General features: G+C 38.8%; 1 protein-coding gene, 1 long non-coding RNA gene and 2 other non-coding genes across 8 annotated transcripts; 3 read left to right on the top strand and 1 right to left on the bottom strand.

The window, feature by feature from the left end:
• The first annotated feature begins 24,317 nt into the window (after nt 1-24,317).
• On the top strand, nt 24,318-24,389 carry TRNAD-GUC. Its single transcript has one exon. It is a non-coding gene; the product is annotated as a tRNA-Asp (tRNA).
• A 626-nt stretch (nt 24,390-25,015) lies between these two features.
• TRNAW-CCA lies at nt 25,016-25,087 on the top strand. Its single transcript has one exon. It is a non-coding gene; the product is annotated as a tRNA-Trp (tRNA).
• A 3,759-nt stretch (nt 25,088-28,846) lies between these two features.
• On the bottom strand, nt 28,847-33,160 carry LOC101689852. The gene is made up of 3 exons (XR_006608038.1): nt 31,661-33,160; nt 30,716-30,902; nt 28,847-29,242 (listed from the first exon to the last, which is right to left on the bottom strand). It is a non-coding gene; the product is annotated as an uncharacterized LOC101689852 (long non-coding RNA).
• A 200-nt stretch (nt 33,161-33,360) lies between these two features.
• TMPO (thymopoietin) lies at nt 33,361-62,894 on the top strand. Of its 5 annotated transcripts, XM_004742923.3 has the most exons (9): nt 33,371-33,925; nt 40,864-40,990; nt 45,043-45,201; nt 50,674-50,771; nt 58,043-58,162; nt 58,262-58,357; nt 58,780-58,890; nt 59,875-59,963; nt 60,655-62,894. In XM_004742923.3, exons 1-9 carry the CDS (start codon nt 33,647-33,649, stop codon nt 60,938-60,940), a joined length of 1,365 nt encoding a protein of 454 aa, XP_004742980.1. In that variant the 5' UTR covers nt 33,371-33,646; the 3' UTR covers nt 60,941-62,894. The 5 variants fall into 5 exon arrangements, with proteins under 5 accessions (XP_004742979.1, XP_004742980.1, XP_004742981.1 ...); XM_004742924.3 differs by lacking the exon at nt 58,043-58,162; XM_004742925.3 differs by lacking the exons at nt 58,043-58,162; nt 58,262-58,357 and having other exon boundaries at nt 33,372-33,925.
• Nucleotides 62,895-72,089: the final 9,195 nt, after the last annotated feature.

Below are 72,089 nucleotides of genomic sequence, written 5' to 3'. Positions count from 1 at the left end.
AGTCTTCATTTTCTCTCTCTGTGTGGTTGTCCAGGAATGCCAAGCACGCCCTCCTAGCTGATGCTGGACGGGCATGTCAGTCTGGCAGCAAGAACATGCTCTGTTCAACAACTGCCATGAGACTTCCCAGAAAAACAGCACCCCCATCTTCCCTCCCTCACTCACTGAGTCAACCTGAACCCGATATGAAATCCAGACTAGGATCCAAACTTCTAGCCCAGAGCAAACCAACTGCTCCAGGCCAGGTACGAGGATTTCTTCTGACCTGGAATGAGTCAGGGGCTGGCAAGTTAAAATCCACCCACTGAAGCTTCTCTAAACCAGGGGCTGCCTCTGAATTAAACCAGCATGTACTCTTCCTCCAGGGACTTAATCAGCCTCTGATAAAATTAATCAGAGACTCAGGTGGTTTCTAATTCCACTCCTTTGAATACACTCACTTCAGTGAAAGTATTCTGTATGGGGCTATAATGGTGGGGACATACCATCACATTTATCCAACCATAAAGAATGTAGCCCTAGGGTTACCCAGAGTGAAGACTAATGTAAACCATGGGCTTGGGATGATCATGATGTGTCCATGCAGGCTCATCAGCTGTAACAGATGTACCACTCTGGTGTTAGATCTTGATGGTGGAGAAGACTGTGCATGTGAAGGAGAAGGAGGGGAAGGCAAAGATTTATGTATCCTCTGTGTTTTCCACTCAATTTCGCTATGAACCCAAACCTGCTTTAAGAAATAAAGTCTAGGGGCACCTGGGTGGCTCAGCGGGTTAAAGCCTCTGCTTCGGCCCAGGTCATGATCCCAGGGTCCTGGGATCGAGCCCCGCATCGGGCTCTCTGCTCAGTGCAGAGCCTGCTTCTCTCAATCTCTCTCTCTCTCTCTCTGCCTGCCTCTCTGCCTACTTATGTTCTCTGTCAAATAAATAACATAAAATCTTTAAAAATAATAATAATAAAGAAAAGAAATAAAGTCTAGGCCGCCTGGGTGCCTCAGTGGGTTAAGAGTCTGCCTTCAACTCAGGTCATGATCTCAGAGTCCTGGGATCAAACCCCACATCAGGCTCTCTGCTCAGCGGAAGCCTGCTTCCCCTTCTCTCTCTCCCTGCCTCTCTGCCTACTTGTGATTTCTCTCTCTGTTAAATAAATAAATTAATTAAATAAAAATGTCTATTAAAAAATAATGATGGGGGCACCTGGGTGGCTCAGTGGTTTAAGCCTCTGCCTTCAGCTCGGGTCATGATCTCAGGGTCCTGGGATGGAGCCCCACATCAGGCTCTCTGCTCAGCGGGGAGCCTGCTTCCCCCTCTCTCTCTGCCTGCCTTCTGCTACTTGTGATCTTTCTCTATCAAATAAATAGATAAAAATCTTAAAATAATAATAATAATAATGATAGATAGGGACACCTGTGTGGCTCATTCAGTTAAGTGTATACCTTCAGCTCAGATCATGACCCCAGGTCCTGGGATCCAGTGCCACATCAGTCTCCTTGCTCAGCAGGGATCCTGCTTCCCCTTTCCCTCTGCCCTTCCTCCTTGGTTGTGTTCTCTCTCTCTCTCTGTCTCCCCCAAACAAGAAAATAAAATCTTTTTAAAAAAAAGAAAATGAGGGGGAAAAAAACGTGATTTTTCTCACCATCCAGATGTGCATCATTCTCTTCCGTATATATATGTAATCCCATATGTAATTTCTAAAATATTGTTTTTGCTTTCTGTTTGTTGCTCCCTACCTTCAGCCAGATGGGTCGTCAGTCACCCAATGCTTTAGAGATTTTTAGCAGAGGTACTAAAGAGAACACACCGTGTGTATATATATTTTTTTCCTTTTAATGTCAAAAGCCATATTGCAGTGTAAAACAGAAACTACTGGAAAGGATATACAAATAGTTGAAAACAGTTTTCACTGGCCCCTCCCCTACTCTACCACCCATTCCCTAAATAGCTAAGACCCTCTGAGCTGGAAAATTCAAGGAGAGTCAAAAGAGGAAGAAAGGTCAAGCACAGAGTGTAGAGTGTGCATTGAGCCCTGCAAACAGACTCTGCTGTGACCCAGTCTCCATCCTCCACTTTCTTTCTTACTTCCACCACCTCAGATTTGTTCAGGTCCCATTTTCCCAGCCTTCTTCTTACAGTAAAGTATGGCCACGTGACATAATACTAGCCTACTACATGTGAGCAAAAGTCTGCTAGAAAGTTTAAGAAAATATTTTGCTTTTTTCATACAGACACCATCTCTTCCTTCTTCCTTAAATGCAGAACTGAGACCCAGTTGGCTACCATGAGGCAGCAAGTTAACAGGCTAAGAAAGGATAGCAAACAAAAAGATAAAAGCCTTAGATCTGTCTGTCCAATGCAGTAGCTGTTAGTTTCATGAGGCTATTAAACAACTGAAATGCAACCAGTTCAAATGAAGATGTGCCATAAGCAAAAATCCCATCAAATTTTGAAGAATTAGGACCTCCCGGAAGTGTAAAAGAGCTCTGAAATAATCTTATTTCTAACTGTGTATTGCAAGGACATTCTTGGGAATATATTGGGTTCGATGATATATATTACTAAAATTAATTTTACCTATTTACTTTTTTAATATTGTTACTAGAAATGTTTAAATGATGTGTGTGATTCACATTATATTTCTACCAGACAGCATTGCTCTAGAATATGAATGACATCATGGAGTCATTGCACCACTGAAGCTTATGAGAAAAAATAAATCATTATTAAATTACAGTTAGTTAGATGATCAGTTTCTTGCAATCAAATGCATTCCTGGCATATACAAGCATCCTTGGAGTGGAATTTCAGAATGGGTAGAAATTTAAGAACCCCTTTAAAGTTTGGGGAGCCAAGAATAGAGATCTGTAAGCTGAGCATAAGCTGAGGATGTATAGAATCTCTTGACAGCCTCATGGAGCAGCAGAAGAGAGGGACATTTCCATATTAAAAGAGCCTGGTGATCCCTAGATCTCCATGGTTCCCAGATTGCCCTGCAAGAGCATCCAGAAGCTTTCCAGAGTCTAAATGGTGCTTAGAAGTAAGCTAAATGAGGAAAGGAACTGCCTGGACCATAAGATCATCCTTCAGCCCAGATAAGAAATCACTACAACAAAAGGTAGGACATGGCCTTGCTGTACTTGGGGAGTGTTGAGGATGAGGCCCCATCTCCAAAGAGTAGAAATTAGCTGGAAACAAGCCAGGGCCTGAAGACTGACAGGTGGGTAGGGAGACATTTGATGCAGAATGTCATGCACAGGGGGCGCCTGGGTGGCTCAGTGGTTTAAGCCGCTGCCTTCGGCTCAGGTCATGATCTCAGGGTCCTGGGATCGAGTCCTGTATCGGGCTCTCTGCTCAGCAAGGAGCCTGCTTCCCTCTCTCTCTCTCTCTCTCTCTCTCTGCCTGCCTCTCCATCTACTGTCAAATAAATAAATAAATAAAATCTTTAAAAAAAAGAATGTCATGCACAAAAGGAAAAGCGGGCACCCCCTTTGCCCTATTGCCAGAGTGGTGTTTACATAAGCTTCCATGAAGTTCATGAAACAAGGCCACTAGACTGATGTGGCTTTAAAGCCGCGATGAGCCTACATAAGCAAACCAACTGCTAAGCCTAAAAATGTCCCAAATTTACAAAATCAAAATGCTAAGGACAATCAACACAAACGTCCTTCTAAGCTTTAAGCTTTAAGTAGCTTTAAGTTCTTTGCTTCTGTGCATTCTCTAGATGTCTTTCCCCTGATTCCTGTCCACAGAGCGCTCCTAGCCTCTTCTGGTTTGGCACAGCCCCCATTGGAATCGACTGTTGCTCAGATAAACCAAAATGTTTACTATGCCTCCGTTTATCTCTTAACACTCCCCAGGGCTTAGCATCAACTCCAGGAGGACAAGAGGAACACAGAGAGGAAACAAGCCTATGTCAAGACTCAAAGACTGAATGACTGAGAAACCACTGAGGCCAAGTGTGTTTATCAGAAGCAGCTAAGTACCATTTTCTAGATCAGGAGGAATGGGCAGATAACTAGGGGTGAGAATTGGGAATTGTAGTCATAAATTAAGTTTCAGAATATAATTAAGTCACATTTTTAGCACACCCAATTTTTTGTGACCTTGATAGATCATACCCTCTATACACACACATGCACACGCACACACGCGCACTTATACATGTAGAGAGAGATACAGCTTTAAATATTTTTTGTAAATGGAATCATACTGTACATGCTGTTCTATAATCTGCTTTTCTCTGTTGATAACATACCTGAAAGTTCTTTACATGACCCAAACTTTCAATGCCAGGCTGAAATGCGCTCAGTCCACCACACCCTTCCAGGGTCCAGGAGACTGCATTTTCCAAAGAATCTTCAACAACATCTCCTATACCACAGGCTCTTCTGCCATGGGACCTGGCCCTCCGCCATCAGGAAGTGGAGACTAAGCCCCACCCCCCTGAAATCTGGGCTAGCCTTGGTGACTCACTTATACCAAAAAAAAATGTAGCAAAAGTGACCGCTTTGTGACTTCTGACATGAGGCCAGAAAAGGCCATGCAGCTTCCCCGGTACCCTTGCACAACTGGTTGCCTGAATGTGCTCTCTTGGAACAAACTGTAACAAACCTAAGCCCCACAGGAAGGCCAAATGTAGGTGCTCCAGGTAACAGTTCCAATTAAGTCCAGCCTTCAAGATGTCCTAGCCGCCCAGGCACTAGCCACGTAAGTAAAAAGTCTCCAGATGATTCCAGCCCCTCACCTTCTAAATCATCCTTTGCTACTCAAGTCTTCCCATCTGAGGCACCAGATATTGTGGAGAAAAGGCAAGCAATCTCCACAGCCCTCCACTGGATTCCTGACCCACAAAATCTGGAAGCATAATAAAATTGTTCCTTTAAATTGCTAATTTTATGGTGGTTAGGTCTGCAGTGATTGAAAACCAGGACACGGGGCACCTGGGTGGCTCAGTAGGTTAAAGCCTCTGCCTTTAGCTCAGGACATGATCTCAGGGTCCTGGGATCGAACCCTACATCGGGCTCTCTCCTCAGTGGGAAGCCTGCTTCCCCCTCTCTCTCTGCCTGCCTCTCTGCCCACTTGTGATCTCTCTCTCTGTCAAAAAGAAAGAAAGAAAGAAAGAAAGAAAGAAAGAAAGAAAGAAAGAAAGAAAGAAAGAAAGAAAACCTGGCCACAAGTCCAACAGTATCTAGGGTGCTACAGATGGAATGTATCCCAGCCAAAATTCATATATTAAGTCTTGGTCCCCCCACCCCCCCACACTGTGATGGTATTAAGATGTGGGGCATTTTGGAGAGGATTAGGTCATCAGGGTACTACCCTTATGAAAGAGGCCCAAGAGCGCCCTTATCCCTTCCACCGTAGGAAAACGTATGGAGAAGACAACCATCTATGAACCAGTAACAGAGCCCCCACCAGGCCCCAGATCTGTCATAATTTTGATCTTAGAATTCCCATCCTTCATGCCTCTGCAAACTAGATTTCTATTGTTTCTAAGCCCCCAGTCTATGGTAATCTGCTGTAGCAGCCTGGACAGACTAAGACCCAGGGAAAACTAATGCTGCCAGCCTAAAAACTAACTAAAAAAGCAAATTCTCTACAAACATCTAATGGAGTACAATAAGAGTCAAGCCCGAATTTAAATTTATTTTGGATTCTTTCTGCCAAATATCCCCCTTGTCAAAGTGTGGCTTCATCATGTGTGACCAATGCGTGTGTCAGACACTTTACAAAACACCAAACACGCTAAACAGTTCATTTAATTCGCAAGAACTGTAAGAAAAGTATTTTACCCTCATGCTACAGATAATAAATCTGAGGCTCAAAACACTTAATCAGCTAATACATGGCAGAACAGAGATCTGAACGCCAACCCTTGACTCCAGAACACCAGACTCTGCCCACTCCACTGAAGAGTTAGCTGTGTAGCATTTGTAGGAAAGTTTACATACCATAATAAACCAGCTTTTCCCACCATTCCCCTAAAAACAGAGGGAGAATTTCAGTGAAATATGATCATGGGGAAGATCCCATGGCCTCATTCCTAGTTCTTTTTTGTGATGATATACTCTGGCAATGTGGCCACTCATCTTCTATTTAATGGGGGTTTATATAGTTACATTTACATAGTTCATATCCTTTTCTCAACCAAGATGTTTATCAAGCCAGTCTGTCAGCATGTACACATATATAAGACCCGCTCCACCAAGAAACACCAAAAATAACATTATTAACATCAACATTCTCTGAGTTGTTCTTTTTTCTAATTTTGATTTCTATAAGGGCATATGTTGAGTTATTACTGCCATTCTGTGATATAACAGTGGACAAAGTGGGGAGAATACATGGGTAGACAGTGAATTTGACAGAGGCATTTATAATTTATCAGGATATTGGTACTAACACCTCTTGATTTTTCTTTTTTTGTTGTTGTTGTTGTTGTTGTTTTACCCAGAAAAGGGGGATCTGAATTTAACACTAAAATAACTCCTGAGACATAAACCATCAAATGGTTTCTATAAAGGTTCAATTTTATATCCTCAGCTTTGATTGTCCTAATATCAACTATAATACCAACAACATCAAGGATAATAATATGAGCTTATAATTAGAGAGTATTCACTAAGTTAAACGCTTTACATTTTACCATGTTTAATATTAGTAGCACTTCTATGGTATTTCCACTCTTATTATCTGTAACTTATACATGAGGAAACAGGCTTGAATGGCTGACCCAGAGTGACTCCGGAGAAGCTGGAGAGCTGGTCTTGAACCAAGGCCCATCTGACTCCAAAATCTATGCTCTTAGCCCCTTGGATTCTCTTTCCATTTGGCTGTCTTGCTACCTTCACTGTGGCCTAACATCTATTGTACATTCTTCCTGTTTGGAGAATTTCTCACATGACAAGTCCCACACTCAAAGGCAGAAATCAGAAACTTGCTTTCTCAGCCTCTTTTGCGCCTAGGCAAGGCTCTACTAATCAGATGCATCCATATAAAAATTCAACTTGCAGAACCAGAGAAGACAACAGGCAGTGTCTTCTGGGAAAGGTGCCAATGGAGTCGCCAACCTCTGGAGGCAGCAGGGGTAGATGTTCCAATGGAGGTCTTCACCATGGACAGCAGTACAGAGCACTCTAACAGGGCCTTTGGTGTGGCCACACGTCATTTGTTTCTGGCTGTGAGGCCCCAAGCCTGACTCTGACCCTCTCAGAGTTTCTCTGAGCTGTCAGTCAGTCCTCCATAAATTGTTTCTGCTAAACTAGCTACTAAGCTCTGTTACATGGGACTAAGAACCCAACTGGCACAATACTTTCAGAACTCAACAAATATTTCAAAAGGAACTATACAGTACTGTTTGTTTTGTTTTTCACAGGCTACATTTAAATTTATTAGTAATCGTTTATTTTAAATGCACACAGATTTGGGGGCACCTGGCTGGCCCTGTTGGTGGAGGATACAACTCTTGATCTCAGGGTCATGAGTTCGAGCCCCCCATTGGGTATGGAGCCTAGTTCACAAAAATTAAGAATTAAACGCGCACAACTTTTTCTAAGTGGATGAGTTCCCTAATAATTCATCAAAAGCGGTAGGACTAACCTCCTCAGCTATATAGAACAGATCACTGACTTTTTTACCAACTGAGAACCATTTCTTTTATAAACGGAAATCCCCAAAAAACTTCAAATATACTTTTTTTCCCTTTGGAAATATTTTCTTTCTTGGCTTTTCTGCAATTAATATTAATGTGATATACCTTATTCTAATTATGAATTTCTTCAAATTTGTAATACACTGCCTTAACTTTATTCCTAAAGCCAAACTCTAAAAATTTTGCTCATCCTTATCCTTGAGCTCTGTTCTACTGACAGACTGATCACTGCACCCTAAATGATGTTACATTTGCAAAGCACTCAAAACACTTTTAAAGAAGAGATTTATTTACTTGAGAGAGAGAGGGAAAGGGAGAGAATCTCAAGCACACTGCCCGCTGAGCGTAGAGCCTGATGCAGATCTCAATCTCACAACCCCAAGATCATGACCTGAGAAGAAATCAAGAGTCAGACACCCAAACAACTGAGCAAGACTGGTGTCCTCAAAACACTTTTGATATGCTCTTGCCTACTGGCTGCCATCTAATCAACAGTCTTCAGGGTTCAGTGACATCACGGATACTGTACTGAAATTGGGTGTATTAAATAACTGTGTTCACAGAAGGCTGAATGCTGAGACCCTCAGTTCTCTTTCCTTATTTGTCTCCTGGCAACAGGATCTGAATCCTCCAGGTAGATAACTGAAACACTCTCTGAGATAAACAGCTCACGAGGAAAGAACTAAAGAGAGTCATGGGAATTGAGAATGGTCACTCAGGGCCCCTACACAGTGAGGTTCCCAAAGTGAACAAGATTTACCTGCACTCTCAAAAGTGCAAAGTGCCTCTTGGGTGCTCACTCTTCATCAGGCATGAGACAACCCAAGGTTTCTAATCATCTGAGAAAAATCCATAGCATATATAAAATATATATATAAGATATAAATATTATATATAAGTTATATAAATATATATTTATAAGCATATACAGAAAAACCCTCTGACTGAGGGTCAGAGAGCTGATTCTACCAGCCTGCAGAGAGAAGAAAGGGACCACATATAAAATATGAAGGATCAAAATTGCTTCAGATTTCCACACAGCAAAACAACTATACAAATCAGGGTTTATCCAAGAAAACAGAAGTTACTCTATGAAAAAAAAAAAAAAAAAGTTACTCTAAGCAGATAAATAGGAAGGGTTTGAGTAGAGGGAATAGAGGCTTATATAACCAAGGGTTGAGGGTATGAAGGTCAGGGAGAAGCCAGTCGAAACATGTGATTAGAGGACTTCATCTGCAAACTGCTGAACATCTCAGTGCCCTAAGACAAGCCACTGCCTTTGGTCGCACCTGCTGAGCAAGGATCTGAGGACCACCTCTAAAAGCTGAGAGAGGTCCCCACCAATACCCAGCAAGACAATAGGGACTTCCGTCCTAGAGCTGCAAGGAAATGAATTCTGCTAATCTGAAGAAGCGTGGACATGTAGCTTTCCCAGTCAAGCCTCCAGATGAAACACAGCCAATAGACACCCTGATTTCAGCCTTACGATACCCTGGACAGAAGGGCCAGCTAAAATGTACTGGACTCCTAGCCTGTGGATACTAAGGCATAATAGGTGGGTGTTGTTTTAAGCCACTACATTTGTTACTCGGCAACAGAAAACATACCCACCATGGCCTGCTGTCTGGGTGAGCTGAAGAACTTTACTTCATCCCATAAAAGGGGACAGCTTTGATTTCCTCTTGAGAACAGCGGAGAGGCCACAGAGAGCTAGAAAGCTGCACCCCGACTATATTTCTGCAGATGGGCAATACCTGATACAAACTACACCTTTACCAGGTGTCCCAACTGTGGTATAGCCCGTGTTTCCCAGAACTCACTCTTGATCGTGACCACTGACCTCCCAAAGGAGTTTGTGGATTCTCTGAAGAATGCTGGGGCTAGACTTGTCTTGGAGATCTGTTCAGCCTGACTTTTGAGAGCCTGCAGCTACAGTTGTGTTTGCCACTCAGTTGTCAAGGATCCAAACAACGTTTTTGTTTTCCAAAATTTTCTTTTAATTCTAGTTAATTAACATAGAGTGTAATACTGGTTTCAGGGGCAAAGAATGTATTTTCTAAGGATAGAGATAGGTGGTAAAAGCATAAAACAAAGCAAAGAATAATTACCAAAAAATAAGGATAGCGGTTACCTTTTGAATAGGTGAGCAGAGAATATGATTAAAGTACAGCACAGGAAGGAATCTCAGGTTACTGACCGTTTTCACTTGTGAATCTGGGTGAATCTGAATGAGTGTCATTTTACCATTATTCTTTATATTCTACAGACGTTTCATACAGTCTTCTGTGTGTATTACACTCAACACAAAAGTGCTTAGCAAAAGGTGGTATTAATTGTAATATGGAGAAGGGTAAGACATGAAACTAAAGACTAATTTTCATCCTGACTCCTCTGCCCTTGAATTCCTTTCCTTAGAATTCAATGGAGTATTCAAGGTATGGGGTGCCTGGGTGGCTCAGTTGTTGAGCATCTGCCTTCAGCTCAGGTCATGATCCCTGGATCCTGGGATTGAGCCCCACATGGAGCTCCCTGCTCCACAGTAAGCCTGCTTCGTCCTCTCCCACTCCCCCTGCTTGTGTTCCCTCTCTCACTGTCTCTCTCTCTCTCTCTCTCTCTCTCTGTGTCAAAAAAAAAATAAAATCTTAAAAAAAAAAAGTACTAGTCATAAGAAATGGGGTCTCTGGGGCACCTGGCTGGCTCAGTCAGTAGAGCATGCAACTCTTGATCTCAAGGTTATGAGTTCAAACCCTACATTGGATGTAGAGATTACTTTAAAAAAATAAATTCTTGGGGCGCCTGATTGGCTCAGTGGGTTAAGCCGCTGCCTTCGGCTCAGGTCATGATCTCAGGGTCCTGGGATCGAGTCCCATATCGGGCTCTCTGCTCAGCGGGGAGCCTGCTTCCTCCTCTCTCTCTCTCTCTGCCTGCCTCTCTGCCTGCTGTGATCTCTCTCTGTCAAATAAATAAATAAAATCTTTTAAAAAATAAATAAATAAAAATAAATTCTTATGGGCGCCTGGTGGCTCAGTCCTTAAGCGTCTGCCTTTCACTCAGGTCATGATCTCAGGATCCTGGAATTGAGCCCCGCATTGGACTCCCTGCTCCGCAGAAAGCCTGCTTCTCCTTCTCCCACTCCACCTTCTTCTGCTCCCTCTCTCGCTGTGTCTCCCTCTATCAAATAAATAAATAAAATCTTAAAATAATAATAATAATAATAATAAAATCTTTAAAAATAAAATGTAGTCCCTGAAAATCAGGAACCTTTTAGATTCCCATTAGTAGTAAAAAGGTGGGATCTTTGATAAACAATAATAAATTGACTTCATACCTCAAAACTTACACCAAAATAAATCCCAAGTGGATCAAGATTTATATGTGGAAAACTGAAAACCTGAAAGTACAGGCATACAATATGGAAGAATTATTTTATAATCTGGGAGTAGGGAAAGCCTTTGTGAGCATAATACAAAACATGGAAGCTATAAAAGGAAAGAAGCTAAATATAAATACTTTTTTTTTAGTATATGTGCTGCCAAAGCGAGCACTAAATACATTTTTTTTTTTAAATCCTACTTAGGAAAAAAAAAAACATAAACAAGCTCAGAAGACATAAAAAAACTAGGAACAACAATTTCCATTCCTACAAATCAATCAGAAAAAGACCGATAACTTAATTGAAAGTGGGCAAAGGAAATGAACAAAAGTTCCCAGAAACAGAATTTCAAATGGCTTTTAAATATATGAAAATATGCTCAATCTTCTCCATAATAAGGGAAATGCAAATTAAAACTACCAGATTGTCAGATTAAAATTTTGATAACACCATGTAGATGAAGGTTAGGAAAACAGATGCTCTCACATATTGCTGGTGGGAGTATAAACTGGCTCAGCCCCTGAGGAGAACAATTTGACAATATCTATCAAAATCTGAAATGCATATTTTGGCAGGCACCATTAGTTGTAGACCCCAAAATCATTCCTCCAGATTCCCTGCTAACAGAATCCAGTTGCTCAGGTGGCAATGTGCCAAGCTCCAAGTAATGAGTTTATTTATTGATTCATTCATATTTAAGCATTTTCTGTTCTAGCTCTGGGGATACAACATTGAAGGAAGCAGACCAAACCCTAATCTTCATGATAATCCTGCACCAACTAATGGAGATTCCAGATTTTGATGTATACTTCAAATAAGAGGTGACTGTATAATTTTCATCCCAACTAAGACACTTTTGAGAGTGAATGGAGTGCTATTAATAAAATACACTGGGACAGGGGCACCAGGGTGACTCAGTGGGTTAAGCCTCTACCTTCGGCCCAGGTTGTGATCTCAGAGTCCAGGGAATGAGCCCCACATCGGGCTCTCTGCTCAGCAGGGAGCCTGCTTCCGCCCTCTCTCACTGCCTGCCTCTCTGCCTACTTGTGATCATTCTCTCTGTCAAATAAATGAATAAAATCTTTTTTTTTAAGATTTTATTCATTTATTTGACAGAGAGAGATCACAAGTAGGCAAAGAGGCAGGCAGAGAGAGAGAGAGAGAGAGGAAAGCAGGCTCTTCGCTCAGCAGAGAGCCCGATGTGGGACTCGATCCCAGGACGCTGGGATCATGACCTGAGCCGAAGGCAGCGGCTTAACCCACTGAGCCACCCAGGCGCCCCTAAATAAATAAAATATTAAAAAAAAAAAAATACATGGGGACAACAAAGCGCTAGCTGGGGCTGTTCCAGGCAAACTGGGAAACACTGTCATCTCTAGTAAGCCTTAAATAAAGATGATACCACCACTGGTTAAGTTGCTGTTCTAAACTATGCCCTTCCATTCTAACATGACTCCACCTGGAGTCCTCCAGTCCACTCTGGAAGAAAATTAGGACCCAAACTAGTTTTAGAGAAAGTACAAATGACAGATAAGTTATGAAAAGATACTCATTAATAATGAGGAAAAATGGAATTAAAGCAACAGTAAGAAGACTTGGAAGGATTTCAAAAAAAGAAAGGATGTGATCAGAATGCTTTCAAAACATATGCCTTTGATTTAAATGTTAATGCAATTATATAATTTTCTGGGCATATCTCCAGACATAAAAGTGATTAAAACATTATTGTTAAATTAAGGAAAAACAGTGTTATGCTAACAAATTCCAGTTCTTAAAAATAGCAAAGAAGACTAGAATACTAAAAACTGATATTTTAATCACAACTCATTTCCTTTTGCCAAATAGTCACTTTCCCAATCTCCTTGTGATCCAATACTGGCCAAAGAAACAGGAAAATAACCTCAGAGTGCTTCCAGAATGATTTTCTTCCTGTTAAAAGGGACAAATTCAAAAGGAGCATTTGCTCAAATTGCTTCCTACCTCATGCTCCAACCTCAAAAGTGGCCATGATGTCTGGAGCAGCAACTTGTAACCATGAAGGGACAATCATGAAAAATTGATTTGTATAGGATTGTAGAAAAAACACACCTGAGGAAAAAGAAGAACCCAGAGCTCTGGATGACCTCAGTGAGCTACCGAATCCTCACATCACTTGGGATGGAAGAGAGACTTTCTTCTATATACACTTTGGTACTTACTGAATTTCATATTTTGTGCACGAATCACCTATGAAAGGTAGCAGAACATGCCACCCCAAAATATGCCACTTTGGCATAAGAATTATTTTGGAAAAATAATTTGGAAAACAGCAGGTTTTCCTTCCTAAAAGCAGGAGATAAAACTCACATGTGAAAAGTATCCTTCTTACACTAAAAGGAAAGAACTATGCTTATCACCAGAGATGGGGTTTCAATGCTGAGAGAATTCTGTACAAACAGATCTTGTTAAAATAACTCTTATCTTCCTCTAGCCTCCCCATATATTTTGGTCTCTTGTCCAAAATTGACTCTCTTTGTTCAAACTGATAATATAAGCATTTAGGTTTTGCCGCTTCTTTGAGCCTTCATTTTCCTACGGGTGGGGGGGGGGTGGGCGGAGCGGGGCATACACACATTTTGTAAAAACTAGATGTTTTTCTTCTGTTAGTCTGTTTTATGTCAGATTAATTCTCAGACCCAGTATAGAGCCCTAAGAGAACAGAGGTAAAGTTTTGCCTTCTCAACAGCCATTCAAATAAAGCTTAAAGCCTGGGATCTTGTCAGTTCATAAATATTTAAAACAAAAATATTATTTGCCTATATTGTTTTGCTTTGTGGGGTTTTGTTTTTATTGTTTTATTTCTTCAGTGGAAATGTAATTTTTAAAAACACACAGTTTGATGAAAAATGCAATATGAATAATTTACATTAGAAAAGGACTTTCAGGGTTGCCTGGCTGGCTCAGAAGAGCACGTGACTCTTGATCTGAGCATTGTGAGTTTGAGCCCCACGTGGGGTGCAGAGATTACTTACATACATGCATGCATACATACTTACATAAACAAACAAACAAAAAGGACTTTCAGTATCAACTCTTGTAGTATTGTGATAAACCTAAAAGTGGTAGAAATCATTATCAGGAGTCAAGCTAAAGTCTAAGACCTCTTTCACCTAATGTGTTGGCAATTACTCCCAAGAATTGACTTGCTAGAATTACAGAACTAAATTTGGCTTTCTTAGGTTCAGAAGCCAGAAACCTAAGCTGACTACTTTCAGAATAGACTTACTATTAGATCTCTTTTAAATATGCAGATACTGGTTTTAAGTGTTTTTTTTAAAAAATCAATAGCCACACCTCTAGTTTCAAAACGAGTAAACCTGCCAAGCTTTTTGACGTGTGATTTCTTCCTCTAAAATGCCAGACGTCCTCGTCTCCAGGCATCATCATATGCGGTGAGTGTTGTGTGAAAATGGCCGTGATCTTCGCGGGTTATGTCTAGTTATACCTCACTGGGACACCAGAGGGCGCGCGGAGGGCCGGCACTTGTTTTTCTTTAAATCCTGAATCAAAATCCTTGTCGAGAACAACAAAAGACTGGGAACGCAGGGGCCGGAAGACAAAGGGACAAGGGAAAAAGGCTGCACACCCAGTTTTACTGACGTTGAAGTTCGCTTCCTCATCCCTTCACGTCCCTACCTTAAGGAAGTAAAACAATTTAAACTGCAAAATGAAATCTTCAACTAACGAGGAAAATCAGAGTAGAATAGGTTTTTATTATAGTTCTAGGGAAGACTATATCACAGGTGTGCATTTACGCTGTTTGCTTTGCATGGTATTATTAACTTTTTCTTAAAAAGTTACTGTTTTTCTGAGTTCAAGAATAATATATGCCCAGGGTAGAAAATTTGGAAAATAGAGAAAAGCAAAAAGAATAGGGATCATCAACACGCTTTCACCCAGATATAACTACTTTTAATATTTGCACATATTTTTTTCCGGACTTCTTTCAGCATTTATAAATGCAGGGGCTCCTGGCTGTCTCAGTCCAAGGAGCAGGAGGCTCTTGATCTTGGGGGTGGGTGGGAGGTTGTGAGTTTGAGCCCCAGCTTATGTGTAAGGATTACTTAAATAAATATACTTTTTTAAAAAGATTTAAAAATATTTATAAATGCATAGAAAAGATAGTATTCTGCATCCTATTTTGTGCTAGTTTTGTTCTCATTTACTGTATTATCAATTTCATTTTTACCAATAAATTCTGATAACCTTGCTAATCACAGGAGTGACTCACAAATAGAAGAAATTTCAAAAGTGTTAGAGGCAGCTTTTTTCCTAAGATGGCAACTTCAATGCCAGACCTGAGTATTTAAGGCAGGAAGTTTTGTTTCTTTGCATTTAGAAGAAGAAAGAGCTAAAGACAAAGTAAGGAAGTAGACACTATTTCATCCCACCCCAAATAAGCTGAATGAATTTGTCCTTCTGGTGTCTGAAAACTGACCCCAAAACTGATCTCAAAGGGTTAGGAGAGAGTGTAGGTCAACAGGACCCAGTGGTCCTCCCAGTGGGGCCAGTGCTGGCCCCAAGGCCAGACAGATCAACAAGTGTCATTATTAACACCAGCAAACCAGAGCAGGTGGTCTGCAAGGCACGAAAAGTCAGGAACAGGAAATCAATGACCCTGAAGCTTGTAGCCAATGCCAGCAGGTGCCTTCCTCAAAGGAAAAGAAGCTGAGAACAGCCCAAGAGGAGTTATCCACAGGAAAGGTGATGCCAAAATCTGATGCCCTGAATTCCCTTGCATCACTGCAACAAATAAAGGGAAAAGGGGTGACATTCTCCACCCTGAAAATTAGGAAAGTCACTGGAGCCCTCTGGGCCTCAGTTTCCTTACCTATATAAATGAAAGGGTTGAAAAGATCTGTAACGTTCCTGCCAGCTCCTCAAAGTCTGTGATTTTTAACTATCCCCAACTGTGCATTATAATGAACAGTGAAGACATTTCCTGCCTCCCGCAACCCTATACCAACAGCAGCAGGCCTTGGACTTGGCGTTTCTGAGTCTTTCACATACTCTTTCACAAGCTCTGAGCCTTTGTTAGTGCTTCCCTCTTCCAGAAGTGCTGGAAAGTCTTTTCCCATCTCTTTCAAACCTCATCATCATCTTTTAAAGACCCAGCTGAAAGTGGTTTTCTTTGAAACCCACCCCTCCCTCTGCCCCCGCAGACCCAGTCTTTCCTTTTTTGGAATCCCACAGTAGTTTACACTACTATGCATAACTTTGTTTCTTTGTGACTGTAACCTTCTTGTGCCTCAGTTTCATCATCTGTAAAAGGGGAAGAATTACTGTACCAAATTTACAGGATTGAAACAAACAGTAAATAGTTTTCTTATTCTTTTTTTTTCAAGATTTTTATTTATTTATCTGACAGACAGAGATCACAAGCAGGCAGAAAGGCAGGCAGAGAGAGAGAGGAGGAAGCAAGCTCCCTATTGGCAGAGAGCCCTATGCAGGGCTCGATCCCAGGACCCTGAGATCATGACCTGAGCTGAAGGCAGAGGCTTTAAGCCACTGAGCCACCCAGGCGCCCCTAGTTTTCTTATTCTTAAACACTTAAAAATGTAAAACACTTAAAACAGCCTATTCACGGTAGGCTCTCAGGAAGCATGGACAATGTTCCCACCAAGCATTTAACAAACTATCATCAAAAGGGTCTACCCCCCTCCACCCCCCCACCCTGCCCCATGGAAACTGAGTTTTTCAAGGGCAGGAAGTGACTATTACTCATATCTTTGTCCCCATAGTCTATCTCCATACCTGGCACAAATACTGGATCAACAAAGTTGGGGTCTTTGTTGTAGTTTGTTGTTTTGGGGGGGTTAATGAGAAGGAAAAGACTACAGTGTTGATTGGATTGGGTGGGGGGGGGGGGATTTGCCTCTCAGTTTTAACCCTGGATTATTTAGGTAATGAGGCTGGGAGATGGTGAAGTATGAGCATCCTCAATAGAAATTTTTTTCCTTTAATAATCTAAACTTGTACCCACCTAAGTCTGTCTTCCAGGCCCAAATCATAAACATTCACCTTTATATTGGATTTTAATGTTTATGGAGGGTTCCTTTCATATTTGCATAGAAGTGCTGCATTTTAATAAATGTAAATCATGTTTCTGTGAATGAATGATTCTAGAATCCAAAAACTACCAGGAGCAATTTAGACTCTTCTATATTTATGGAGGAGGAAGAAAGGGAAAAGAGAATGTTGAGTAGTGAGCTCGCCCAAGCTCTTGTTTACACTGTGTTCAAAGGTTAAGTTGAGGAAGTGAAAATAATACAGAAAAAAAAAGGAAGAAACACACAGTCATTATGCTCTGATAAAATAAAAAATCCTTTACTCTTCTATGTAGGAAACAAACTGAGGGCTGCTGGAGGGGCAGTGGTGAGTGAATGGGGTAACAGGGTGATGGGTATTAAGGAAGGCACATGATGTGATGAGCCCTGGGTGTTACATGCAACTGATGAATTACTGAGCTCCACATCTGAAACTAATGAGGTACTTACTATATGTTGGCTAATTAAATTTAAATGTTTTTTAAAAAGCTATACAAGTTAAAATTTTTAAAAAATCAAAAATTCTTTAAGAGAGGGGTGCCTGGGTGGCTCAGTGGATTAAGCCTCTGCCTTCAGCTCATATCATGATCTCAGGGTCCTGGGATGGAGCCCGACACCGCTCTCTGCTCAGCAGGGAGCCTGCTTCCCCCTCTCTCTCTGCTTGCCTCTCTGCCTACTTGTGATCTCTCTCTCTGTCAAATAAATAAATAAAATCTCTATGAAAAAAAAATTCTTTGAGAGTGAAAAAAACCAGGCACAGCTTGAGAGAAAATGCATCTCCCAAGATATATCATATATGTGTTGATATACCCCAAGATATATATCAGATTTTTAAAAACAAGTAATCACAATATTAAAAAAAACTTTCAAAATTCAGTAAGAAAACCACACCCAATTGAAAAATACGCAAAATATTAAGATCCTTAGATAAACCCATGAAAATATGCTCAACATCATTATTCATTAGGGAAAGACCTAGTCACCACACAGAGATCCTACTACACACCAATCAGAATGACTCAAACAAAAACTACTTATAATCTCAAGTGCTAGCAAAGATGGGGAACAACAAGAATGCTCATGTATGGTCAGTGGGAATGCAAAATATTCCAGTCAGTTCGGTAGTTTCTTATAAAAGCAAACTTACACGCATGCCAAGACCCAGCTAGCCTACTCCTAGGTATTGACCCAAAAGAAATGAAGATACAAAAACCTGTGTACTATTAAAACACAAAACTCAACTGAATAAATTTGAAGACTTAATTGACTTTATTCAATGATTCATAAATTGGGCAGCATCCCATCTTCCGAGTAGAAAGGAGCTGCAGGGAACTATACTGAATAGAATTTTAAAGGCAGAAATAGGAAGATTGCTAGCAAAAGAAAAGATTGTTTCAGGCAAGTTCACCTTCCCCTTAAGGGGCAGAGCAGGTGGTCTTATCATCCATATTACCTCACAAGTGTGGAGGAGGAAATTCCAGACTGATTAGTTTAAAATTTCACTCCTCCAGTGCCTGGGTGGCTCAGTCGGTTGAGCGGCTGCCTTTGGCTCAGGTCATGATCTCAAGGTCCTGGAATCGAGTCCCACATCGGGCTCTCCACTTGGTGGGGAACCAGCTTCACCCTCTCCCTCTGCCTGCCGCCCTGCCTGCTTGTGCTCTCTAACTCTCTGTCAAATAAATAAATAATCTTTTTTAAAAAATTTTAAAAATAAATAAAATAAAATTTCACTCCTCTCAGATAGGCTGAAACTGCAAACAGTTCTTGGTGGAGTGTAGCAAAGTGACTCTGTTTTGGTCCTTTGTTTCTTTTTAACATCACTAATGTTTATAATAGCTGTATTTATAATAGTCAAAAACTGGAAACAACTCAAACGTCCATCAGCTAGTGAGTGGATAAACATCCATACAGTGGTACACTAATCAGCAATAGGGGAAAAAAAATCTCACTGGTATAGGAAACACTGAAAAGCATCATGCTAACTAAAAGATGCCATATTCAAAAGAATACAAACTGCACCTTTCCATTAATTCTGGACATGGAAATCACATCAGTAGTGCCTAGGGCTGGAAGGAAGGGACTGACTGCAAAAGAACTTAAGGGAAGTTTGTGGTGGGAGTGAAAGGAGTGACGGAAACAGTCTATAACTTGATTGTGGTCAAAACTGATAGAATAGTACACCTAAAAAAGAATTAATTTTACTAGATATAAATTATACTTCAGGGGCACCTGGGTGGCTCAATCCGTTAAGTGCCTGCCTTTGGGTCAGGTCATGATCCCAGAGTCCCGAGATCAAGCCCTGTGTCAGGCTCCCTGCTCCGTGGGGAGTTGCTACTCCCTCTCCTTCTACCTGCTTGTGTTCCTAAAAATAGTAAATAAGCAAAAAACACTTTTATTTTTAAATGAACAAGAGGCCAAGAGAAGGTTAACACAGCTTGAGAGATCCTGCACGGCCCAGCCTTCTGCCATGGGCCTTTCACCATCGGCTCTCCCTTGGTCCTCCTCAGGATCCCCAGCCACTTCCACCCTCTTTCAACCTCTCTACTCACCACACTTCCTGAGTTCCTATAACCCCTGCACATATGACTCTATCTACCAAGAAAGCTCTTCCTTGTGCATCTTCTTCTTAGTAACTGTCACGATTGTAATTTTACTTTCTTGTTATTATTCTTTGGTTAATGATATGTGTCTCCTTTGCTCAAATGAAAGTTCCTTGAGGTCAGGGTCTTTGTTCTTCCTGGCACCTCCAGCACAGAGTGCAATATGTGGCTTATACAATGAGTACTCAACAGTAATGTTCAACCGCCTACTCCATGTCTCAACCTTAACACAACCTAAACTGAAATGCTGATTATCACCCCCCACCCAAATACTGCTCCACATGCAAAGCTGCCATGTTGTACACTTCCAAGGAGGGCCAACCACAGCATTTGTGTGAATGGTGCCCTGCCTCCTCCCCAGTGTGCTCTTGTTGGGGGCCAAAGCAAGGCTGCCCCAAAATGGGCCATGTTGGCATTAATATTATTTTGAGTTAAAAAGCAATCCAAACCAAGCTGATTCAGAAAAAGCTCATGAGCCAATCCACAGCTGCCTAAAAGAATTGAGATATAAGTAACTACATTACAATATGACAAAGTATGGTAGACAGGGAGAAACCTAGCAAGGCCTATTTGGTTAAAGTCCTCTCTTTGTCCCATTGTTTCTGAGTAGCCCAGCACACACTCTTTAACAAAGTATTTACTCCTTTTCATTCTGCCTGAAGAACATATGCCTTCCCTTTGAAGACCAAGACCCCTACCCCTTCTCAGTTCCTAATGAGATATATGCCTCATTTTGCCTGTCTTTGGAATTTCCATGTTTAAATGGATTCCCTGTATGTATGTTATTAAATTTTTTTCCTATTAATATGTCTCATGTCAATTTTTTCCTTTTTTTAAGAGGGTTGGGGAGGAGCAGAGGGAAAGAGAATCTTAAGCAGGCCCCATACCCAGCACAGAGCTCAATGTAGGGCTCAATCGCACAACCCTGAAATCTGTCTCATGTCAGTTTGATTCTCAGTGTAGCAAGAAGGACCTTCAAGGGGACAGGAATTCTTGCTCCCTTCACAGAGACTATCAATATCGATGATGCCATCTGAAGTTGTGCACTACTCTTCTTCACTTCAGTTGATACCAACTTTATCTTTCCAGTTGCTTAAGCCAAAAAATCTGGAAGCATCTTTCATTTCTCTTTTACCTCACATTCATGCTGTCGGGGAGTTCTGTCAGGAAGGCTCTACCTTCAAATTATCTGAGCACCTCTCCCATTCTCCACAACTCTCAGGCTGGCCTGAACCACATCACCTCCAACATGGGTTATTACAATAGACCTCAATGATCTCCCTGCTTCTGCTCTTGGCCCTCTACAGTCTATTCTCAACCCAGTAGCCCAAAACTCTAAAACATAAATTAGACCAAGTCATGTCTCTGTTCAAAACCCTACAGCAGCTCATTTCCCCTTAGAACAAAAACCAAAGTCTTGGGGCACCTGGGTGGCTCCGCCGGTTGGACAGCTGCCTTCAGCTTGGGTCATGATGCCAGGGTCCTGGGTTTGAGCCCCCTGTTGGGCTCTCTGCTCAGTGGAAAGCCTGCTTCTCCCTCTCCCTCTGCTTGCTTGTTCTCTCTCTCTCTCTGTGTCAAATAAATAAATAAAATCTTAAAAAAAAAAAGTCAAAGTCTTTACAATAACCTCTAAAGCCCCACAAATCTTCTAGATAACATATGACCACATCCCTTACTTCAAGTCTGTTCAAATGCTACCTTATTAAAATGAGACCTCTTCGACCATTGAATTTAATTTGCTACTCTCTAAAGTCCCTTATAATGTTACTTTGTTCTATTTCCACTCTTGTCACCATCTGGCATAGTCATAAATTATATGAATAAACAAGGGTGTTTATTGTCTACATTCCTTCTATTAGAATATAAGCTCCACCAGAACAAAATGTATCCATTAAAACCTCCCCATGTGTCTAAACCAATGTCTGGCACATTGTAGGTTCAATAGCGAATGCATAACTACAGTGCCTAAGCAATTAGAGACGAGTAAATATTAATACAGGAACGAGTGTGACACTGTATGTTGATACTAGTGATAAAGAATTTTCTCTCCATAACGCACAATTTGTTAATGTACAGGTATGTGGAACTATACAGCAGGGTGAGTTCTGTACAAGATTTGCAGTGGAGCTTGAGTGAGTCCTGGCCTCTCACCACTTCCTATCTGTGTGACTCTACAAGATGCTCTTTCTCCTCCTATAAAATAGGGATAAAACACCTGCCCTAGTAACCTCCCAGGACTGTGGAGGAAATGAAATGAATGTGAATGGTTCTGCAAGCTGTGATAAGCTAGACAACCAATTACTTAGGTAGAGCAAGATTTGAAACTTTCAATAACATTGTCACCATGCTATTCACCTCCAAAGAGAGTTCCGTGCCCTCTCTACTGCCAGTCAGATTTTAACCTTTACTTTCACCCGGTGCTGACAGTGAGGAATCTCTGAGCTCCCTCACCCTCTTTAGGTTAATTATCCTCTCTTCCTTTCCATTTTAGGAAAATGGGCAGCAGGTGGTGTTTCCTGCTCCATGATCTCTGCTGACTCAGGCTGCTTCTTCATTTCCCTAGGGAGGAAAAAAAACCCACATAGAAACACATGTATGAACACTGGCAATAGCTTTCCCACAGCTTAGGTGAAGAGGACGATGTCTCTTCTGAGGGACGAGATCAAGCTTCCCCAGTGGGAGTGGGGGAGGGTAAAGACAAGCTGTGTTAAATTAATTTGGGTTCCAACTGCTGTTGGAATTTTGCCAAAAGAGACACCTGGGACAAATTCTTTAACTCTTACAAGGAAAAAGAAATCATCATAGTCATCACAGTGCCTTTTAGACTTCATAAGAGTCACTAGAGAATTAGAAGTAGAAGGAGGCCACAGGACATGGAGTTTTACTGAGGATTTTGGTGCATTTAAGAGTGAAAATATATGTCAAAACAGGCCTCAAAAATGGCCGTTCTTTAAAGTCTGCATTAAGTAATCCCTTTCATCAGATGGAAAACACCATGTAACCGATGATCCCCCCAAATTGGGTTAATTCATTACACTACAAGGAATGGATTCCATAAATTCAAGTTCTACAACGAAAACTTTCAATCATGTCAGTTTATGATTCTACAAATTTGCTTATTTAGAGTTAATGCCAAAGGTTTATGTGGGGGGTCGTCCTTGGAACAAGTTTGATCCTGTTTATGAAGAAGCTAACAATGGTACAAATTATTCTATTAGCACACCTCCTTAACCCTCTGTTTAATTAATGGCACATCCTTATTGATGAGGGAGCAGGAGGCTGGCTGAGAACAGAGCAGGGGCTGGCACCTTGCACCCCCTCTCCACCCACTCCCCTTGGTAATATGTGTGACATTTCACAGGCACCCCTGACTGCCCTAAAAGAAGAGCAAATGGTTATCTTGCAGAGATCACAGTCCTGCAAGGCAGGAGTCCCTCTTGGTTTACAAATGTCCTTGAGATTTACAACAAAGAAGTTGCCTTATCAATAGCCCAATTTCCAAAGATACATAACTCAGTTCCTCAAGCCCTAACGTCACCCTCCCCTCCATAAAAAAACCGAAGGAGATGGAGGTAGAAGGAAAAGTAAATAAAGTTAAATTTCTTTTAAGACCTAAATCTCACTAACAAGGACGTTTGATAGCAGGAATGTAACATTCCACCAGGAGACTCCCAATTGTCTTTATGTTAGTGCCTCATTAGAGGGAAAGTGGCCTTGGCTTGATAGTAACCAGGCCTTCCATATCCTGACAGTCTTCTTTATCCCAATAGCCCTTCTGAACAACCCTTTGTCCTCACCTACCCAACTCCTGTGTATATAACCAGCCACTCCTCACAACCCGGGGCAGCAGCTCTTCCTGCCCACGGGTCCTGTCCCCCTGCTTTAATAAACCACCATTTTGCACCAAAGATGTCTTAAGAATTCTTTCTTTAGTCCTCAGCTCCGAACCTCACCCCACCGAACCTGACTTAGGTTCTGGAACTTCATCATTATTGAGTTATTTAAGTGTATTATTATTTTGCCACTTATGTGTTTATCATTTTCAAGCAAACTGTAGACGCCTCAGGAAAAAGACCGAAATACAGGGAGAAAAAAATCAGCCAACAGTATTGCATTTGGCCACAGCTGGTCCAATGCATGAGCCCCTTTGTCATAAAAGCTTAAGAATTGTTTGAAGAGGCACTGCATTGTGGGACAACCCTGACTGCCCTGGACATCTGGCAACCATATGATACCCTTGAACTTCGACTTCAGAATGAAAATAAGAACTTGTGAAGGTAAAGTTCTGCTTCAAGTCACATCCCCTTGGTCACTATTAAATTAAAAACCTCCCTCCAGAAACCTAAATCATCTGGAAAGCATAGAGCTCCGGAAAACAATTTTCATTAATTCAGCACTACTTAAACTGGAAGCGCATTTTGTTTCACTTATTCTAAATAATTTACCCTTTCCACCAACGACAAGTCGAAGTGCCCAGAGGGGATAGTGAGAGGAAGAGCGGACCTAGGGCTCGCATTTTCCACACTTCGGGGAGGTAAGCGGAAAGAAAACGAGCCGGGGAGGGACTCGTTCCTACGTTTGAAGGGCTGTTTGGAAAACCTTGCAAGCGGCTCCTCGTTAGTATAGTGGTTAGTATCCCCGCCTGTCACGCGGGAGACCGGGGTTCAATTCCCCGACGGGGAGATGGTTGCCTTTTACTCATCCAATTGCTCTTTTCCTTAGAATTCAACTCCGTGGCATCAAACCTACTGACAAACACAATGTGCGGATGTGTCTTTTACCACGAGTGCCTCTTAAGCTTAATGCTCGCCTTGAAATAAAAGCCTTCCCTGACATTGAAAGCTCCGTATTGTTGGTGGAAGAGAAAGGGAACCAAACGCTCCTCCGCGGCTAGCTACTCGAGGCGAGCTGGCACAGACGTGCGCCTGCGCAGCGACGCCCGCCAAATTCCAACTTGAGGTCAAGAACTTGGCGCCGAACCCGAAGGGGGGGAGGGGAGAGCGAAGGCGGAGTTTCCGCCCCTAAAGGGGCGGCTAAGAACGGAAATTGATGTGGAAGAGGAAGGAGCAGTTTCCCTTGACCCTGGGGACCCGACTGAAAGGGGAACTCAGTTCTCCCGCCTTCGCTGGTCCCGTCTCAAGTTAAGTGGAAGGCTGGCGATCAGTAAAATTTGGGCGCTAAAGTGATCAGTCTCCAGCTTCAACGTGTACCGGGTGGAGGGGCAAGGAAAGAATTGGAAAGAGATGCATGGCCGAAGAAACGCCATGTTACTTGAGTCCTAAGAAACTGCGCGAGCCACAGCCCAGCAGGACCTCGTGGCGCAACGGTAGCGCGTCTGACTCCAGATCAGAAGGCTGCGTGTTCGAATCACGTCGGGGTCATGGGCTTTTATAAGCTTTTTAAAAAAGCAGCAACAACAACAGTGGCTTCTTGACTTCCAGGAGTATTCCCGCCATTTTTCGAAAATGCTTTAATTTTAAGATTAAATCTTACTTCTTCAAATGTAATCCTAGTAATCCTTAGAGTGCGAAAAGATAAGGCTGACTTTATATCGCATTCTTGACGCTGATCGTTTTGTACTGTTGGGATTTGTAAATTGAGTTTTTTGTCATTTAATGTTCATAATACATAGAAATGTGGACTATTACTACTGTGCACTAGTGGGCATATCAGTCCAACCCTCCTTCAGAAGAACTGTGCAAGCTGTTTTCTCAAAAATGGTGTTAGACCCTTTTGAAAGCAAGGACAATAGAGTAAAATTTCTAACTTTGAATATTGCTGCAGTTTACACATCTTAGCCTGTGTGCCAATAAGCAATCTTACAATGTGTGATTAGTATCCCACTTTTACAGTCCCTATTCCTCTGACACACAGAGGAATAGGGATCTGCCAAGGGTCACCCAAGTTGCCAAACAAGGTAACTTACTACATATCCTTGTCTTTACTAAATGTTTTATAATAAAGGTGGGGAAATTGTTGAAAGAACGTGCTAGAAGCCTTTGGGCCTAAGTGATGTTATCAATGCCCCTTTGTATTTTCACCAATTCATATGAGTGGGGACAAGTCAGATATCACTTTCAATTAATGTCTTTAATAGGGAGCAAAGTTTAGTCAACATTTGTGAGCTCCAGAACTCTTAGTACTGAATATTTCCTGACAAGCATGTATCAAACATTTGTTGTACAAAAAATGAATAGCAAGATTATGAGAAATATTTTTAGATCTTTATTGGCCATGTTCCATAAAAGTCCCTGAGTGTTTCTGCTCAGTGTTTTGAAAATATCAAGTACTAATTTCTTATGATTTTACCTCATACAGCAGTATAGCTGGACATCATATTTTCACTTTGTGTAGTTTGTTCTTCTTTCTTCTATTTGGATGGATTAAGATTAGACCATTCCAACAGATATGAACCACCAACTATGATGAGCCTGATACTGTGCTCATCGCTGAGGGATACACTAAGTAACCAAATACTGTAATATGTTGGGCTAAGTGCCATGAAAGTAACATGAACCGAATGGTATGTAGATTCTAAAACAGGGACATTAACTCTGCCTTGGGTAGCTCAAGAAGGCCTCATAAAGGAGGCTCTTCAAAAATAAAAGTTTGCTGTGTTAATTTAAGGCAGTAGATATATATGAATGTCTTCCATGAGTCAAGCACTGTCACTTAATATACCTGGGGTGTGGTTTATTCAATTACAAAAGTAGTTCATATTAGTTTGCTAGAGGTGCCATAATAAAAGACCACAGACTGGGAGGCTTAAACAAGAAATTTATTTTCTCATAGTTCTGGAGCCAAGAAGTTCAAGATCCAAGTGACAGCAGGGTTGGTTTCTTCTGACACCTGTCCTTGGCTTATAGGTGGCCACCTTCTCACTGTATCCTAACATGGTCATTCCTCCGGATGTGCACATCTGCACATCCCTGCTGATGTCCAAGTTTCCTTTTACAAGGAAACCAGTCAGTTTGGATTAGGCCCACTCTACTGGCCTCATTTTACCTTAATTACCTCTCAAAAGCCCTTTTCTCCAAATAAAGTCACATTTTGAAATATTGGGGGTTAGGGCTTCAACATATGAATTGTGAAGGGTCACAATTCTGCCCATAACAGAAGTTATATGCCTTCTCCCCTGGCAACCTTTACATGTATAGCATATAACTATAAAAATACTCACTTGATCTTAGTTTGGACCAAACATGTTATCCATTCGTACAAAATCATACTCTTGTGAGGTAGAGCAGGTAATGTTACCTTATTAATCATTTTGTGGTAGCAGCCCTAGCAAACTAATACAGCATATTTGGAGAACTTCTAGTACTCCAGCATGGCTAGAGAGGAAAAGAGAGAGAAATCTCTTAAGGTAAAACAGGAATCAGATCAGTCAGGACCTTCTAACTAATTTGGATTTTATTTGAAAACTAATGTAAATATTCAAGACTATGACAAGACCAGTTCTGGCTTTACAAAGAATGTAAAAAAAAAAAAAAAAAAAAAAAAAAGGCCTAAATCTGTTGTTTCCAGACCAGTACCCCCTGTGAACAAGTTAGAAATGCAAATGTTCAGGCCCCATACCATACCTACAGACTCAGAAAAGTATGGGAATGGGGCCTAACAATCAGAGTTTTAACCAGCCTTCCAAGTGATTCCAATGACAGCTAAAGTTTGAGAACCACTGGCCTATAGAGCAAGGCCAGACTGAAGGTCCCACTTACCTGTCAGGGTTGTTAAGAGAAGCAAATAAGGCACAGCATAGGGAATATTGTTAATGATATTATAACAGCATTGTATGATGACAGATGTTAGCTACACTTTCATTGAGCATAAAAGAAGTCAAGTCACTATGTTGTACACCTGAAAGTAATGTTAACATTGTGTCAACTATACTAAAAAAAAAAAAAAACTTTAAAAAAAAGAATCAAATGAGATATACATAAAAACGTTGTAAGGCAGTGTGTATATATATATATGTCATCATTTACACTGCTGTAGCTTTAAAACTGTTACTTCACAGGTTCCAGCTTCTTTCCAAGTTTGGACATCTGTACTTTCCTAGAATAGCCCATTTGCTGACTTGCTATAACTCTGAAACAACTTGAAACCCAACACTTCATTTTAACTTCTACAACCAATATATAGGAATGATGTCAGGAAAGAGGCTCTGAAATATAGATCCATATTTGAATTCCCACTTAATAGATCTGTGATTTTGTTCTTTTCCTCTAAAAACTTTCCAGGTATTTATTCTTCCAGGTGGATTTATCCACTAGTACAGAATGCTCTGAGTATTTATTTCACCTGTTTAATAAACTAGCTTTCTCTTTTGAAATTATTTTTAATCAGTTACCGAAGATTGATGAGATGATAAAATGGAGGCTTTGGAAATATAAAACCAAAAGACTGAATTCTGATTGGTCAACTGATTTCCTAATTTCTCACACTAATTCCAAAAGAAAAGTAGTTAGGTTTATAAAAGCATGTGTTCATCATAGAAATTTTGATAAATACAGAAAAAATAAGAAAGAAAACAAAAATTACTTGTTCTCCACCACCTAAACAAAATTACTACAAACACTTTGGTCTATATCTAGTCTTTTTTCTTTGTATATATTAAAAAAAAAAAATATATATATATATATATATATATATATCCATACACAGTTTTTTACAGAACTGAGATCTTACTTCAATATGGCTCTCTTTTTGTTTTCTTATTTTTTACTTAATGCTGTATTGTGAAAACACTTTCATATTCTTAAAAAAAAAAGTCAAAAACATGACTTTTATGACCATGTAGTATTTGGTCATCTGCTTTTGTTTGAGGTGACACCTTTAAATTCACAACCAAGCTCTATGCAAAATGGAATAATGAAAAACAAAAAAAGTCAGCGGTGCGTTAATAACACTTAAAACTTCAAAAAGGAAAATGAAGGCAGTTATCCAAGTGATTTATGGGGGGAAAAAAGTTTCAGAACAGTTTTCTGACAAAGTCATTGCACTGATTTATTTTTTTAAGCTGTGGCTTCACATAAGATTATCTTTCCACTGTCTCCCAAGGTTTTAGGTATCAATACTGCAACATTTTAAATTGTTTAAAAAAAAAACCCTAATATCTGTTTCAACATAAAAGGTAATTTTTTAAAAATTTTATTTGTATGAATATAGCAAAATAAAATATTAAGTCTTTTTTTTTTTCAATTAAGAAATTTCACGGGCAGTAGAGCATGTCACCCTTGATCTCGGGGTCATGAATGAGTTCAAGTGCTATGTTGGGCATGGAACATACTTAAAACTTTAAAAAAAAAAAAAAAAGATCTAAGAAACTTCACAAGCATTGATTGAAGAATCAAGTCCTTGAGCAGGAGAGAAGGATGAGATCCAGAGTACAAGGGGTGGAGTTCTTTCTGATAGGAGTTCTCTTCCATTGAAACAAGAAAGATGCAAGAGCAAGTGATCACAGAAATGATCTTCTGAAGTTGAGGCATTCTCTGCAGATGGTCTCCAGTTTCTCAAGTATGATGCAAGTTCACAAGCTAAAAATGGGCATAGGTGGGGAGAAAAGGATGTAAAAGATTTGAGTAGAGAAGCCAAGGTATGAATGGTTAATCCAGAGAATGAATACTTTTGTCAAACAATATAAAGTGCTCCCATGAGGTCTGAGGTCATGAATTAAAACCAGTCATGCCTGTCGTATGATTTTTCTATAGCAGTCTTTGCTACTTGGATGCAGCAACGAAATGGAAAAGTTTGTTTCAGTAGGGTTCAATCCAAACATGACTAAGTAAGAGTCTACCTTGAGGTTCCTCCAAGTAAGAAAGATAGAGACATTGGGGTAAGAGAGTTGAAAATGTCTGCAAAAGAGCAATTACAAGGATTAATCGAGGAAACTAAGCTGGGTAAGTTGGAAGTGTTTATGATGTCAGAAGCATAGTAATAGTTTTTTTTTAAGTGTTGGGCTTAATAGAATGGAGGTGGTAATAGGTCAGTGACAGTATAATGAGTTGAGGTAAAAGGCTAGTGATTGACAACTATGATGCTTGAAATTGAGATTTAGAAGGCAAAACAGTTACTGATTGCAAGGTTCAAAGTTACCACTTGCAGTGGATGGATGATACGGAATAGAGGAACAAGTTGCTGGAGATGAAGAGATTAAAATTCTACAAGGCCAAGTGCTGAGGGTGCCCAGCTAGCTCAGTTGGAAGAACACGTGACTTTTGATCTCACAGGTCATGAGTTTGAGCTTCATGCTAGGTGTAGAGATTATTTAAACAAACTTTAAGGGGTACCTGGGTGGCTCAGTTGGTTAAGCGTCTGCCTTCAGTTCAGGTCATGATCCCAGGGTCCTGGGATGGAGCCCCGCATTGAGCCCCACATGGGGCTCCTTGCTTGGTGGAAGCCTGCTTCTCCTTCTCCCACTCCCCCTGCTTGTATTCCCTCTCCCTCACTGTGTCTCTCTCTGCCGGTGTCCCGTTGGCTATCTATAAGAATGTTAAATTCAGGAGCGCCTGGGTGGCTCAGTGGGTTAAGCCTCTGGCTTTGGCTCAGGTCATGATCCCAGAGTTCTGGTATCAAGCCCCGCCTTGGGCTTTCTGCTCCATGAAGAGCCTGCTTCCTCACCTCTCTGCCTGCCTCTCTGCCTACTTGTCATCTCTGTCTGTCAAATAAAGAAATAAAAGCTTTAAAAAAAAAAAAAAAAGAATGTTAAATTCACAGAGATAGGGATGGCAAGAAAAGCTAGAGCAAGGAAAAACAGCCTATAAAATCTGAGGGAGAGTGGTCAAAAGGTTGATACATGATAAAGATGTTAAAGGTGATTTAGCAAGATGATACAAACTTCAAACGTTTCTGAATAAAGAAAGAAGAGAAATAGTTTTGTAGTAGTAATCAGGAACAAAGAAGCCACCTAAATTCTGTAGCCCAACCTCTTGGCCTTAAGGTACACGGAGTATGGGGAAAAAATAACTCCTACTTAAGAGCTCTACAGCAGAGTTAAAAGCAAAAATTACCTTCATCCCTAAAAATTAATAGTGCTAGGGATATAGCTGGGTGCATCTAGGACAATTGCAGGTCTGAATTTGTTAAGTCATGACTTAGTGGATGATGTAGAAAAGGCGATCTGTCTGATAGCTTATGACATCATCCATGTCTCCTGGGAAGCATAGAATCTGCAAGAAACCTTCCGTTGATAAGTGTCTAAGGATAAGAAAAAGAGAGGTAATTAATGAAAGGGAATGAAATGTTTTTGCTCAAGGAATATTCGTTTCAAGCATCTAGAATGCAGTTCTTTGTGAATTATATTATCTTTACTGTTGGTTGGCCTGTAAGGCATAGTACTTGTCTATTTATTTTAAAGATTTTATTTATTTGAGAGAGAGAAAGGGGGGGGTGGGGAGAAGTAGAGGGAGAGGGACAAGCAGACTCCATGCTGAGCTCAGACCCCCCCACATGGGGCTCCATCTCACAACCCTGAGATCATGGCCTGAGCTATCAGAAGTTGGATGCATAACAAACTGAGCCACCCAAGTGCCCCATACAACATCTATTTAAAACAACTTGCAAAAACAAACACCTCGCAAACTCAACAGGTGACTGATTTCTTTTAGCTTGTGGTTAAAAAGTAGGATGAAGTATTATCTCCAAGGATTAAACAGCCTGGAAAATGGAAAAATATCTGGTGCAAGGACCCTATGAAAAAAGTCACTGCACTATCCTTGGGTAATTCTGTGACTTCATTACTGTATTCTACTGACATCAAATTTAGCTTCAATATTATCCTCAGGTATCAGTGATGCCTCCCTCCTAAGGATCCATTTCAAGGACCAAGCTCCTCAATATCCTCAGACCATAGGGCAGCTGTCAGAGTCAGGAGACCCTTCTATGCACCCAAAGTGGTCAGATCATATATAGCCCCGGTAACTCTGACCCTTTTCAGATACAGCAGCAAAACCTACCTCTTAAAAACTGTTAGTATAATCAGGCTGGAGCCAAATTCTTCAACTGCAAGTTAACAATTTAGCAGGATTTGCTAATCCAAATAGGGTAGACTACACCCATCAACTGTGGTCTTGCCAAGATTATGCAGACTAGGACTATCCCACGTGCATTAATTACGTTTGTGGTGCAAAATCATGGTCCTTTGCCTCTCAGCTCAGTCACCCTATGAAGATAAAAGCAATTGCCTATGTGCCCAGGGAAGCTGTGGGGAGAAAAATGAGGTAACTTTCACAAGGCACCCTAAAAATGTACCCCAAAATTTGCTACTTAAAATACAATTTTTAATTTGCATTACTAGCTAATTACGATTGCTGAAATAAATGGAATACTGAGAGTTCTAGAAAATAATTTAAATAAAAAATTGCCCCTAGGAAAAGATCCATCATTAAACACCATCTCCTCAATTTGAACAAAATATAATGACTTAACTCATAGAGAACATTTTTAATGAAGGGCCTTCTAAAAAATTTCCTCAAACAACAATGCAGAAATCAGATAAACATTTTTTTTTTTAAATTAAGCAGCTTATAAAACAGCTTGGAGGTCAGAATTTGAGGGAAATGATTAAAGTACCCTAAATGCAAGGTCAGTTTCTTTTCTTTCTTGGAGGAAAGCATCTTGGAACATGTACCTTCGTAAGAAACACAAATATTTGTCATCACTGGTATTTGTTTTCAGGAAGACATTTTAATCTTACGAAATTCCTGATACTTTTCAATTTGGATCAGTAATAAGGGCTTGATTAGGGTTCCCGGCCTGATTATAGGTCACCAGGCTCTGCTATGATTGAAATCTAGGTATGCACCATCTCAGTTATCTTATGTTGCCCATTAAGGCATTCCTAACTGTTTTGCTTCATCCTGTTTTAATATTTAACAGGTTTGATGAAGTTATGGTAAGATACTTATGGGTCTAAGAATCTAACCCAGAGATGCTCTCAACAAAAATGCAGTGAGCTGTGCCCCAGTGTTCAAAATGAAATTTGGAAACGTCCCGACCTGTAGGGGAAGAAACGAATGAAATATGTGACGATACAATTTTGTCACAGATACAGGAACATTTTAAAGTGCCCAGTCGTTGAGGTCTGGCTTTTCCCGAATTTCAGCAACAAAAGAAGCACCTGCAAGCAGAGAGGGGTTTTACTGCTTGCCCTCCCCTTTCCTCCCCCCAGGTAAACCAAATCAAGGAAGCGGAGTGCCGATGAGCACACCTAGCTCCTTTTGTTTCCCTTCGGGGCGAGCGTTTGGGGAAGGAAAGGCTGCGGTCATTCTTCGGTAAATCAGTGTCCTACGATTGGGAAAGGCCCAGTCCAGGGTCCTCGCAGCTGGCGTGAAAGTCGGCCCATTGGAAGGCGATCGACCCCAGAGAGAAAAGATCCTTCTCAAGCAGGGCGGGGGGGGAGGGGAGAAACCTCACACACATTAGTACGACTTGTCCCTTATCGGCGTCTTAAAGGAAGGGTGGAGAAAAGGGAAATAGAAACGGACCAGGCGCCGGGGCTCCCGCCCCAGCGGCTTTTAAACTGCGTTTCTACAACCTCTCGCACCGTGCAGCGGCTAATGGAACCCGCGCGAGGGGTCCTACCAATCACCGCCCGGCTTCCTCCCACCGCGGGCCAATGGCGGCGCGCGTTCTTGGGGCGTGGGTGAAACAGGCTGATCTCTCCTTGCTTGTGTAGTGTGTGGGCTGGGGTTGGTGGAGGCTCCTATCTTGGCCGCACTTGGTCCGCACTTGTGCTCGGGGGGGGCTTTTGTGTCCGGCTTTTGCTTTGCTTTGTGTGTGCGAGTTTTTGCTTTGCTCCGCGGCGCTCCTCCCGGGCAAGAGTCGTAGGGCTCGGAGGCAGCAGCGCGGTCCCCCCCCCCCCCCACTCCCCGGGCAAAGAGCGAGCGCGCCGGCGTGAGCTGCGGGTGTGAGGTCTGCGGGGAAGGGGATTCGCCGCGGAGATGCCGGAGTTCCTGGAAGACCCCTCGGTCCTGACGAAAGAGAAGTTGAAGAGTGAGTTGGTCGCCAACAATGTGACGCTCCCGGTCGGGGAGCAGCGCAAAGACGTTTACGTGCAGCTCTATCTGCAGCACCTCACGGCGCGCAACCGGCCGCCGCTCGCCGCCGGCGCCAACAGCAAGGGGCCCCCGGACTTCTCCAGCGACGAGGAGCGCGAGCCCACCCCGGTCCTCGGCTCCGGGGCCGCCGTCTCAGGCCGCAGCCGGGCCGCCGTCGGCAGGGTAAGGACGCTCAGCCGGGGACCACAAAGGCGGGCGGTTGGCGGTTGTCGCCCCTACCCCCGCCTCCCCGCGCGCGCTCGCAGCCCTTCCTCCTTGGCGCCCCCTCTTGCCTCCTCGGCGGCGGGGCTGTCCCCGCGCGGGACCGAGAGGCCGGCCTGTGGGTCTGCGGACGCAGGATTCAGCTTGCAGCTCTGGAAGGGGAGGCCGCTGGAGGGAAGCGTCGCGAAGTTGGGGCCGCGGGACTAGCGGTTGTGTTGTGTGGAAGGTGTGAAGTCGGCGTTTGCTGTTCTGTGGCGCGCGGGTAGCCCGGTGTCCCTCGCCCGTCGGGAGTGGCTATTTCGGCGGGGACTTCCGTGCCCGATTCGAAAGCCCTTTGGGGAGGGTCAGCCTGAAACTGCAGTAGGTCACGTTCGAGCGTTTTCCCGCTTTATTAACTGAAATGACTAGTAACCGAGTCTCAGAGCGCTCCCTGGAGGGCAATTTGTGACGTGCTAATTTCTAACCAAAATTTGAAATAAAGAAATTCCCGCCTTTTTATGGTTTTGCATATGGAGGGCTTTTTGAACCGTTTATGTTTTTCTCGTTAAGTGTTCCAGCAACAGGCTGTGTTTTGGCGGGGCAGTGTTGTTCTAAATTAAAATGAGCACTTAAAAATAACACCGTTAAGCGGTTATCTTAGGCGCCTAGAATATCTGGAAATTCTAGAGGGCTTGGGTTTTTGCTTCTCTTTTCTTTTTTTTTTTTTTTTTAACTTTTTGGTAAATTTTGCATAAGAAAAGGAAAGATTTCGGAAGCCGGAGTTGCTCATTTCTTGACATTCTGATGTATCAGTGATTGCAATTTGGATTTTCTAATCCTGATTAAGTCTCAGATAGGTTTTACCAAATGCATAATCTGTTTGAGAATAATTTGGATTTTGTTCTGTGGGTTTTTATATGCTGTTTTGTTGGCGTGAACTGCGTACTTCTCAGATTTCAAATCATGACAGACTGTAGTTCAAATTGGTGATTGGATGTAATCAATCACGTTGCTTTGTAAGGCTTTGAATGTAGTTCATAGTTGTTGAGTTTGATAACTCAGAAGTACTGCGTTCTTGAAAGTTGTGTTGTTTAGTTTTTAAGGAATCTGTGTGATGTGTTTTTCTGGACTACCAGGTGGAAATGAAAGAAAGATGTAATGTAGACTTAACTGAAAGTCTTAATCGGAGCTTAAGAGAAATTGAAAATCTTAATGTCTTAATTCAATGCCTGGCAACTGGGAGTGTCAAATATTTATTCGTTGAATGAAAGACCAACTGCACCTTATTGCTTGGAATGTCTTAGTGGATTTGAAGAAAGCCGGTTTACTTCTCCATAATAAAGAGAAATTTAAGAGATTCTTAAAGACAAAGCATATTGATTATCTGCTTTTTCCCAGGTCCCATGGAAAAAAATATTCAAATGATTTTAGTAAAGATTTTGGTGGAAATGAAATATTTCCATTTAAATCAGCACACTAAAAAAAAAAATGTTCTTCCATAGAACCCTATATTATATTCTGTGTAAATGTATTATTCTTGTAAATGTATTATTCTGTGTAAATGTATTATTCTTGAACCCTGGAAGTACTTGGTTGTGTTTATAATAGGATTGTTTGTTCTTAATTTGATTCGTTTTCAGCGGAAACCTCCACCTTGGTTTTGATGCTTTTCCTTCAAAAACTTTTAAAGAGTGTGTCCCAACTAATATAACATTGTATGTTAAGTATACTTCAGTTTAAAAAAAAGAAAAAGTATGTCACAATCTGCTCTGTGTTTTGGAGGTGTAAAAATTTGAGTTCAGTTATCCAGCATTTTTTAATTCCTACCAAGTGTTCATAACTACTGGAGATTGATTTCTGCAGACCCTACCCACTACCATAATTATATAATTTGTTGGATTTTTTTTTTGTATTCTAATTGATTGTGTTTGTTACACATTTCATCTCAAATTTCCCATGGTATCAGAGTTGGTCAGCACCACTCAAATAAGTTCTGGGTGAAAGGAATTAATATTTTAAGAGAATCTACAATCTCCAGTGACATGTTATGCCGTTTATATCTCATTTAATGTTTTAATCCATATAAAAAACTATCTCCCAGCTATATATTCAAGTCTTATCTGCCTTGAGTTTTTTGTTGTTGTTGTTTTGTTTTTGTTTTTTTTCTGCCTTGAGTTTTTAAAACTCAAATACCAGGTTCAGTGGTGTGCACAACTTGAGAAAGTAGTGGTAGTTGGGCGGTAGTATCACTTTCTGTTTTAAAGCACATTAAGTAAAAGTGACTTTATTTTTTATTTTTTAAAGATTTTATTTATTTATTTGACAGGCAGAGATTACAAGTAGGCAGAGAGGCAGGCAGAGAGAGAGAGAGAGGAGGAAGCAGGCTCCCTGCTGAGCAGAGAGCCTGATGCGGGGCTCGATCCCAGGACTCTGGGACCATGACCTGAGCCGAAGGCAGAGGCTTTAACCCACTGAGCCACCCAGGCGCCCTAAAAGTGACTTTAAATTGAATTTTTAAGTGGTAACTTTTGAGCATTTTATTTATTTTTTTTTTCAAGATTTTATTTATTTATTTGATAGAGAAAGATCATAAGCAGGCAGAGAGGCAGGCAGAGAGAGAGGAGGAAGCAGGCTCCCTAAGCAGAGAGCCCGATGCAGGACTCAATCCCAGCACCCTGAGATCATGACCCAAGCCGAAGGCAGAGGTTTAACCCACTGAGCCACCACCCAGGCACCCCAATTTTTAGCATTTTAAAACAAACCAAACATTACTGTGGCTTGGCCAAGGACTGAGGATATACCTTCTATTTAAACATGGGTTTATGAGGAGTATTTTTGATTGAAGGAGAAATTTTCCATTTAGCCGTAGCCACGGTCTTTTAGATTCATTTGGTGTGATATGACAAATATTTGCATGTTCAAATTTTTGGTTTTGGTTTTCAGTTTTCTTGTTTCTGAGCTTTTTATTTTATGCATCTTGATTATGCCAGTGTTTTTAGGTGTTGAAATTACCTAGATTGTTGACACAAAAATAAACAATCACAAAGTTGACAATCTGCCTTATGTTCCAAGGTACAAAGCACAGGTATAGCTATTTGGAATCCAGTGGAGCATAGCATTCTTGAATGGTCTGATCTAGCGGATCATGAATTTTTAACAGGAAATATTTAAAGACATGGACTAGAACAGTAAAAAGTATGCTAGCGATGGAGAGTGTTACTTAAATCATAAATTGACTGCCATAGTCTTCAGTAAGGTGTTAAGTGTTGACTTTTGAATTAGAGTGTTCTAGAGTGGGGATTAAAATCCCAGGTCTGCCTCCTATTCGGATGACCTTGAACAATTAACATTATCTATCAAATGCTCAGTTTTCATTTGGAAAATAAGAATAATCTAGTAACTACTAGTAGCTACTTAATTGAGGTTTATTAAAGGTTGCATTTGTTAAGGTATCTAATGCTCAATGGTTGATACCTATTACGTGTGATTTCTGAATTTTTTTGTGGTTTTTTTTTTTTAGCTCCCGAGCAATACAATGTTACCATAATATTTTTTTCAGAATTGGATGAGGTAAATTTGTGAAAGTGATACAGGCCTAAAGTTTGTTCAAATGTTTCTATATTGCTGGAGTTAGCTGTGCCTCTTTGAACTTCAGTTTCCTCTCCTAAAACGGGGATGGATGTTAGTGTCTATCTCATAGGATTTTTAGGATTCTGTGTAAGTTAATACATGTAGGAAGCTATCCGGAACACAACTTGGTATATAGTAAGTGCTCAGTAGAATCTGTTTTATAATGATAATTATTGTTGTGCTTCATCTTGGCTACTAATGGTGGAAATTTAAAAATAAGAGTAGCTGGAGACGCCTGCTGGCTCAGTCAGTAGAGCATGCAACTCTTACTAATCTCGGGGTAGTGAGTTTAAGCCCTGCATTGGTCGTGGAGCCTGAAGTTTTAAAAAGTAATGAAATAAACAATAGCTCATAGGTGATATTATCAAAGAACTGTTGGATTTTTAAAGTTGAAAAAGACATTAGAGATCATCTGGTAGTTGGGAAGAAACTGGAGAACAGTTCCTGGCATGTAGTAGGTACCTGGTATTTTTGACTGAATGAAACTAAGATTGTGTGATTTACTCAAAGAAACAAAAACTCTGGATGCAGAAATCAGTACAAATAATGGCTCCTTCTTCCGGATTGAAACTGCTGGCTTGATAATTATGCATAAGATACTAACCTGTCTCCCAGTTAGTAAATCCATTAAATTTGATATTTCATAAAAATAGCAATACAGGGGCGCCTGGGTGGCTCAGTGGGTTGGCCCTCTGCCTTTGGCTCAGATCATGATCAGGGTCCTGGGATCCGCCCTGCATTGGGCTCTCTGCTCAGTGGGGAGCCTGCTTCCCCCTCTCTCGCTGTCTGCCTCTCTGCCTATTTGTGATCTCTCTCTGTCAAATAAATAAATAAAATCTTTTTTCAAAAATAGCATTACATTTCTGGAACTTTTCTGCCTGAAAATTAAAGATAAAAATCAGGTAGCTTGTTAATTACCTCTTTATTTGACATACCTTATGCTAGTTTATTCCCCTCTGAAGATTTTGTACAGCTGTAGTCTTTCATTATGTTTTAAGAAAATAGAAGACTGTTGGATTCTGCTTTGATTTGATAAGGCTTTGTTATTTCCTTTTTTTTAATATTATTAATTTTTATTTGTGTATGTGAGAGAGAGAGTGGGGGTGGGCAGAGGGAGAGAATCTGAAGCAGACAGCCCACTGAGCTTGGAGCTGATACGGGGCTCTATCCCAAAACCCATGAGATCATGACCTGAGCTGAAATCAAGAGTCAGACACTTAACCCACTGAGCCACCCAGGTGCCCCAAGCCTTTTGTTATTTTTTAATGAGAAATGGATTTTTAAAAATAAGTGACTTATTTCTCCCTTACTAGATGACACTTTGATTCACTCAGCAAAACATCTGTCAGATACCTACTCTTCTTTCAGGCAGTCTTTTTTTTTTTTTTTTTTTTTTTTTTTTAGATGCTTGGGATACAATATGAATATGACAGTGCATCTTCTTTCTGCTACCCTCTTAAATGTTGCATCCAAAACACCTGAGATACATGTTAAAATACAGATTCTCAGGCCCAAGGTTAGGACTCAGACTGGGGTAAAACTTTTTAAAATAGGGGCTAACTTTTCCAAAAGTTTTAAAGTTCTGATAATAAACCAAACTTGGGCACTATTGCTCAAGGAATTTACCATCTGGAGAAGATGAAGTATGTTTACAAGTAGTGGTGTGTGGTGAGTGCCAAAGGCAGAGATTTCTTGAAAACCTCAGGCTGTTGTAAGAAATTAAATTCTTGGATGTTTTCTTGATAATAAAATGTGAAAATTCTTAAGGTGGGAGGGATTATCTACCAGTAATCTGTATTTGATTGATTTTCTTTTATTTAAAGTATATATGTTGTTGTTGGTTTTTTTTTAAGATTTTATTTATTTATTTGACAGAGATATCACAAGTAGGAGGAGAGTCAGGCAGAGAGAGAGAGGAGGAAGCAGGCGCCCCTAAAGTATACATGTTTTATATATTTATATAAGGGAGCTTTTGTTCCCAACCTTCCCACAATTTTTGGAAAATTCAAGTAGGTCATCAACACAGGATTTGGTCTATTTGATATTTTAAAAAAATCTTTAAAGAATTCAGGGCTATGATATATAGAGCTCTTAGACTCTCGTCAGCTATTTTGACATTAACGTGTAAGTTGCTTACAGATTTGAGCCTGATCCTATCAGTGCTATGTGTATTAAAGCCTTCTGAAGGTACCCTAACTTTCATAGCCATTTTTTAGTTATATAAAAGATTTCTCTTGGTAAGATTTCTCTTATTGGCAGTTATCTTTAAAAACTAATTTCTCATAATCTTGCTTTATATAAAATACTTCAAATTTGTATTTGGCTGATCCCCCCCCCCTCAGAATTATTAAAAGCAAACAGTCTGTGCAACTATTGTTTTCACCATTTTGCATAAAATACTTCTAGGATTCAGTATTGACTCATTTGCCTTAAATATCAGTTTGCCTAAATTGACTTTGATATTTGTGACCATTATTTAAAAAGCCTTTTGTTTTGTTTTGTTTTTGTTCAGTTCTCTGAGGCTTTCTGGGGTTACTGAGGCATTTTGTAAGGCTGTCTGCCACAACCCTAGAAGGCGCCCATACTTCTGCTCTCTTCTCTTGGTTAGCCTTGGAAGTTTATGTAGTTTAGATAGTTCTTCCAGTACAGACTGCCATTGCTTAAGTTGAAATTTCTCTCAAAGCTTGTTCCATGTTCTTTCGCCTTTTCTAAGTAAAACAGCCACATAGAACTAAGTGTGGTGACAAAGCTGTGTCAGAAGGTGATAGCCATAAAGTTTGAATTCCTTCATAGGTCAAAAACTGGGCACTAAAGTCACTGTATTTCAGTATTCATTTGGGCTTCTTAAATTCTGATATGCTTGTTTAAAGGAAATCATTTTTAAATATAACTAAGACATATCTTTATGGTAAAGTCTTACTTTCATAGAATAATTTAAACCTTGAAGGATTTTTAAAAGAGGTCAGTAGTTAATTGTATTTCTGGGTGAAAATGTTTAATCCCAGTCTGTTTACTCTTGAATTTTTTATGCCATCATCTCTTCTATAGATAGGTTAGCCAAAACTGACCATTTTAATAGTAATATTTTAAAAGTATGAGTTACTTATTATAATATCTTCAAATAACGAGTTGCTTTTAATTTAATTATATTGTTAAGGCCTGATAAAGCTATAAATCAACAGAGGGTATGTTTGCAGGTTTATCGTATACAGTCTTAATTATATAGTAGTATAGTAAAAAGAACATTTTTTTTAGACTCTGTGTAAATAATAACTGGACTTTCTTTACAGAAAGCCACAAAGAAAACTGATAGACCCAGACTAGAAGATAAAGATGATCTAGATGTAACAGAGCTCACTAATGAAGATCTTCTGGATCAGCTTGTGAAATATGGAGTGAATCCTGGTCCTATTGTTGGTAAGTTGGTAAAATTTCCTTTTCTGTGAGTGCCCTACATTGTTTTCTTGTCTTGTCTAGCAGTTAAGAGTTTGGGTTCTAAGGAACAATGTGTCATTAATTATTTATGTGGTCAGGACACAAGTTCCTTGACTATAAATGAGGAAAATAAAATGTGAAAAATGAATTTAGATAATCTCCAAGATTATCTCTGTTGTTGAAATTGTTTCACATGGTGTTCATGTCACAAGTACCTGGTGAGACATAGGGATCTAACATGACAACTGAGGAAAATATGAGGTGACATAGTGGGCCAGGTTCATCCAAATCTATAAATGGGTGACAGACTTATTAATATAACCCAAGTTAATCAATTCCTAGCATAGTACCCATTTTTAGTTATCATTAAAAGTACCGTTTTTAAAGTCTTGTTTTGATTGGAAATCAAGAGTGGTCCCTTAAAGAACAAACTTAAAAAAGAAGACTTGAAACTAAAAACAATGGATTTCTATCATTTGGTTACTATTGGTGATTTTTGCCTTAATTTTGGAGGGTCTTGACAGTAACCTCAAGATGAGAAATGTCTGTTTTGGTATTCTGAATTGTGTAAATTTTTTTTTTTTTTTTTAAGATTTTATTTTATTTTTTTGGCAGACAAGAGATCACAAGCAGGCAGAGAGAGAGGGGGAAGCAGGCTCCCTGCTGATTCTGGGATCATGACCTGAGCAAAAGGCAGAGGCTTAACCCACTGAGCCACCCAGGTGCCCCTGAATTGTGTAAAATTTTAAACACTGGACAAATCACAAGAGACTCAACCATAGGAAATTGAGGGTTGCTAGAGGAAAAGGGGGGGAGGGATGAGGTAACTGGGTAAGGGGCATTAAGGAGGGCACATAATGTAATGAGCGCTGGGTATTATGTAAGACTGATGATCACGGACCTTTACCTCTGAAACTAATGATGTACTATATGCCAATTAATTTAAAGTAAATTAAAAAAAATTTTTTTTTTTTAAAGATTTCATTTATTATTTATTTGACAGAGAGAGAAATCACAAGTAGGCGGAGAGTCAGGCAGAGAGAGAGAGAGAAGCAGGCTCCCGCTGAGCAAAGAGCCCGATGCGGGGCTCGATCCCAGGACACTGAGACCATGACCTGAGCCGAAGGCAGCGGCTCAATCCACTGAGCCACCCAGGCGCCCCTAAAAAAATTTTTTTAAGATTATTTATTTGACAGAGAGAAATATCACAAGTAGGCAGAGAGGCAGGCAGGTGCCAGAGGAGTGAAATTTTAACCCAGTCAGTCTGGAATTTCCTTGTCCACACTTGTGAGGTAATATGGATAAGACCACCTGCTCTGCCCCTTAAGGGGAAGGTGAACTTGCCTGAAACAATCTTTTCTTTTGCTAGCAATCTTCCTGTTTCTGCCTTTAAAATTCTATTCAGTATAGTTCCTTGCAGCTCCTTTCTACTTGGAAGATGGGATGCTGCCCAATTTATGAATCATTGAATAAAGTCAATTAAGTCTTCAAATTTATTCAGTTGAGTTTTGTGTTTTAATAGTACACAGGTTTTTGTATCTTCATTTCTCTTGGGTCAGTACCTAGGAGTAGGCTAGCTGGGTCTTGGCATGCATGTAAGTTTGCTTTTATAAGAAACTACCGAACTGACTGGAATATTTTGCATTCCCACTGACCATACATGAGCATTCTTGTTGTTCCCCATCTTTGCTAGCACTTGAGATTATAAGTAGTTTTTGTTTGAGTCATTCTGATTGGTGTGTAGTAGGATCTCTGTGTGGTGACTAGGTCTTTCCCTAATGAATAATGATGTTGAGCATATTTTCATGGGTTTATTTAAGGATCTTAGTATTTTGCGTATTTTTCAGTTGGGTGGTTTTGTTACTGAATTTTGAAAGTTTTTTTTTATATTCTGATTACTTGTTTTTAAAAATCTGATATATATCTTGGGATATATCAACACATACATGATAGATCTTGGGAGATGTATTTTTTCTCAAGCTGTGCCTGGTTTTTTTTCACTCTTTTAAATAACTTTTTTTTTTTTAAGATTTTATTTATTTATTTATTTGACAGAGAGAGAGATCACAAGTAGGCAGAGAGGCAGGCAGTGAGAGAGGGGGAAGCAGGCTCCCTGTTGAGCCAAGAGCCCAGTGCAGGGCTCCATCCCAGGACTCTGAGATCATGACCTGAGCCAAAGGCAGAGGCTTAACCCACTGAGCCACCCAGGTGCCCCACATTAAATAAAATTTTTTAAAAATTTGAACACTGGCAATTTGGGGATTTGTTTTTGTTTTTGTTTTATCTATAGGTGAAGTTGCAAACAAAAATTTAGAATGTTATCTTTCATTTTATTTAGCATAGTACTTCCAAATAGCTGGAAGTAAGCCTATGAATATAATTACCAACAGACTATGAATATAATTACCAACAGACATTTGGTGCACTTTTTAATTTTTCATTTAAAATTCCAAAAGGCCGGGGCGCCTGGGTGGCTCAGTGGGTTAAGCCGCTGCCTTCGGCTCAGGTCATGATCTCAGGGTCCTGGGATCGAGTCCCGCATCGGGCTCTCTGCTCAGCAGGGAGCCTGCTTCCCTCTCTCTCTCTGCCTGTCTCTCCGACTACTTGTGATTTCTCTCTGTCAAATAAATAAATAAATAAATAAATAAAAATAAAATTCCAAAAGGGAGATGCTACAAAAATGTGTATTATATATCAATGTATATAGTAAGTTACATGGTGGCATACCAGCTCTTCATTTTTTCTCAACCTTTTTGGGGTATAATTGACAAGTTACATATATTTAGTATGTATAACTTGATGTTTTTGTAGTATATATTGTGAAGTGATCACTGTGATCAAGCCAGTTAATATATCTATCACCTCACAGTTTTAGTTTGTGTATGGATGTGTGATGAGAGAGCACTTAAGGTCTACTTCTGCAGATTTGAAGTATATATAGGCCATTCTAGATATTAGATTTCCAGAACTTAATTCATCTTGCAGAAATTTTGTACCTTTTGACCAACATCCTCCAGTTCCCCCTCCATCTTAAAACTACTTATGTAACATTTTGAGATGTGTTGTTTCTAAAATATGTATATTTATCATCATTGTATTCATCTTATAGAAACCAGGGAGACATGCAGCTAGTGTAAAATAGAAAATAAAAGCTATTTTTGGTTTTAAATTGTCATTCATGCTGAAATGTGTTAAAAATGTGTTGATAATCCATTTTATTTTGCTATCTAATTGGTATGTAATTTCTGCTTGTGGCACACATTTTCCATAATAGGTTATTTTAATCTCAAAGTAGTTTTATCTAAAATGATGTAACGTCTTAAGTATATACAATTTTTTTTAAGATTTTATTTATTTGAGAGAGAGGGTACAAGTAGGGGTGGGGGGAAAGGGCAGTGGGAGAGAGAGAAGCAGGCTTTCCACTGAGCAGGGAGCCTGATATGGGGCTCAGTCCCAGGACCCCAGGATCGGAACCCGAGCCAAAGGCAGACACCCAACCCACTGAGCGACCCAGGTTTCCTCAAAATTTATACAGTGTTATATGAAAATATATTCAACTAAAAAAGTTGTTTGTATGCCTTTTCTTTTCCCCTAACTGAGTGCCTCTTTTTAGGCATATTAAACTCTGAGAGTCATGGGATTTTAATCATAGTATTCAGAGGAATACGGTTTATAAAAGTGATTTTTTTTCTACAAGGCAAATACTATTACATAGTACTGGGGAAAAATATACAGAGTCCAAGACGTGTCAGTCAAAAATACTTGGTCATACATGGCTCTTTAGTAGGTGATCTATAGTAAGATTTATATCAATCTACTATGTATTTCATGTTACTAAAAGAAACATTGTTGTAATCATGTATTAAAATCTCAGAAAAACACCTATTTTAGAAAAGAATCCTTTATATAGTTTTTAAAGCACTTACATGTAGGAAAGGAAAGAGTGAATATAACATTTTAATGTTGCTAAAGACAGTGAGTAGGATCTTAAACAAGACAATACAAATGCTAAACCAAGTTCTACCTTAATACAGGAACAACCAGGAAACTGTATGAGAAAAAACTGTTGAAACTGAGGGAACAGGGAACAGAGTCAAGATCATCTACTCCTCTGCCAGCAATTTCTTCATCAGCAGAAAATACAAGACAGAATGGAAGTAATGACTCTGACAGATACAGTGACAATGAAGAAGGTAAAATTTTAAATGATGTTAGTCAAATATATATAATTTTTTTCAGACTCATAAGGTACAGTAACCATGAAGAAGATAAAATTTTAAATATTACCAAGTTACCTGTAACTTTTGTTCATATCATCAGTAATCCTCTAAGTAATTTCATTTGAGTACCTTTTGAGAATTCTAAGAAACAGAAATGTACAAATGTCTGATTTTTTTTGGTCACCTAAAATTGCCAGGTACCTTTTTTCTTCAAATTTCATTTTTCTAAAAGACTAAAGTATTAAAAATAAAGATTAAGTTCCCTCACTTACCCTTTCCAAGTAGTATTAACACAGAAGCAACCACCGTAATTTGTTGCTAATCTTTCCAATCCATTTTTAAATTCCTTTTTTTTTTTTTTTGAAAGTAGGCTCCATGCCTAGTCTGGAGCCCATTATGGACTTGAATTCACAATCCTGAGATCAACACTTGAGCTGTGATGAAGAGTCGGATACTTGACCAACTGAGCCACATAGGCGCCCCAAATACTTTTTTATATGCATCTAAAACATAATATTATTTTGAACTTTAAAAAAATTTATATAAATAGCATGCCAAATCTTTTCACTTGCTTTTGAGATCTCATCCTACTGATAGATTACATATGTGTCCAGTTTATTATAATTAGTATATAGTGGTAGTATTTATAATATGGCATATATTCTGTTCTCTGTTGATATTTAAATTTATAGTTTTGCTAGATAATGTGATTTCAGGGCACCTATGAAGCAAATATTTTGACGTATTTTTAGTGGACTGTTATAGGAAAATTTGACCATAATATTTAAGTATTTTTTGAAAATAGTATGTGAAATTAATGACCTTTCTATAATAAGAACAACTTGATACTTTTTAATTTTTTAATTTCATATAACTTGTTTGTCAGTTTCATGATTATTTAATTTGATTCAAATTACTTATATCTTCATAAGCACTGCCTGCCAGGGCACAGTGTGTTGATTGGTTGTTCAGAATATGAAATATAGTCTTTTCCTTCAACAGCACTATGTTAGCAAGGAGGCAAAGAATAAAATTAGCTTGAACACAAGTAATGCTTAAACTTCCTGCCTCTTTTGCCTCTACAGGAAAGAAGAAAGAACACAAGAAAGTGAAGTCCACTAGGGATTTTGTTCCTTTTTCTGAACTTCCAACTACTCCCTCTGGTGGATTTTTTCAGGGTATTTCTTTTCCTGAAATTTCCACCCGTCCTCCTTTGGGCAGGACTGAACTACAGGCAGCTAAGAAAGTTCATACTTCTAAGGGAGACCCACCTAGGGAACCTCTTATTGCCACAACCTTGCCTGGCAGGGAACAATTGCAGAATTTAGCCTCTGGAGGGAATTTGTTTACTTCCTCCAAGTCTAGCCATGATAGATGTTTAGAGAAAAGTTCTTCGGCATCTTCTCAGCATGAACTCGCTGCCATGTTGGTCTCTGCTGCAGCTTCTCCTTCACTGATTAAAGAAACCACCACTACTTGCTATAAAGATATAGTAGAAAACATTTACCATGGAGAGAAAAGTGGAATTCAACCATTGTGTACTGAGAGGTCCCGTGTTTCAGATCAGTCAGTTCTCTCCAGTGAAAGGAAAGCACTAGAAGAGTCTGAGAGATCACAAGTAATTTCTCCACCACTTGCTCAGGCAATCAGAGATTATGTCAATTCTTTGTTGGTCCAGGGTGGGGTAGGTAGTTTACCTGGGACTTCAAACTCTACAGCCCCACTGGATGTAGAAAACAGATGGAAGAGAATTGATCGATCTAATTATCAAGACACTGAGTCCCTGTCTCCTCCACGAAAATTCCCTCGGCTCAGTGAAAAGTCAGTAGAGGAAAAGGATTCAGGTTCCTTTGTGACATTTCAAAATACACCTGGATCTGAACTGATGTCATCTTTTGCCAAAACTGTTGTCTCTCACTCACTCACTACCTTAGGCATAGAAGTGTCTAAGCAGTCACAACATGAGAATACAGATGCCCCAGAACTATCTTTTCCCTTCCATGAATCTATTTTAAAGGTAATTGAAGAGGAGTGGCAGCAAATTGACAAACAACTGCCTTCATTGGCATGCAAGTATCCAATTTCCTCCAGAGAGGCAACACAGATATTATCAGTTCCAAAAGTAGATGATGAAATACTGGAGTTTATTTCTGAAGCCACTCCACCAGTAGGTATTCAGGCAGCTTCCACGGACTCTTGTGATAAACAGTTAGACTTAGTACTTTGTAGAACATATGAAGCTGCAGCATCAGCATTGCAGATTGCAACCCATACTGCCTTTGTAGTTAGGGCTCTACAGGCAGACATTAGTCAGGCTGCACAAATTCTTAGCTCAGATCCTAGTCATTTGCACCAGGCACTTGGGATTCTGAGCAAAACATATGATACAGCCTCATTTCTTTGTGAAGCTGCATTTGATGAAGTAAAGATGGCTGCCCATAGCATGGGATCTTCCACTTTAGGTCGCCGCTATCTCTGGCTGAAGGATTGTAAAATTAATCCAGCTTCGAAGAATAAGCTGGTGGTTACTCCCTTTAAAGGTGGAACATTATTTGGAGGAGAAGTGTGTAAAGTAACTAAAAAGCGTGGAAATAAACGCTAATAAAGTTAAGAATAAAAATACTTATTTGATCTTAGATACGGGGAACTTAGCAGCTTCCCTAAGAATTTCAAGTGCTTTTATGCCAAGATTTTGAAGATCTTTTTAGACTCCAGATTGGGCTATTTTCGAAGTGAAGCTTCTGCCCATCAAGTTATAGTATCAAACTATTTGCCTACATAGAACTGCCTATATTTTTTCAGTTGCACAGATAGAAAAAGCCTGATAGAAACAATTTAAAGATTTCTGGGTCACATTTTTGCCTCATACAGTTCATTCTTTCCTACTAAGATTTTACAATTCTCCAAGACTAAGAAAACGCTAATAGCTAGAATATAAGTGGAGTCTTCACTGATTTAAATATTACTATATATTTTTTCACTTTCTGGAACTTGTCTACAATTTTTTTCTTTTATTCTCACTTTTGTTTGTTTTTCCTTCTGTATTCCTTCATAATATTCTAGATCAATGAAATTCAAAGTGCCATACTATAGACAGTTACTGATCCACAGATAAATATGCACCAGAATTTGAATCTAGAGACACTTTTTAGATGAATGACAGTGCTTATTTTTGTGGGAAATTTTTATTGATAGAACAGTGTGCCAGTTTACATTCTGGTGCAAGTGTCTCATTTCTTCAAGGACTGGTATCACACAGTTCATGGACCACACCTTACAAAATAACTGCTTTAAACCATGTAATTGTGGAATGGTGCATTCTAACTATCACTGTAGTGTGTCAGATGAACTAGACACTGGAAAAGTGGGGCTTTTTTTTTTTTTTTTAAATAATTTCAGGTTATGTTGTGGTTCATGGATGGTTAGATTTAATCTAAATTCTAAAAGCAGATTTAAGCTATTTTTAAAAAATTCCTAAGAAACACTATATTCCTTTGTATAAAGCAGTATATTGTGTTTTCATTTCTATGATTGTAAGATGAGTCTAACTATAGAAACATTTAATAATCAAATTTCTTTGTATTTTTATGGAAAATAGTAGTGTTAAGTATCAGCAAAGTTCAGTCCCTTTGGTACTCCTGGCAATTATTATATTTTTACTATACATGTCCATCTTTGCATCTTCCTGGGAGTAATTTTGTCATTTGTCTTCTGGAATGTACATGTATACATGTACCTACTAAGTGCTATGTGACTTTTTCTAATGTATTACTGTAGAATGCTTCTGCAAATTCAATAAAGTTATAATTTGAACAGTTTCGTGTGGTCTCCAGAAACATGTTGTATGTGTGTTTTATTCTTGGAGTTGCAACAAGTTAGGTATTTGTTCTTGAACGTTTCCTTTCCATTTCTTCATTGAAACTTGCTTGAGATTCCAATGGTATAGTTTAAAATACTCTACTTATTCTTGTGTGGTTTTTCTTCTGTTAAAGACCATGTTTTTATTGGCTGTTGGAATTTAAATTTGAAAGGAATTAATCTATAACCAGATACTTTATTTGTTTAATCAGTTTCTGCTCAATTACCATTGGGTTCTTTGCTTTGTGATTTCTCATTCTTAGATTTTCAATTAATAAAACATAAGGTTTATAATGCTAAAGGTTGTCACAAACTTAAATATATCAATAGATAGATTAATAGACATTTGGGGAGGTGAGGGTGGGGCTGATACATTAATCCTAAGTAAAATTGAACTATTTGAACTAACATAGTAAAAATTACTAGTTGGGAGAAAATTGCAAGTAGACTCTGGACTGACTAGTACTAGACTAGATAGTAAAACCTAACTGTCCTGACTACTTTTTAGCACCAGCGCACCAAGTTCATGAAAAGCTAAGCTTTTTAAGAATTAACTCTATTTCTATCTTTGGTAGGAAAGTACTCTAACTTAAATTTTTGATAATACAAGTTTTAGTAGTCACAACAGACATTAATTTTGCTATACTATGATAAATGATGACAAAAATGTGGGACTTAACTGAAACTTTTATAAGTCTTTAAAAATCTAGCTCTTCAGGGGCGCATGGCAGGCTCAGTCGATAGAACATAGGACTCTTGGGGTCATGAATTCAAGCCCCATGTTGGGTTTAGACATTAAAGAAAAAAAAAACCCAACTAGTTCTTCAAATGGTGATAAAAATGAAGGCTAGGAGAACAGAATATTGAAGACTATAAAAAGATATATTTGAGTTGGTTAGCATTATGGTGAAATGCTAATTAATATATATGCACTGGCTTCTCTTCAAATAAATGTTACTTTTATTATGGAGTGACCTGTGAGTATTACTTTCTGTGATCAGGATTCTTTATTACCTCCTTAGTTGTACCCAGATTTTATAATCACATCAAAACAGAAGTGAGGACTTTTAAACTACACTGAAGTATCAAAGTCATTGCAATTACTTTTTTTAGAGGCTTAATACCATACAGTGTTTTCAGTCTTAAAGTTCCTATAGCTTTTTTCTTCCGTATTTCAAATTTTAATGACTAACCCTTGTTTATATAGTAGTAATGCACTGTATGAACAAAAGAATATTAGCAACTGTGTATTTTAATAGCCTCTTCCTTTATCCAAGTAGTTTTTTTGTGGAAAGCCTCCATGGGCAGTTTGAATTCACTTTATGTTTTAGGCTATTAGTCCCAGAAAAAGGGAAGAATAGGAAGAAGCAGTGAACAGATGGAGTAGGGGAGATGAACAAAACTGGAATAAAATAATGGAAAAGTAAAGTTTTTAAAGACATATTGCAGTTGAATAGTCATGGTCTGTTGAGGTAATAACCAATAGGTTTTAGAATGCCTAAAACCAAGTTTCCAGAATAATGTTAGGATGACATTGTAATTTATTGTATATTTCAGAGAGTAATGTTTCTCCGATATTATTTCCAGACTCTAAAATAGAGCTCAAGCTTGAGAAGAGAGAACCACTAAAGGGCAGAGCAAAGACTCCAGTAACACTCAAGCAAAGAAGAGTTGAACACAATCAGGTATCTTTAGTTTTATGATCACTGTGTTCAGGTATAAGTAATCTGACAACACTAATTTGCTTGTGTCCTAGCCTTTGGTTAAATAAACTCCAGCGCACTCAATGAAGTGTTCATTCCATTGTTCATTAAATGGCATTAGAAATCTAAACTTCATGTTTTTTGTCAGTAGTGTAGCCTGTGCTTACTGCAAAAGCAAGTGTTTAATAAATGTCTCATTTGTGTTTGATTTTGTGCTGAGCATGGTTCAAGGCCAGTCATATACTGCCTTTTAAGGGAAATATTTTAAAAGGTGGAAATAAATGCCTAAGCATTTTTTTTTTTAAAGGAAAGGAAGGATTTTATATGTAATCTTTAGGTTTCTAACTTTGCTTTTACTTTTGCTTGTCTTCTGTGACTTTTCCCTCAACTCTGAAGCTAGTCTGTTCCTAAGACCACACTTTTCTTTCCTTATCTGAGGTGAAAATTTATCTTTTTCATTGTAGGTGAGGCAAGATACAGTTTTTCAAAAGGAAAATGTAGGAAACTAAGTGAGAACTAATAAACACAGGTATAAATGAACTAATTTACAGAGAACAAATTATTGACTAATCTAGCATTGATTTGGCTGACCTTTACAAGATAGCTATCCCAGGAGTGATTTTCCTTACCCTTATTTTGTCTAGCTTGAAAGATTTGTCTAGTTGGTTATTTATCTGTTCCATCTTCTCTTTGTCATTTTAAAGCCACGCATCCTTAGAGTAAGTTCTTGATTTCTTAAGCCATGTCTAACTGGGTTTGATGACTTGATAAGTTGAATTTCAGAATTCTTTGTTAGAAATAATCTTGGTGATTGTGGAGAATGTATAGAGCACTCAGTGGAAGATTTTGTTTAATATAGAACCAAATACTGGAATAAAGATATTGCCCTTTTATTTAGTAGGGAAGAGCTCCAGGGTCATGCTGAAGAATAAGGAAATAATAAAGCAAGAGAAACTAAGAAAATCTAGTGAAGGACGATGAAATAGACAAGTATGGAGAATTTTAGTCCACAGTATGAAGGCGGGAGGGTATAGTGCCATCAAGAATGCTGGACTGATCAGATAATAGGTTAAAAGCCAGGATGAAGGATGGTATTATAGATGGTGTAATTGAGTTGGGGAATCCAAACTGAAGGACAGGGTAAATAGATTTAGGAGATGATTATGGCCCTCACAAAATTTAAAAACATCAAGAAAATTGGAGGGAAGAGTTCAGTGACCCCCTAGTCTCAGAGCCTCACAAGTTTCAACATTTTACTGGTCTTATTTCATTTTCACCTCTACCTTCCAGCTTTTTAAATTACTTTTGGTATTGCTGTTTTGCTTTTTTTGCTGGAATATATTAAAGTGAATCTCTGACATCATTTCACACATTAAAATGTCAGTATTTCAGTGTATATCTCAAAAAGATAGCTGTTTCATTCATACATATAACAACAATGCCACTATCACACCTAATAAAATTAATAATTCTTTCATGTGTAATCTATTCAAATTTCTCCAGTTTCAGAAATATCTCTTATGATTAAATTACTCAAATCAGGATCCAAGTAAGCTACACATACTGTTTGGTATTTGTTTTGTTTTGTTTTTATCTCGTAAGTCTATAGCTGTCTCCACTGCAAGTTTCCCCTCTATTAATTTGGTGAAGAGACCAGGTCAGTTCTCTCCAAAATTTCCCACATTCTGGATTTGGAGGATTGCTTCTTCAAGTGTCATTTAATCTCTTATTCTATAACTGTGCTTTCGCATGCAGACTGGAGTTAGACCTATAGTAGAGCTGTGTAGTTAGCAGACCTTTCTGTGATGATAGAAGTGTTCTTTGTATCTGCTGTCCATTGTGGTAGCATGTGGCTATTGAATACTTGGAATGTGGCTTGTGTGGTATAGAAACTATAACTTTAATGTTACTTAAATTTAATTAGCTACATATGGCTAGTAGTTACCATGTAGTTACCATGTTGAACAGCATAGATCTAGAGAATTGGTTAGATTCAGGTTCAGTTTCTTTGGCACAAATACTTCATAAATGGTGTTCTGGTTTTTATATTGCATCATTTCATGAGGCAAATGACACCAAGTTAGTAGGTTCAGGTGTTGAAAGCATGATCCATCCATCCATTTTAAAGTCCCATATCACCCTTTCATTTAATGGTTATGACTGTCATTTATGATTATTGCCTACATCTACTATTTTGGTTGTAAGGTAATGATTTTTCTCATTCTCTTACTCCATTACATCTGTAACTGGAATTCTTTTAAAGAGAACTTTTCCCTCATGACCTGCATAGTTATCTTCAAATAAAATTCACACAGGAGAGCCAGCATAATTTGCCAGCTTTCAAATTAAAGCCTAGTCACTTTGGAAGGTGATCAATAAAATCTTTTTTAACTAGTATGGTTTTTATCTATTTCATTTATGACCAGTTATCCTCATCATTCTTTTTCCATGTTCAAACTGTGCCATCTTTAGCCATTAGGTTCCTCTTGTTCTGTGTTGGTTCCTGTGTCATTTTATTGACCCTGTTTGTCTTTGATAGTTTCTTGTTTTCTGCCAAAGTAAGATGTCCCAGGCTCATGTATGGTGCCTGCCTTTTACCAAATCAGCCCTTTTCCCAAAGAACCCTAATTCTTTTCATTGCAAATATTATTTGGAGGCTACCTACAATCTGCATGGTAGGCTGGTCATTTCTGCTGGGTTGTCATTGCTTCTAGGCATTTTTACTGGTAGAGCTAGGAGTACTTATTTTTTAGAAAGAGAAAATAAATCATGAGTTCATCAAATTTATGAATGCAAGCTATCTAACTTCTGGGTGTTCTGCCTATATCTCTTAATGCTGAGTGTATTGGTTCTTAAAATAATGTGATTTATGTAGTTACCACTATATAGATGTTTCAACATAATACAGTGCTCTTGATCATAAGGCTGCTAAATGGCAGTTTTGACAGTGGGGGGCGGGGTTGCAGTTTTTGTCTTTTGAGCATAAAATCAAAATACTGTGCTTCAAATCACTTGAGTGAATTTTCTTTCATAACTTTTCAAATATTGAATATATAGTTTTATTTAGGCAAAATAAGATGGAGTCAGAAATTTGGCTTTTTTCTTTGTTCCTTCCATTTATAGGCAACTTGCTGTTATGTTGGGCTTAATTTCTTTTTGAAAACAATAAGTAAATACATAGATTTATACACTTATTTTTGCTTCCCTCCTTACATAAAAGGCAATAAACTTTGCACATTTCTACCTTTCTGGTAATCTAAACATGGAGGTCACTCTGTATCAGAATACAGTCTAGCCATCTTCCTCATTGCTCTGTACCACTGAATGTCCTTGCATTTTATGGATGTACTGTATTTTATTCAGCTGTTTTCCTTCTAGTGGGTATTTGGATTATTTTCAGTTATACTGTTTAGGTAATGCAAAGATGAATTGATGAACAACGGTTTGCATGTATCTTTTCATATTTTAGCCAATTTATCTTGAGGAAATCTAGAATTGAAATTACTGGGTAATTTTGCTAGATGCTATACAAATCCCCTGCATAAGAGTTGAAGCATTTTGCATTCCTACCAGCAATGTATGACTGTACCTTTCTCTAATGGAGGGATAGGACACTGTTCAGAGAAAAAAATTAATATGAGTTAACCACATTACTAAACTGGTAGTTCCTCAGAGTAAAGTGGCTTTTAATTATACTGTTTCTTTTTATAACTTAGTTTTATGTGAACATTTTGTTCAGAGCTTATATTTTTACTGACAGATCTATAGCTACCTTTTAATAGCCCAGCTCCTGCATTCTCTTGTGCCTCAACTGCCTACTGTCCTTTTTGCCTATTGAAAGGCAATGTGAGGTTTTTGTTTCTTTCTCCTCTTGGTTTCCTGATAAATTAAGAGGAGTTGCTGCAGAACATCTTGCTGTAGTTAGTTTTTGATACAGAGTATATAGCATCACATGAACTAATTTTACATAGCAATGAATTTCTTTTCAGTCAGTAATTTTCACTTGTTTGTAGTGGACTCTGGTAGAAAAAAATCTTCAGAATATCTTTTCTGGTGTGTGAAGAGGTGTCAATTAGTTTTCTATGAAGGTGATTAATTCTAAATAGATAATAATAGTGAAAGAATTAATAAAACTAGTTGACAGTCCTCAACCAAAGACTTCAATAAACTTAGACAAAAGGAAATATAAATGATTTATAGTAAAAAGTTGCTTTCCCCACCCCTTCCTTGGTATTCCCACAGGCAACCAATGTATTTCTTGTGTTTCCTTCCATAGAAGAAAATAAAAGAATCTTTAAATGGAACTTGATTTTAATGTCAAAGATGAGTAATATAAATATAAACATGTTATTTTTTTATCAACCATAATAGTTTCAGTAGATGTTGGTAAAATTTTTGGTGAAGAGCTCATTTCTGTTCAAAATATAACATGGGGGCGCCTGGGTGGCTCAGTGGGTTAAGCCGCTGCCTTCGGCTCAGGTCATGATCTCAGGGTCCTGGGATCGAGTCCCGCATCGGGCTCTCTGCTCAGCAGGGAGCCTGCTTCCCTCTCTCTCTCTGCCTGCCTCTCCGACTACTTGTGATTTCTCTCTGTCAAATAATAAATAAAATCTTTAAAAAAAAAAAAAAACAAAATATAACATGGAAAATCGTGGAATTTGGTAGAAAACCCAATTTTAAGGAAGTGGATACTTCCCCTCATCCCCACCTTCATGGACAAAAATAAAATATCTGGTCTTTATATATTATCAGTTTTATTGGCCCTTTCAAGAAATAGGGGTGCCTGGGTGACTCTGATTCCAGAGTCCTGGGATCAACCCCTCATTGGGCTCCCCACTCGGTAGGGGGCCTATTTTTCCCCTTCCCTCTGCCACTCCCCCTGCTTGTGCTCTCTTGCTTTCGCTCACTCTCTCAAATAAATAAAAAAATCATTTAATAAAAAAAAATGTAGTTTTTAGGGGTGCGTTGGTGGCTCAGTCATTTGGGTGTCTGTCTTCAGCTCAGGTCATGATATCAGGGTCTTCCTCAGTGGGGAGTCTGTATCTCCCTCTCCCTTCGCCCCTTTCCCTGACTTGTGCGAGCTCCCTCGCGCTCTCCCCCCCCCTCCCCTCTTTCAAATAAACAAAATCTTGGGGCACCTGGGTGGCTCAGTGGGTTAAGCCTCTGCCTTCGGCTCAGGTCATGATCCCAGAGTCCTGGGATCAAGCCCTATATCCGGTTCCCTGCTCAGCAGGGAACATGCTTCCTCCTCTCTCTCTGCCTGCCTCTCTGCCTGCTTGTGACCTCTCTCTCTGTGTCAAATAAATTTTTTTTTTTAAATGTAGTTTTTAATTCTTTGAAGAGTTTCAAAATACTTAGTATCTACTAATAATACCAGATAGGCTGTCAAACCAGAATATTTTTAAAATAGTGCTTTTAATTAATTTTACTGGCACTGAGCAATTGACTATGAAAGAGGAAACAGAATTGAATGTAGTTTTAAGAAGATACTTGACTTTGAGATGCATCACAATTCAGTTACAGGATCTTAAACCAGGTGTTCTCAATGCTGGCTGCACATTAGAATTCCCTCAGGAGTTATAAAAATTAACTATTCCCAAGGCCCCTCTAGAAGAGATTCTGACTTAATTGGACCAAAGTAGGGTTTGGGGCATTTGATATTTCTCAGAAGCTCCCAGTTGATAATTGTGCTGCCAGATTGAGAACCTCTGATTAAAACTATTTATTGTTCCTATATAATTTAACAGATTTGTCCTTAGATTTGTGTGCAGCAGATATTTCCTAATGGATAGCAGGAAAAGGAACCCAGAGTTTCCAACTGTGAGTTAAAGAGAAACTCTTACACGTTAAATCCCAAATATAAAGAAATACAAAATTAGGAATGAAACTATGTTTGTAACTTGTTCTGGTAGTAATGTTGCCATGAAATAAGCATTCTTACTGGATAAGCGTTCTTGTCCCAGGATAAGAGTGAAATACATCTGTCTTTAAAATTAATAGGCACTCAAAATCTTTAAAAAAAAAAAAAAAATGGGCACCTGGGTGGCTCAGTGGGTTAAGCCGCTGCCATGATCTCAGGGTCCTGGGATCAAGTCCCTCATCGGGCTCTCTGCTCGGCAGGGAGCCTGCTTCCTCCTCTCTCTCTGCCTGCCTCTCTGCCTACTTGTGATCTCTCTCTGTCAAATAAATAAATAAAATCTTTAAAAAAAATTAATAGGCACTCACTTGAATATAAAAAATCAATTACTTAGATAAAATACTAGCTTGAGAGCAGAAGCGACAATATACGCACACTCTAGTACAATACTGATCATTGGTGGATGATCTCTGGTTAATTTCTTTGGTAATAGTGGCTTCAAAGTTGAATAAATTGCTACTTGGAATGCAGAATCTCAGGCCATACCCCAGAGCTGCTGAATCAGAATCTACATTTTAACAAAAGCTCCACATGATTAATATGTATATTATAGTTTGAGAAGTATTAGTCTAGTGGTTTTTAAGCTATTATGTAAGGACTACTAAATTATTTTTTAAGTGAAGAAAAATCAGTTCCCTTCTCAGGGAGATAGGAGTCTGGGACTGGAAGATACCAGTGACCCATCACTAACGCTCTCTTTCTGTAGTGAGAAGTGGGTAATCACTTGGGTTTGGCATTGATGTTACAGGCTTGCCAGTTTGTGAAAGAGGTGACCACCAGATTTTGTTGTCAGTTTTGTTGCTCAATGTTGTCAGTGACATCTGGGAACTTTTAAGTTCAGATAGCTGTGTGTAGATTATAATTTAAACCGAACCTATTTAAATAATCCTACTTGGAAAGGATAATGTTTAATTTGTGCTAACAATTATAAAATTTTATTTTGTTTTTAAAGGAAACTGCCTTGTTACAATAAATGACTTTCTTATAAGTCATGATCAGCCTGCTTTTTGTTTAGACAGCCAAAGAGATGCAGTTGTGATACAAGAGCCAAATAGCAAGTCACAAAAGGAGCTGGTGATAACTTAAGTGCTTTTTTTTCTTCTTGCTTTTATTACAATTTGTGAGCTCCTATGTGTTTTACCATAGTCTAAGTGTCTTCCGATGCCTGCATATTGGTTCAGTCAATACATTTTAGAAATATTTTGAGGGCATTGCATTGTTTGCAAAAGATGGCATTTAGAGATTTTTTATGACTTCTCAGTGCACTAGCTAATGGCCATTATTAAGGTGTTTGATGTTAGAATCTGACTTTTTTAATGTGTCGATGCTTGAATAGAGCTATTCTCAAGCTGGAATAACTGAGACTGAATGGACAAGTGGATCTTCAAAAGGCGGACCTCTGCAGGCATTAACTAGGGAATCCACAAGAGGGTCGAGAAGAACTCCAAGAAAAAGGGTGATGCAAGGCTTATTGCTTAGAATTGGGTTTTCAGATCGGTAGGGTTTTAGTGATTATTTTATATTTATTGTTTTTGTTTTGTTTTCAAACTAACAGGTGGAAACTTCAGAACATTTTCGTATAGATGGTGCAATAATTTCAGAGAGTACTCCCATAGCTGAAACTATAATGGCTTCAAGCAACGAAACCTTAGTAAATATGTTTCATAAACTATACAAGTGGTATTCTTTGTAAATTACCCTTTAATTAGAATTGGGGAGGTGGTAAATTTCAGCAAATCTCAAACTTGTGTTTTAAACAATTATATTTTTAAACTCATTTTCCCATATAATTCTGATTTTTAGAATTTTTTAGTATAGCCACGATATATACATATATAAATTTGTACAAGAATCTTATCTCTAAGTATTATAAGGAAACTTTTTTGCTAAAATATCTAGAGTGCTAAGGCTTCATATGAGAAGCACTGAATATGTTCATTTCTAGGTTCTTTTGCCTAAATTTTTATTAAGGGAAAGTTCTCGAATGTTCAGAAATAGAGTATCTTTTTTTCTTTTTACATGTCTTTGTTATGTTTGGATAATTCTGAGTCTGAATAATTTGAATCTTGGCAGGTTGTCAATAGGGTGACTGGAAATTTCAAGCATGCAGCTCCTATTCTGCCAATCACTGAATTCTCAGACATACCCAGAAGAACACCAAAGAAACCATTGACAAGAGCTGAAGTAAATGCATAAAATTTAGATCGATGCTATCATTGATCTTTTAAAGAGAAGATTTTCTTATATTTGTTTTTTTGCAGTGGGAGGGAGCAGAGCTTTCTTAACTGGGTGGGGTGTGTTTGTGTGTGTGTGTGTGTGTGTGTGTGTGTTTAAAGACACTTTTATTAGTGACAATCAAAAGTAACTAATATAGTATAATAAGCTAATACTATCTGCTTGCTACTGTGTGCCTCTTAAGTTCTACTTTTCAAGGGAATATTCATTTATGTGCTGCTTCTAATATGTTCTCTTTGTTATTGATGTGGGTTGAAAGTGTTACTGGGCTGTTGGGAAGGCTATACTATCTTTCACTGAAAGGTCAAATAATGGGACTTTAAAGTGACTTTGTATGATGCTTGAATTGATTAACTCCTTATAATTAAGCTTTAAAGTACTAACTGCATGATGCATTATAATTTTAATGAATTTTTACCAAAGTTTGTTTTGATCCAGGCTAATGGTAAACAGCAAAACAATCAGGTTGTTTAAAAAATCATTTTATGGCTTTTTAAGTTAGGAAGATTGAATTGACTATGTTAATTTGATATCCTCCATATTTGATCATTTATTTTATTAAAAACTCTTAACAGAAGAAACAGTGTACTCTTAATATTAATGAGAAGCATGGGAAAATCCAGTGGGGGAACTTAATGCTGCCATATTAGCTATACTGAATTTTAGTTTTGTGGGGTTTGTTTTTGTTTTGGTTTTGGTTTTTCTTAAACTTGGTTGAATGTGTTGTAATCCCCCATTACCACGTTAACATATCTCCACATTGAAGAAATTTGAAGAGAGCTTTGGAAGTTTATTGATACTTAGGTAATGATGAATTTAGAAAGGGCAGCTGGGGCAGACTTGAATGCAATCTGTTCTCTGAAACTTTTTAAATTATGTTTTAATTGCACACTTACACTAAATGTTAACTTGTGGTTGTTTGTTTCTTATTAGGTGGGAGAAAAAACAGAGGAAAGAAGAATAGAAAGGGATATTCTTAAGGAAATGTTTCCCTTTGAAGCATCTACACCAACAGGAATTAGGTATTCAGATACATTAAAACAAGAATTAGTGTATTCTGCTAGGGCGTTTTTATTTATTTACTTTTAATTGAAGTGTGGTTAGCATATAATGGGCATTTTAATTTTTAATTCTTCACACAGTTATTTATTGTACCTATGTCCTCAAAATTAAACTGTTCTTTTGAGAGCAGTTTAATTCTTAAGTCACTAGTTCATATTCTTGAAAGTTGAGTCAGATTCAAAGTTAACGTGGATAAGCTGAACTATTACAAATTATTTGCCTACTATCTAATTCTGATTTTTCATAGTAAGGAAGAAATACTTGTTTTCCTTAAAGGTTTCCCTTTTCTAATTGAAAAGACTTTAGGTAAGAGCTAAATTGTTTCCTGACTAAAAGAATCACCACCAAACTACCTTATTTTTCTTCTATCTCCTAAATATATTGGCCCTGAAAAGAAGTCAAGTTTAGTGAATATTTACCAATGTTCTGAAAGTTATTTTTTAATAGAGTGAGCATCCAGCATTTTAAATGAAAAATGTTTAGAGATTTTAAATAGGCTGACCTCATTATTTACATGTGACAGTTTTCTACTATTGTCTCAAGAATGTGTTTGAAATTAGGAGTGGTAATGACATTTTATATTTTATATTATACATCTAAATCATGACTTTTATCTAAATTTTTTTTTCTTCCTGTTTTCACTCCCAACAGTGCTAGTTGCCGCAGACCAATCAAAGGGGCTGCAGGCCGGCCATTAGAACTCAGTGATTTCAGGATGGAGGAATCTTTTTCATCTAAATATATTCCTAAGTATGTTCCCTTGGCAGATGTCAAGTCAGAAAAAACAAAAAAGGGACGCTCTATTCCCATGTGGATAAAAATTTTGCTGTTTGTTGTTGTGGCCATTTTTTTGTTTTTGGTGTATCAAGCTATGGAAACCAACCAAGGAAATCCCTTCACTAATTTTCTTCGTAATGACTCTGGAAAATCCATCTGAATGAAATCTCTTTGGCACACTCAATTTGGTCTCCTATTTTTACTAATAACTATATAAAAAAAAATTGTGTACACCTGTTGACTTGAGAACTAAAAATAATGTGATTTCACCTCAAAGTAGTATTCCATTGAAAAGCAAACAGGATATATATAAATGGACTTCATTTAAATGTTTTGGACTTTGGATTAGTAGGAGATCACTTCGTGCCATATGAATAATCTTTTTTAGCTCTGGAACTTTTTTGTAGGCTTTATTTTTTTAATGTGGACATCTTATTTCACTTTTGAGAAAAATGTATATTGTTTTCGTGTATTTGGGAAACAAGAAGGGCAAAACATGGTAGTATAATGTGAAGCTACACATTTAAATACTTCAAATTCTTACAGAAAAGATTTTAAGAATTATTCTCTGCTGTATAAAAACTTTAGAGATATGTGAAACATGAAATTTGGTAAGAAAAAGAGTAACTTGGGTTGTACTTTTTGTAACTGCCACAGGTTTGATGTGTTTATGGGGGAACATACAGCAATAATCTCTTCTGTAACTTTTATTAATAGTAATATTATTGTAGTCCTATTGTACTCACTTTTTAAAAGATTTCTAGTATCATGAATGTCCTACTTCAGTAAGACCCATTTAAATGCTGTTGATATTTTAGCAGGGATCTTTAGTGCAACATACACATGTTTTAGAGAATTGTTAGCTGGCTGTACATGTTTTTAGAAACTGTTTAGCTAGCTATAAGGCTGTAATTGGAAACTTGTACTTTTTATTTACAGCAAAACATTTGTTCTCTCAATCCAATTTGCTACCAAAATATTTTTTAGATAAATAAGTGTGTGTCTGTTTAGAAGTTAGAAACTTTAAAACAGTGGTCTGAAGTTCCATTTTGATTCATTTTTGCATTGCCTTCTGTTACCAAAAAAAAATTTGTCAGGTTTTTTTCTTTGCCCTACATTTTCCAACAGAGTTTGATTTAAAAGTACAAAAAGGGTTTCCTTTAAAATTACACAGTAAACTTTTCTTAGATACAAAGTAGTTAATACATAAATTTATAAACTCAATATGAAGTGGGCATTATGATTTTTGTGTACTCTTGAAATGGTTAACTTATCTTTGTGGTTGATTTATTTTTTAGCTAAAGCTTACCTCATGTATAACTTGGTTAAGTAAAGGTGTAGGTAATTGAAATTTTAGTAGAATCAAGTAAAACAGAAATTTGAACTTACTCATTTGAATTTCAACTTTACAGTCATTGACCATAAAGCACACTAAAAATATAAGTTATTTTAAATATCATCTGAAATAAAAAAAATACTTTTTAAAAAGAAAAAAGCTTAATATGTATATTTAGGCCAGCACACAATTTTGATTTCATTAGCTGTATTCTGATGTTTAACTTTGAAATGTTTTGTAGACATTTTTTACTTACTTTGCAATTGATCAGAAACTTTTGTAGTTCTGGTCCCATGAGAGAGTGGGAAACTTACTCCTAGATCAGAAATGCTTGCCTCTCTGAGTAAAAGTGTTTCTTTGAGATGAGCCACAGAGGGGGCACATTTTACTCTTTTTTCTGCAGTACAGTAATAGCAATACGCTTTTTCCTTGTTTCTAAATTTTACTTCCCGTAGTTTTCTATCTTTTCTTTTTGATTAAAAATTCTGAGAAGCTTCGTTTATTGTTTAAAAATATGGGAAAATAAATTGAACTTGTATGTATGTAAGATCAGTTTTCTAATAGAAAGCTATGGTCCAAAATAGTAAAAGAAGGACCACGTAAAACATGTAGTCTTTTTTTTTTCCCTTTTAATGTGTATGTGGTCTTTTGTCTGTGTCTGTTTTATTCCACTAGAATAAATGTGTCCTTGATGTAAATGCAAAGCATTTCTTCCTGATTAAATTGTAGATGTAGACTTTACAATATAATTCAATAATAAAAATGTAATTAATCTCTAGTTTTGTCATTGTAATAAATGCTTTTCAGACAACACAAACAGTAAGATACCTGATAACACTTCTTAGGTGATTTTTATGGATTTTTGGGTTTTAGTTCTCATTTTAGTTTTCTCCTTTATGTTTTGCTTCTAATCATTTCATAATCAACTCCTCATTTGTTCATGGATAAGCAGTGTATAGCCATTATACTCACCATCTTAGGGAAGCTTTCAAAGGCACCTTTCCCACTCTACAATACAGTAATTTAGTAAATATACTTTTTTCAGTCTCCCTTTCCTTTTTTTCCCCTGGTTGTACTGTCTTTAGTACTTATATCTGACACTCATTGTTAGTCTTGCTTTGAGATTAAGCAAAGATGTTGTCAAGGTATATTATGGAGCTGTGTTCATAACATGAAAGTGCTTTTCTCTTTCCATCATTCATGTTCCCCAAAGAAGTTGTGTGAGTTTATATAAATTAGTGACTCTTAAAGCAATATAGATCCTATAATTAATTAGAAAGCACATAGCATCAAAGACCTACTGTGTTTGTTTTTTTTTTTAAGATTTTATTTATCCATTTGTCAGAGATCACAAGTGGGCAGAGAGGCAGGCAGAGAGAAGAGGGGAAGCAGGGTTCCCGCTGAGCAGAAAGCCGGACTCGGGGCTCTATCCCAGGACCCCTGGGATCATGACCCAAACCCAAGGCAGAGGCCTTAACCCACCGAGCCGCCCAGGCATCCCAAGACTTAACCATGCTTTTTGTATGCTTACCATGTGCTAGATACTGCTTTATGCCCTTGACATGTATTCACTTACTTAATCCTTGTGATAATCCTATGAAGTAGATATTTTCTTACTGTCTCATTACAGATGAGGAAATTCATGCTCAGAGGGGTTAAGAAACTGGAAGTTTGCACAGCTGGGAAATGATGGGTCTGGTTACATATGTATGATATGGCAGAAGAGACATGAAAGAACCAACATCCCATCCCACATAGATACTGTGTATCCATTTTCTTGTTCCGCCTTGCTCCTTGCACAGTTTTGGTGCCTCTAAGTTCCTAACTTCACTGGGGGTTCCTTTTTTTTTTCTTCTTTTTTTTAAGATTTTATTTTATTTATTTGTCAGAAAGAGCGAGTGACCACAAACAGGGAGAGCAGCAGGAAAAGGGAGAAGCAGGCTCCCCACTGAGCTGGGAGCCTGATGTGGGACTCGATCCCAGGACCCTGGAATCATGACCTGAGATGAAGGCAGCCGCTTAACTGACTGAGCCACCCAGGTGTCCCAAATTAGGGGTTCTTTAAGATCCACTTCTAGTTTTAATCATTCTCTGTAGCCATTTAAGTTTTTTGTTTGTTTTTTAATAAATTTGATACTACATTTTAAAAATTAGTGTGTACATGTTACTTTGATATATTTACTTATTGTAATATGATTGTTGTTGTGATTTATCACATTATACAATTAATGGTGTAATGTCATTTATACTAAAGACCAAGCATTCTTCAAAATAATGGGATCTCTTTTCAAAGTTCAAATTTTGTTGAAAGTTATGTTTAGTTTGGCATCATAGTCATAGTACATTAAAATACATTGGTCAGTATCACCCATCCTATCATGAATTATATACCAACTTTTTTGGGTAGGGTCCTTTTTTATTTAAATTCAACTAATTAGGGGCGCCTGGGTGGCTCAGTGGGTTAAGGCTTCTGCCTTCGGCTCAGGTCATGATCCCAGGGTCCTGGGATGGAGCCCCCCCATTGGGCTCTCTGCTCAGCAGGGAGCCTGCTTCTTTTCCTCTCTCTCTGCCTGCCTCTCTGTCTACTTGTGATCTCTGTCAAATAAATAAAAAAATCTTTAAAAAAAAATTCAACTAATTAACATAATAGTGTAGTATTAGTTTCAGAGATAGAGTTCAGTGATTCATCCGTTGCATAGAACACCCAGTGCTCATTCCATCAAGTGCCCCCCCCCCTTAATGCCCATCATCCAGTCACCTCATCCCCACACCCCCTCCCCTCCAGCAGCCCTCAGGTTTTTTTCCTATGCTTAAGAGTCTCTTATGGTTTGTCTCTGATTACATCTTGCTTTATTTTTCCCAGGTGTTTTTTTTTTTTTTTTAAGATTTTATTTATTTATTTGACAGAGATCACAAGAAGGCAGAGAGGCTGGCAGAGAGAGAGGAGAAGGGAAGCAGGCTCCCCGCTGAGCAGAGAGCCCAATGTGGGGCTCGATCCCAGGACTTTGGAATCATGACCTGAGCCAAAGGCAGAGGCTTTAACCCACTGAGCCACCCACGCGCCCCAGTTTCTTTTACTAACCAGAATCATGCTGTATGTATCTTTGATGGGCTTGTTGGAGATGTTCTCAGCCTAGCACACTCCTTTTATCCATTATATATTCCAGAGAATCAGTGTCACTGTTTGGGTTGCTTCCTTCTGCTGTTAAAATTATGCCCACTTTTTTGCACAAACTGACTTGGACATTGAGCAGGTGGCAGGCCATGCATGCTGACTTGGGCAGGAGAGTGGCTGGACAATGAATTTGGGACAGACAGGTCCATGGTATCATCTGTGGCACAAGACAGGGCTGGTTTTGCTTTTAACTTTTGTTTTTCTGGGGGAACTAACTCTCTCCTAGATGAAAGCCTTCCTGGGTAGAGTATTCTTAGCTGTAGATTTTTTTCCTTTTAGCCGTTGGAATTTATCATGCTACTCCCTTCTGGCCTGCAGAGTTTCTGCTATAAAACCCAATGGTAGCAGTATGGGGTTTCCCTTGTATGTCACTGCTTTCCTTTCTCTTGCAGCTTTAAAAATTCTCTCTTTTGGCCATCTTACTTACTTTGTGTCTTGGTGCAGACCTCTTTGGATTGGTTTTGTTGAGGGCTCTCTCTGCCTCTTGGACCTAGATTTCTCTTTCATTCTCCAGATTCAGGAAGTTTTTAGCTGTTATTTCTTCAGACAAATCATCTGCCTCCTTTTTTTTTGCTCTTCTCCTTCTGGGATCCCTGTCATGCAACTGTTACGTTTGACAGTGTCGCTGAGTTCCCTGGGTCTATTCTCATTTAGCATATTTTTTCCCCTCTCATCTGCTCAGCTTGATTACTTTCCATTACTCTGTCCTCCATGTGGCTGATCCATTCTTCTACTTTCTCTTGTTTGCTGTTTATTCTGGGTGGTCTATTTTTATTTCCATTTAGTGAGTCTAGCATCTCTAATTGGTCCTTTTCTGGAGGGTCTCATGGAGGGCCTGCACTCTTCTCAAGTCCAGTGAGTATGTTTATGAGCATTACTTTAAATTCTTTGTCAGACGTATTTATCATCTCTATTTCTCTATTTCTCTTAGGTCTCTTGCTCTGATTTTGTTCTGTTCTTCATTTGGAACATATTCCTCTGTCTCCTCATTCTCTTTCTTGCTGTGTCTATTTCTGTGTTAGGAAAGTCAGTTATGTCTACCACAGTTGGAGTAATGGCTTTATAAAGAAGAGGTCCTAGATTGCAGTGTCTCCTTTTCACCAGAAAATGGTCCTTCAGGGGTATCTCCTATGTGCTTTGCTACGGGGGTGTCCTACTTTTGTGGCAGAACTGTGTTTGCCTTGAGTCCAGCCTGCGATGGCTCTCTGCCTATTGTGGGCAGAGTCTGGTGCTTGTGGTGTTAGTGGGCCTGTCAAGAGCTGCCTTGGGCGTGAGTTGAGTCAGACCAGGTGTTTGCCAGAGCTGAAGTAGCACCAAACTGCAGGCATTTTTCATGTGTGGTCCCCTGAGAAGCTCTTGATGATCAAGCTTTTTTTGAAGCTGCAGTCAGCCAGCTGCCTGCCCCTAGCCCACTGCTGGGGTCCTAGTCAGACTGGTGTGTGGTTATCTTTCCCTCTCCCTAGAGCAGGACTCACTGGAGTAGTGCTGGTCCTTGTCTGGGCTTGCATACTGCCAAGCTTGTGGTACCTTTTTGATGGGATCTTGCCAAGAGTGATCGGCGTGGGGCGGGGAGGGAGTGTGGATCTGCTTTGCTGTGGTCTCTTGTCTATGTCAGGCTGCGGAGAGTCTATTCTTCCAGTGTCCCGGTTGCTTTCTGGGTTATTTATGCCAATGTAGGTGTTCTCTAGGTGGCCACGTGGCAAGAGGTGAACCCAGGGTCCTCCTACTCCACCATCTTCTATATACCAAGTTTTAAATGCATAAATACTAACACTTTTTCTCCTTAAATTTAAAACAATGATTTCAGGGGCTCGTGGCTGGTTCACTCAATGGAACATGTGACTCTTGGTATTGGGGCTGTGAACTAGAGTCCCATATTGGGTGTAGAGATTTACTATAAATAAATAAACTTTTAAAAAAAAAATGAAACTGGGGCACCTGGGTGGCTCAGTTGTTAAGCATCTGCCTTCGGCTCAGGTCATGATCCCAGGGTTCTAGAATTGAGCCCCACATCAGGTTCCCTGCTCAGCAGAAAGCCTGCTTCTCTCTCTCTCCCACTTCCCCTGCTTGTGTTCCTCTCTTGCTCTCTCTCTGTCAAATAAAATCTCTTTTAAAAAAAATAAAGATTTCAAAATAATTCTTGTGATTATGTTAATTTCCTTAAATATGTTATTTTCTGATTTATGTCATCTGCATACCCTGTTTTTTCCTCTTTAAGTTTCCTTTTCTTTTTAATTATAGTATAGTTAACATGGTTATATTAGTTTCAGGTCTACAATATAGCAATTCAACAGTCCTATATATTACTCAGTGTTTGTTAAGATTAAGTGTACTCTTAATCCCTTTTACCTGTTTCACTCATCCCTAACCTACCTTCCCCCTAGGAACCATCGTTTTTCATAGTTAAGGGTCTCTTTTTTGGTTTGTCTTTTCATAGTTCACTTTTTTCCCCCCTTAAATTCCACATATAAATGAAATATGGTATTTTTTTTTTTTTTAAATAGGCTCCACACCTAGCATGCAGCCTCTCACAATTGTGAGATCAAGACCTGAGCCAAGATCAGGAGTCAGACATCTAACTGACTGAACCACCCAGGCACCCACATGTGATCTTTGTCTTTGATTGACTTATTTCACTTAGCATTATACTCTCTAGATGCATCCATATTGTTGCAAATGGCAAGATTTTGTTCTTTCCTATAACTGCATAATATTCCGTTTTGTGTATGCATACACCACATTTTTTTATCCATTCATTTATCAACAGACAGTTGGATTGTTTCCATAACTTGACTGGTGTAAGGAATGCTTCAATAAACATAGGGGTGCATATATCCTTTCAAATTAGTGTTTTCATATTCTTTGGGTAAATACCCAGTAGTGGAATTACTGGATCATAGTATAGTTCTGTTTTTAATTTTTGGAGGAATTTCTGTACTGTTCTCCACAGTGGCTATACCAGTTGCATTCCCACAAACAGTGCACGAGTGTTCCTTTTTCTCCACATCCTTGCCAATACTTCTTGAGTTTTTTATTTTAACCATTCTGGCAGTTGTGAGGTGATATCACATTGTGGTTTTGATTTGCATTTCCCTGATGATGAGTGATAAGCATCTTTATGTGTCTGTTGGCTATCTGTAGGTCTCCTTTGGAAAGGTATCTGTTCATGTCTTTTGCCCACTTATAATTGGATTGTGTGTGTGTGTGTGTGTGTGTGTGTGTGTGTGTGTGTTCAGTTGCATAAGTTCTTTATATTTGGGTACTAACCCTTTATTGGATATGTCATTAACACATATCTTCTCTCTCATGGGACTCCTGGTTGGCTCAGTCAGTTAAGTGGCTGCCTTTGGCTCATGATCCCAGAGTTCTGGGATCGAGTCCTGCATTGGGCTCCTTGCTCGGTGGAGAGTGCTTCTCTCTTTCCTTCTGCCTGCTTGTGCTCTCTGTCAAATAAATAAATACAATCTATAAATATATATATTTTTTTCTTTCATTCAGTAGGTTGTCTTTTGTTGATTTGTTTCCTTTGCTGTGCAGAAGCTTTTTTTTTTTTTCCTAATGTACTCCCAATAGTTTATTTTTGCTTTTGTTTCCCCTGCCTCAGGAGACATTCTAGAAAATAATGTTGCTATGGCTAATGTCAGAGAAATTACTGCCTGTGCTCTCTTCTAGGATTTTTATGGTTTTAGTTCTTACATTTGGGTCCTTAATCCATTTTGAGTTTATTTTGTGTACAGTGTAAGAAAGTGGTCCAGTTTTATTCTTTTCTATGTTGCTGTCCAGTTTCCCCAGCACCATTTGTTGAAGAGACTTTCTTTTTCCTTTTGCATATTTTTACCTTTTTTGTTGAGGATTTTGTTTCTTAATCTTTTTTAATCTGTTTTCCATCTTCATACTGTTTTTTCAAATATATTATCTTTGACATCTCACTTCTCTCCCTTTCTGTCATTGTGGTAAACTTTTTTTTTTCTTTTTTTTTTTTTTTTTGTGGTAAACATTTTTAAATCCCTTTTCAGTAATAGAATCTCAACGGGAAGAGGCTATGTAGTCAGGCTGTCACCTTGAATTAGCAGTCCCAGATTGCTTTTCAGAATTCATATAACATCCTCCTGCCAATGATTTGGGAAGGAAGTAGAGAAGACCCCGAGTCTTGAGTGCAGGGCAACTGCAACAGATTGATTCCATTGTGTTCTGGTATAGAATCATCAGCTTAGCTGACATTTGATGGCATTTATGCTATATTCATAGTGTTTTGAAATTGATTGCTTGTAAAATTTTACCACCCACTTGAACAAATACTTATTTGATGCATCTATTCCAGGTATAATTTTTTTCAGTGCAGGATGCAGTTTTAGAAATATCTTTGAACTTGTCTTGGGCATTCTTATGAGAAGTAGTTTTAAAAAATTAAAATTATTCCATTAAGTAACAACAGTATAGGTTTTCCAGCAGTTTAAATATTGTTGCCAGTTTTCTTTACCTTATTGAGATAAATTCATAATGTTTAACCCTTATAAGTCAAAGAACCAAACATTTGTCAGATCTTGTTGAGAATAAGTTATGAAAATACAATTCTAATCAAACTCTAATATCCTAGACCACTATGGACTTTGTAGTTGAGAATTTAACACAATGCTGTTGTGGTAGTGCATAATTTGAAACGGAGGCAGTGTAAAGTGTACCTATGTTTATTTGTCCTAGTAACAGAAATTATAGTTTATCACAGCTATGGTTTAATTAGAAGAAATAAGTGATCTGGTTCAGTCAGTTAATGTAATCAAGACCTAATTTAATTATGGCCATTTCTATGGGTTAGAAATAAGGGAGTGACTTGCCTGTGTGTGTGGTTGTGACTCATGGTATTGTAAACTGCCAGCTAGGGCTGCAGTATCATCTAAAAGCTTGACTAGGGCAGAATCTTAATGAAGCTCACAGTATAGTTGGTACGCCTTTGAGGTTCCTTACTGAGTTCCTCCAACTGTTGAGGAGAGACATAGGTTACCTGGGTCCCCTCGTGACATGGCAACTGGCTTCTCCTGGAGCAGTTCAAGAGAGAAAGTGCATACATGATTGAAGGAAGACACAGCATTTACATTACCTTATCTTGGAAGGGACATACCATCACTTTGCTGTATGTTGACCTGGTCTTACAGATAGAGATGACTGTTAAAATGGAGACGGTACTACAGAAGATTGGGTATCAGGAGGCAGGGATGATTGAGGTTCATCATGCAGTTCGCTACCACAACTGTCTTAAACTGACGGGTTTTCTTCATATTTAATTTGACAGTGCTATACCACTTGGAAACAGTTGCTTTGGAATAAATATTGCCTTGGAATTCATATGAACATTTCTTTATTTGCTTTAATTTGTTCATTATTACAAAGACTGATTATAAAATTAAATGTGAATGAGCAGAATGAGACTGGGGAGATACGTAAATTTATCTTTCAGAGGTAAGCCCAACAGACTTGATTAATAAGATGGTCAGAGAGGGATAATTAAAACATTACTTTTAAGTCTTTTACTTAGTTGGTCTAGTGGAAAGTGGTACCAGTCACTGAAAGAATTCTAAAGGAAGACTAAATATGGGAGAAAGAAGATAGACTTTGGGTTTCATTATATTGAATTTGATATCCCTCTGAGAAATTCTAGCACCTAACACAATCCTTAGCACATAGTAAGCACTTAGATACAATGTGAATAAATTCAAATAGAAATCATCTGTTGGCAGTATGATCTGAAGCTTAGGAGAGAAACTGGGAATAGTTAGGTGTCTATTAGAAATCTATAAATTCCAAGTGACACTAATATATAATACCATCCACAGATTTGGAAGTGGGAAAGAGCTAAGGGTGAATGTCCATATTTAAGGGACGGATGATGTAGGAAGACCAGGAGAATGCACTGTCACTGAAGAGAGCATTTTTTTTTTAAGATTTTATTTATTTATTTGACAGATCACAAGTAGGCAGAGAGGCAGGCAGAGAGAGAGAGAGAGAGAGAGGGAAGCAGGCTCCCTGCTGAGCAGAGAGCCCGATGCAGGACTTGATCCCAGGACCCTGAGATCATGACCTGAGCTGAAGGCAGCGGCTTAACCCACTGAGCCACCCATGAAGGTGCCCCATGAAGAGAGCATTTTAAGAGGAGTGGTCCATAGTTAGGCTGCATAAATGTGGGCAGAGAAATGACGTCTACTAACTTTGCTATCAGATGACTTTGCTGAGAATTTCAGTGTTGTGGCAGGGACAGAAGTGTAGACAACTCTTAAGAATAGAGCAGTGGTTTGAGAGTTGGCGATCTGTTAAAGGAGGATTTGGGTTTGTGCCTAAAATGAGACCATACAGCCCCACACAGTTCAAGAAATAATATTACCAATCCCCCAGAATCCTCTCCCTTCTAGTTTCTGCCCCTCCACAACTCACTACCTGTTGTAACCACTGCCCTAACAACACATTTTCTTTTTTTTTCTTTTGTTGCTTCATAAATAGTCATACATTTCGTATACTCCTTTGAGTGGCTTTCACTTAATATTGTAAAATTAATCCATATAATTACATGTAGTGGTAGATTGTTTATTGTCATTACTATGTTGTATTTTTAGTATAGTTTATTTTTATGTTTAATTTTTTTTTTATAGAGATTTTATTTACTTGAGAGACAGCACACAAGCAGGGGGAAGGGTAGAGGGAGAGGAAGAAGCAGACTTCCACACTGAACAGGAAGCCCAATGTGGGATTTGATCCCAGGACCTGGGATCGTGACCTGAGCCAAAGGTAGACGCTTAGCTGACTGAG

This window comes from Mustela putorius, unplaced genomic scaffold, assembly GCF_011764305.1.
Source record: "Mustela putorius furo isolate JIRA1106 unplaced genomic scaffold, ASM1176430v1.1 tig00000788_pilon_pilon_pilon, whole genome shotgun sequence".
NCBI classification, from domain to species: Eukaryota; Metazoa; Chordata; class Mammalia; order Carnivora; family Mustelidae; genus Mustela; species Mustela putorius.
Note: the sequence above shows the minus strand (reverse complement) of the source record. Positions and strands in the feature narration are given on the sequence as shown.

What these genes read in the sequence shown, in the direction of transcription:
- TMPO (XM_004742922.3), top strand. Translation starts at nt 33,647, where the DNA reads ATGCCGGAGTTCCTGGAAGACCCCTCGGTCCTGACGAAAGAGAAGTTG. An exon ending in GCCGGGCCGCCGTCGGCAGG is followed by an intron (nt 33,926 to 40,863) that starts GTAAGGACGCTC and finishes CTTTCTTTACAG; the next exon opens with AAAGCCACAAAGAAAACTGA. An exon ending in ATACAGTGACAATGAAGAAG is followed by an intron (nt 45,202 to 46,313) that starts GTAAAATTTTAA and finishes TTGCCTCTACAG; the next exon opens with GAAAGAAGAAAGAACACAAG.